Here is a 63,201-nt window from a genome sequence, read left to right as displayed (position 1 = left end):
TCTAGGCTGTCTCCTCTTTGAGCATTTGCCAGAGATGGATGTATACTATCATTAAATGTATTTTTCTTTATTAATTTCCCAAGTGTGTGAAGCTATTTTCTCCCTGGGAAGGCATATTAGTTCTAGAACAACTGCATTTACATCCTGTTTAGAAAAATATTTCTGAGACAAGCTCTATATATATTGATCTAGTGGCCTTGATTTCCATTCTGTTGCTCTCCAGGACAATGATTTTCTGTCTTCTACACTATACCTTCAAAATTCTTAAATGACTGTACTACCTCAGGGTTCTAAATTTATCACTTGAGTCATGTAGTTGAGTATCCAATGCAGTCACAGGAAAGGTTTCACGTGTGAGCATTGTTTCTGGCTTCAGACTACATAGGAGGAACAGTTTATTGTGTACACTGCAGGGGGAGAAGAGTAGGCAACCAGCTTCTGGAGTCACCATTATGAAAAAGGACTTGATTATGGTAGCAGAAGTGATTTTATAATTTCCCAGCATGTTCTCATCCATGTCATGTGAATGACCACAGAACAGATTGTGTGGGTGTACAGTTTGGGAAGGTTATCTTGAGCCAATAAATATTGAATTTGCAATTAGGGAATCTCCTTTGCAAATACATTTTTCTGCTTGACACAGTAACGTCAGCTCAGAGGTATAAGAAATAAGCCACTGACTGTAACTCTATGTGTCAAGTTACAGAACTCAGCAGCCAAAATTGCATGAGAACAAGATCTATCTGTCACTTATTAATGACATCCCTCTACCAGGGAAGGCTTTATTCCTTTCAAAGTCAATATAGATAAGTTTTTTTAATCTTAAAAACACATAATTTTTATCATTTTAAAAACTAACTTATTGGTATCATTTTTTAAATATTTTCTTTAAGCTCATTACTGCTCTTATCTCTTTGTTTCTGTTCTCTAATATTTCTAGGTCTTTACCAGTTTCATTTCTTTTCTTTCAAGTGCTGTTGATTATTGATTTCTGAGTAGAGCAATGTCTCCTGTAGCTTAGGTTTGCCTAATGCTATGTAATTGATAATTGCTTTGAATACCTAATCCTGCCTCTGCTGCCCAGTGCTGGGAAGACAGTCCTGCAACAACTTCCAGTTTGGCCTTGACTGGTCAGTGAGAAGGGAAATTAAACCAGTAAATGAGTGACCTCCAATCTTTCTTGATTTATTGGAGACTTATAACTGAAGAGGGACCTGTGCAAGAAATTAAGCATCCAGAGTGCTAAATTCTGCTCTTTCCTTTACTCCACTATCATGGTCTTCAATGATTGCACCTGCTGAGGAACGTGGCACAGAAGTTGTATTTTAAGTAGCATCCTGAATCTTTATTTTCTATAAGATCTGATTCTACAGAAACACATGATGGTTGATTGCTGGCTGTTTTTCTTCCTTCTTTCCTTTTTGTGATAGTCTTTTGCTGTGTAGTCTTGGTGGCTGATCCTATTCAGCCCAGGTTGACCTTGTACTCCCAGCAATTCTCCTGTCTCATATTTTGAATGCTGGAATTAGACTCACACCACCACGTATTGCGTATTTTGCTGTCTTTTAACGCTTGTTTCAGCAAGTTTGTTTTGTAGTTTGTTTTGTAATACCAGGTCTCAAGTTACAAATTCCTTTAGACGTTTAATGCTGATCTTTGCTATTTAAGCAAACACGAGGAAAAATGGAATGTGGGAAATCAACTTAGGCTGTCTTCACGTTCAACCCTATATACAGTCTTGTTTTGTCAACCTTCCCCATATTAAGCCAGCTGAACTGGTATTCTCCAAAACATCACCAATCTTGTTTATATGAGGATAATGTGAATGTAGCAATGGCCTTTGGTCCTAAATCATAGCTCAAGGACCTGAAATAGTCTGTATTTTTCTTCTCTTTCTGAATCTAGCTGCCAGCGTAAGAAGTTAATATTAAGTAAAATTAAGGGGCTAAATATAGTATAACATGAGTCTTCTACTGGTATCTCTATACCACAGTCTGAATCTAGTCTCCTGATAAGACTCAGAATCTCTGGTGATGCAAAGGTCCCCAGCAATGGGTCAAGTCACGGTAGGTGAACAAACAGAATTAAAGTTGTTACTGAAAACCCAGTGGTCTGGGAACAATGGTTCCCGGTAGTTTAGGATCCCGTTAGATGAAAATGAGCAACCTTCATTGGTGGTGAGGAAACATCTAGGACAGTAAGGGCTAGCTGAGCTCTGAAAGGTGCTCCTGAACAAGAAATTCCACGTTGTTTTTGGAGAACGAAGTGGTCAAGTCTGCTGTATAAAGAAACCCTCTCTACCTTGCCTTGAAAATGAGAATGATACCAGGATACCAAAGGCAATTAGAAGATCCCAAAGTTCACATAAGATCTAGGATGTGCTGTTATCCCCTATTAACAAAGTAGAACAGACTATAGATGCATTCCCAAAAAATGCCTGCAGAAAAAACTAGACAGCTGGCTATGATTTTTATTTTAATTTATTTACACTAATATAAACAGATTTTGAGGTTGTCTGTACTGTATGTGATTGCTGCAGTTACAGCAAGAAATATAAAGTGCCTGTAAGAGAGGACCAATACTGTCTCTCTTCTCGGCTTCTTAATACTATACACTCAGACAAAAGGAAAAGACACCTTAGGGACCTCTTGCCTGTCCTCACACTCCCCACACTTACCTGCGACTTCCTGTGACTACCTATGAGGCACTTCTTCAAGGCCAGGAAACAAACTCTTATTCCTTCTACCTCATGCTATGCTTATGTAAGACTAGGTTTACCACCTGCATTCAAAATGCCAACCAGCAGTGCTAATGCACCTTTTTATTCTTAAGGCAAAATGTCACAAGAAAATGAATACTCATTCCCCACTGCCCAGCCTACTTGTCTTCTCTGTATTCTTTGTCTACTATGATGGCCAAGGTGTGCTAGAAATATAAGGGAAACTGAATTTTTAAAATAAAACTCTCAATATAATGGGAAACATACACTTTATAAATGTTATGACAAAATCAAATATATCCAAATGATTTATCTTATGGCCACTTTTACCAAGATATCAAGAGAAGTTAAACAACTTTCAAAATTAGTATCAAAACGGGACACTTAAATCTATTCACATGTACAGAGGTGTAAATCTTTGTTCTTTTCAGAGCTGAGCACAGTGAGGTTAAATGAGATGTTTGTTTACACCCAGAAGTCGCATATTAACATCTGAAACCACAGGGCTTGCTGAGTTCTGCCCCATGACATGTAAACTGCCAGCATGACGTCAAGGGGGTACTCCGCCATAGTTAGGCCTAATACTGTTTGACAGTTTTGATATTTTCATATATTAAATCTCTTTACTCAGTTATAATTTTGTTTTTATGTACAAATACACAAGAATCATATTTTTTGATGCTTAGTTTAAAAGGGTTAAAAACCAAAAACCTCATATTTTGTAAAAGTGGTAAAGTTTCATGCTTTCTTATGACATGTCAGTAACTGCCTATACTATGCCAACCTTAACAATGGAGCAAACACTTTAAACATCCAACTAAGAAATAAATTTTAGCCAATACCCTGGCAACATCAGAATGTGCTGGTATGTGTTGAACTGATGTAACAGTGATCCAAGCAACTATGCACATGATTGTTCAAATTAAAAAATAAAAATTTAGCTTTTTAGCCAGCTGTAGGTCTGGGCTCTGGAGGGGTGGGAAGGGCTCCATTAGAGGCTGTTTGTCTTTAACAAACTACGGAGTAGATGTGAGTCTTTAAGGGGATTTTCTAATACACCAGAGGAAACTTCTCATCGTGATTTGGAGTATTAGAACGTATGACTAGAACTTAGCACTACAAAGCCCAGTGATTGAGGGCTGATTTTCTCAGAGCAGGTGGGCAAACATTAAATGCTGAGAGTGTACTGGGAGGCTTACAGCAGGTCTCAAACACAAAGCATCCCTGTTAACACTCATCCGCACCCGATGGGTTTAGACAGTTAAGTGTCTCACATTTAATGAAAGATTTTTCAAAGCTCCATTAATGCTTGTAATGTGGACTTCTATATCTTATCAAAATCTTCAGGAAATTTTAAAGTCTGATACTAAAACTAGTTAATTTTTTTTTGAATATCCTAAATCTTGACAGTTTTGACTAACCTTCAAATTTCCAGGGCACAAAAGGCATATAGAGTCACCAAGAATATGTTAAAACACATGGTAATTTTGTTTATAGTTATGACAGAAATACCTCCAACTTTTAGATAAATTAAAAAAAACCCAGCAAATATAAAAGGTGTTTTGGATCAAATTACTTCTAGTACAAATAATGTAACATGTCAAATTTTCAATCAAATTCTCGAAAGCATTCAGAGTATTTAGATTTCCTAACTATTAAACAAGGTATTTTATGCAGTAGAAGAACATGTTAAGAAAACCTACAGAAATAAATAAATCTGCAAATTGAGAAATTATCAATGTTCACTGAAAACTATGCCTTATGCTTACTCTCAAATTCATTTTTAGCTGTTTGTCATGTTATACCTAAAAAGCTGCAGCTAAATTAATTATTATTATTTATAGAATGTTTCCTCTTTGGGCAGATATATTTCACACCATGATTTTCAATTAAAAATGACCTGGTAGTTTTAATCACAACTTATGAATGATTAGTAGCTGAGTTGGCATAGGATCAACAGAAGGGAAAGTCTGGTAACTGCTCTGTCTGTAATTCTGCCCAGTCACTCCTGGCCAGGAGTCTAGCAGACACTCTACTCACTTGTGTTACATTTGTCCATCTCAATTACTGAGCAAGAAAAATTGGTATACAATGTCAAGCTTTTTCCTGTTTTGTTTTTAAGGAGCAGCTCAACAATTCTAGGTCAGGGCTGGCTTGTTAGAACAATACAGAGAACAGAAGGGAAAGTACAAAAATGACCCTTAACACTAACGTTGGTACTGAATAACATTAGGGTAATAATAACTAAGGTTATTATTGTATTATCTGCTTTTCTTTAGAACACAAATCAAAGCCATTAACCTGAACTTGAGGTATATACACAATACATATTCAACTTTAAGCAAAATACTTTCCATAATATTACATTTTTAAAAACTGGGAACGGTATCTGTGCTGATTTGTATTTGATTCAACGTAATGAGAAGGGAACATTCAACTTGGGGTGGGGTGGGAAGGGCAAAGCACTCGGACAATAAAGCTCTACAGTTCAAATGTCTTCCTCTCCCTTCGTACTCGCCACAGCTCTACCACATCCCACATCCGGAGAGGATTCATCGTGAGAAATGTCAGTCACAGCTTTGACGCACTTCGGCAGGAATGAGAGCAAACTGGGCGGTGACGTTCATCTTTGTTTTCAAATGAGTGGTCTTCATTTTCCTTCTTGTAGAAAAACACTTAAATCAGTTTATTATAAATATATCTCAACCGTTTTTTTTTTTTTTTTTTTTTTTTTTTTTTTTTTTTTGCAGCTTGCAGGTAAAGTCCAGCACTTGGTTGATACAGAGTCTGTGAGAAGAGGTCAGTAGAGATCATCTGATCTTCAGCCGTGACATCATCCACTCGAGTCCTTGGCATAACCCCTCGCCAGTAAGAGCGCAGCATGCTTGGATATGCCACTGGTGGTCTTTTATAGACGTTAGCTTCAAAAACTGGGAGATCTCTGCTACTGTCATGCATTCTTTAACATCTTGTTTATTAGCAAAAATCAGCAATCCAGCTGGTCCTCGTGGGCCAGCATTTTGTAGAACTCTTCTCTAGTTACTGAAATTCTTTCTCTGTCTGTGCTGTCCACAACAACTATTACAAACTCAGTGTTAGTATAGTAAGTGTTCCAGGAAGATCGAAGCGATTCTTGACCTCCAATATCCCACATCAGGAAACGTGTATTATTAACCACAATCTCGTCCACATTACTTCCTATTGTAGGGGATGTATGTACAACTTCATTCATGGAAAACTGGTAAAGGATGGTAGTTTTCCCTGCATTATTCAGCCCAACAAGGATAACTTTGTGCTTCTGGTGATTGAACAGCCTCCAGATCCGGGTGAAGAGAATTCCCATCCTCGGGCAGCGGAGCCCTCCAGCCGCCCGGGCTCAGGCTGCGGGGCAGAAGGACGCGCCGGGGCCTCCGCCACTGCTCCCGCGCCCGCCGCGCGCCCGCTCCCAGGGACCGGCGGGGAGGCCGCAGCCCAGGCCGCCCAGCCACGCGCGAGGCCCGGCCGCTACCGCCGCGGCGTTCGCCTGGCTCGCGGACATCACCGCCGCGTTCCAGGCTTTTTGTTTTTTTCCTTTTAACATTAGAATCAGATGTCTGCCTTCTGTAATTGTCTCCTTTAGCAAGTATCAAAGGCAAGGACCAGCTCCAGACAAAAGCATTCTATCTGGTCAAAGAAAACATTTAAAAAATCCCATTAAAGCCAACAAAGCCATAACACAAGATGTACAGAAATCTGGGACACCATGAAAAGACCAAACCCTAAGAATAATAGGGATAGAAGGAGAAGAATACCAGCTCAAAAGCACAGAATATATTTTCAACAAAACCATAGAAGAAATATTCCCAATGAAAGAGATATCTTGATAGAGGGAGACATATTGAGGGAAGGGAGAAGCCTAGTACTAGGGAAATTCCCAGGAGCCCACAAGGATAACCCCAGATTAGAAGACTAGCAATAGTGGTGAGGGTGACTAAACTGGTCTACCCTGGTAATCAGATTGCAAGTTCCAGAAGTCCAGTCAAAGAGAGAGAAGAGGGATTTTATGAGCAGGGGGGGGGGGGGCGTCAAGATCATGATGGGGAGATCTGCAGAGAGAACTGAACCAAGCTCAAAGGAATTCACAAACCTTAGACTGACAGTTATGGAACATGCATGGGACTAGACTAGGTCCTCTGCATATGGGAGACAGTTGTGTAGCTTGGTCTGTATGAGGGGTCCCTAACAGTGTGTTCAGTATCTATCCCTGGACAAACAGTAGCATGAGCTGGTTTCTGAATCCCATTACCTATGGTTGGACACATTGCTCTGAGTTGATGCATCGGGAGGTGCTTGGTCCTGCCTCAACTGAATGTACCAGACTTAGCTGGCCCCCATGGGAGAACTTACCCTGTTGGAGGAGGGGGAGGTGGGGTGGAGGGAGTGGGAGGAGGGATGAGAGGAGAATCTGTGGTTGGTATGTAAAATGAATAATAAAATTATTATGATGGGGAGGTCTGCAGAGATGGCTGAACCAAGCTCGTTGGAACTCAAGTAGGAGCGGGAGGAGGGATGAAAGGGGGATCTGTGGTTGGTATGTAAAATGAATAAATTTTTAAATTTTTTTAAAAAAAGAATAGGCCTAGCCCCCTCACTAGCTGCAACACTAGGGAGAACTGGCCCTACCCCTCACCAGATGCAACACTCTGGAGAGTGGGTCCTACACCTCACCTGGGCAGCACAATACACTGACCCTGCTTGCAGGACCATGGGCTAGCTGTCTCTGAGGACACGATAATGGGAGATCTTACTTCACCCACTCCTTTCCCTTGTGGTGGTGAGGGTGAGGGAAGGAGGCCTTCCCTCCTTTGACCTGCAGCAGTCAAGGGAGCTGAACTACCCTCTTAGCAGATGCAGAACTTGTGAAAGCAGGCCTTGCATGTCTCTTAGGTAGCACAGTAGAGCTGGTCCTGTTGATGTGGGCCTGGGTGAGCTGGACCCAAGAACATAAGCATAGGAGATCTGGCCCCACCATTAATCTTCCATAAGGTATTGTGAGCAAGGAAGAGATGTCTGCCTTCCCCTCACTGCTTGTGGCAGTTGGGAGAGCTGACCCTGAGGTCATGAGAGCAGGAGAGCTATCTGCTCCTCACCAGCTGCAGTACTCAGGTGAGTGGTCCTTTTACTTTGCCTGGGCAACACAGTAGAGTTGGCCTTGGTGGTGAAGGTATGGGTTAGCCAGCCCTCAGAGCATGAAAGCAGAACTGCCCCCTTCTCCTTGCCCCTTGATTCATAGGGTGAACTAACCAGGCAATGGTGGAGAACTTACCCTGATAGTAAGGATGGGGTACACCTAGCCCACCAACTGACCAACCCTGCTGTTACCAAGGCCCAGAACCAAGGCTATGAGTTGACCTGCCCCAATATCCACCCCATCTATGATCTGATGAAGAATGTGAAGGAGCTGGTCTTACAGATCCATGAAAACACAGGCAATAGATAATCCCACATCAACAAATACCAAAGAAGGGAAACATATACACACACACTACCATCAAAAATTAACAGGAATTAACAATCACCAGTCATTAATATCCCTTAATATCAATGGACTCAGCTTGCATATAAAAAGACACAGGATAGCAGAACGGATAAGAAAACAAAATCCATCCTTCTACTACATACAAAAAACACACCTCAATGTCAAAGACAGACAGTACCTTAGAGTAAAGGGTTGGGAAAAGATTTTCCAATCAAATGGATTTAAGAAGCAAGCTGGTATAGCTATCCTAATATCTAACAAAATAGACTTCAAAATAAAATCAATCAAAGGAGATCAGGAAGGATATTACATATTCATAACAGGAAAAATCCATTAAGATGAAGTCTCAGTTCTGAACATTTATGCCCCAAATAAGAAGGCATAAAAGAAACATTACTAAAACTTAAATTGCACAGCAAACCCCAAACACTATTAGTGTGAGAGTTCAACATCCCCTCTCATCAATGGACAAGTCTGACAGACAGAAGCTTAACAGATAAATAAGGAATCTAAGAGATGCTATGACTCAAATAGACATCTACAGAACATTCCAACCAAGCACAAAGGAATATACCTCCTTCTCAGCACCCTATGGAACCTACTTTAAAATTTACCATATACTCAGTCACAAAGCAAATCTCAACAGATACAAAAAAGTTGGAATAACCTCCTATATTTTAACAGACCACCATGGCTTAAATTAAGTTAGAATTTAGCAATACAAATTAGAGGAAGCCTACAAACTCATGGAAACTGAATAATGCTCAACTGAATCACCACTGGGTCAAGGAAGAAATAAGAAAGAAATTAAAGACTTCCTAGATTTCAATTAAGATGAATGTACAACATACACAAACTTATGGGACACTATGAAAGCAGCACTAAGAGGAAAGTTTATAGCTCTAAATGTCTACATAAAGAAGTTGGAGAAGTATTACACTAGTGACTTAACAGCACACATAAAAGCTCTTAGAACATAAAAAAACAAACTCACCCAGGAAAAGTAGACATCAGGGAATAATCAAATTGAGGGCTGAAATCAATAAAACAGAAACAAAGAGAACAATATAAAGAATCCACGAAACTAAGAGTTCTTTGAGAAAATCAACAAGATAGACAAACCCTAATACAAACTAACCAAAAGGCAGAGAGAGAATATCCAAATCAACAAAATCAGAAAGGAAAACAAAGACATAACAACAGACAATGAGGAAATCAAGAAAATCAAGTCATACTTAAAAAACCTATACTCCACAAAATTGGAAAATCTAAAAGAAATAGACAATTTTCTGCATATGTATCACATTCACAAATTAAATCAAGACCAGATAAATAATTTAAATAGACCTATAACTCCAATGGAAATAGAAGTAGTTACCAAAAGACTCCCAACCAAAACAAAACAAAACAAAAACAAAAATCCCAGGGCAAGATGGTTTCAGTGCAGGATTCTACCAGAATTTCAGAGTAGAATGAATACCAATATTCCTGAAATATTCCACAGAATAGAAACAGAAGAAACATTGCCAAACTCTTTATATGATACCAAACCACACAAATATGGAGCAAAGAAAGAGAATTACAAACCAATCTCCCTCATGAAAATTGATACAAAAGTACTCAATAAAATACGGGCAAACCAAATCCAAGAACACCTCAAAAGAATTATCCACCATAGTCAAGTAGGCTTTATCCCAGAAATGCAAAGATGGTTCAACATATGAAAATCTGTCAATGTAATCCACCATCTAAACAAACTGAAAGAAAAAACCACATGATTTTCTCGTTAGATGCCGAAAAACCTTTGACAAAATATGACACTCCTTCATGATAAAGGTCTTGAAGAGTTCAGGAGGAACATATCTAAACATATTAAAGGCAACTGACAGCAAACCAACAGCCAACATCAAGTTAAATGGAGAGAGTAGGAAGTAGTCTTGAACATATTGAGGCTACTTTCTATATATAACACCAGTAGCACAGACACTGAGAGAAACAATTAATAAATGGGACTTCCCTAACACTGAGAAGCTTCTGTAAATCAAAGGACATTGTAAATATGACAAAATGACAGCCTACAGAATGGGAAAAGAGCTTCATCAACCCCACATCTGACACAGGGCTGACCTCCAGAATATATAAAGTATTCAAGAAACTAGACATCAAAATACCAAACAATTCAACTAAAAATGGGCTACAGAGCTAAACAGAGAATTCTCAGCAGAAGAATCTCAAATGGCTGAAAGACATTTAAGGAATTGCTCAACATCCTTAGTCAGCAGGAAAATGCAAATCAAAATGACTCTGAGATACCATCTTACACCTGTCAGAAAGGCTAAGATTCAAAACAATGATAAGAGCTTCTGTTGGAGAGGATGTGGAGCAAGGGGAACACTCCTCTACTATTGGTGGGGGTGCAAATTTGTACAGCCATTTTGGAAATCAGTATGGCAATTTCTCAGAAAATTTGGAATCAATCTTCCTCAAGACCCAGCTATACAACTATTAGGCATTGACCAAAGGAATGCCCAATCATACCACAAGGGCACATGTTTAACCATGTTCATAGTAGCTTTATTCGTAATAGCCAGAACCTGGAAACAACCTAGATGCCCGTCAACTAAAGAATGGATTAAGAAAATGTGGTACATATATACAATGGAGTACTACTCAGCAGAGAAAAACAATGACAGCATGAAATTTGCAGGCAAATGGATAGAACTAGAAAATATCATGCTGAGTGAGGTAACCCAAACCCAGAAGGACAAACATGGTATGTACTCACTCATAAGTGGGTACTAGATATAAAGCAAAGAACACTCAGACTGCAACCCACAGCTCCAGAGAAGCTAGATAACAAGAAGGACCCAAAGAGGGACATATGGATCACACTGGCAAGGGGAAATAGATAAGATCTCCATGAGTAAATTGGGAATGGGGGTGAGAAATTAAGGGTAGGGGATGGGAGATGAGCACACAAGAGAATGGCATGGTAAAGCTGGAACAGGGATGGAATGGGAGAGCAATGAAAGACATACCATGATAGAGGGAGACATCATGGGGATAGGGAGAAACCAGGTGCTAGGGAAGTTCCCAGGAATCCACAAGAATGACCCCAGCTTAGACTACTGGCAGTAGTGGAGAGGGTGCTTGAGCTGGCTGACCTCAGTAATCAGATCGATGAATACCCTGTCATCATAGAGCCTTTCTCCAGTAACTGATTGAAGCAGATTTAGAGCTCCACAGCCACACACCAGGCTGAGCTCCAGGGGTCCAATCAAAGAGAAAGAAGAGGGATTCTATGATGAAGGGTCATCAAGATCATGATGGGGAAACCCACAGAGACAACCAAACCTAACTAGTGGTAACTCATGAAATTTAGACCAACACCCGTGGAGCCTCCATGGGACTGGAGTAGGCCCTTTGCATAAGCCAGACAGTTGTGTAGTTTGATCTGCTTAAGGGGCCCCTGGCAGTAGGATCAGAATCCATCCCTGGTGAATGAGCAGGCTTTTTGGAGTACACTCTCTATGTTGGGACACCTCGCACAGCCTTGAGGCAGGGGGAGGGGCTTGGACCTACCTCTACTGAATGTACCAGGCTCTGCTAACTCCTCATGGGAGGCCTTACCTTCTTGTAGGAGGCAATGAGGGCTGGGTTGGGGGAAGGGAGGAGGGAGTGTTGGAAGGAGGGAAGAAGAAATCTGTGATTGGTATGTAAAATGAATAAAAAATGTTTTTCTTAATAAAAAAAAACCAGGGTTTGGGCAAGGATATGTAATGGTTTACTATTTGGATTGGAATTAACCTTTTTCCCCTTTGCAACAAGGTCTCAGGCACCCCAGGCTTTAGATTCAATCTGTAGCTGAGGATGCCTTGAACTGCTAATCCTCCTGGTTCAACCTCCCTAGTGCATTACAGACATGTGTCAGCACATCTGGAGAGATTTTCTTTTATTTTGCTGCTGAATTTACAAAGCTATTGTGGGGCTAGGCTGATTCCTTTGCATATGTTTCATGGGGAATATAATCATGAATCTATATATTTATTTATTTGTAGTTAAAAAACTTTGTTTCCCACAAAAAAGGATAGTGAGTACATATACATTCAGTGTTCCAGCATGAATAAAAACAGAGAGCATCTGGGCAGTGGTGGTGCACGCCTTTAATCCCAGCACTCGGGATGCAGAGCCAGGTGGATCTCTGTGAGCTCGAGGCCATCCTGGGATACCAAGCGAGTTCCAAGAAAGGCGCAAAGCTACACAGAGAAACCCTTTCTTGATTAAAAAAAACAAAACAAAACAAAAAACAAAAAACAGAGAGCAATAGCATAGAAGATCAAAGATGAGATGTAATGAGGAACAATTGATTTCTGCAATGAAATTAAGTAACTAATTTGTAGTGAGAAGTTCAACTGGATAGATGGTTTCCCAAGAATGAGACACAAACTGTCTGGAGCAGAGGATGGACATAATATTGATAAGTAGACATGCATGTATCATAGACAGAATGCTCTCTGAATCCTTAGACTAGTAGGAAAATAAAAAGAAATGATAAGATCAGTAGTATTAAGTTTGGAGATTATGGTACCCTTTTAATTTAACTTAACAATGGCTGGGGTGATACTTTCCTTGCCTGTACATTTTTCACCAAACATGGCTTGCTCTGATGTAATATATTTACAACATTCTCAAGGGCTCTCATATGAACTCCTTGTTGGTAAACCCTTGTGGCCAAATACACAAAAGGAGAGTCCAATCCAGGGAGCTTAAAGCCTTGGAGGATATACTTGTGATTGTTGCTGGAGAAGAAAATGTGTCAATACAATTAACTTGTTTTTCACTGAGTGTGGTGCCTCAGATGCATGGCCTGAAGGAGAAAGAACCACAGAACTCTCAAGTGGTAATGGAAAGGATCAGTGGAAACATCTCAGGCTGATTACAATGACAAATTCAGTCATCAACAACATTATAAGCATACATACACATAAGCACATGAGCTGTATATATACAGGTTACACACTTTGTGTCCCACAACCCCAAGACTTACATCTTGGCAGAGACTTCTAGTAATATGCTGTTATCTTGGGTTTTTATGACCTGCTTTTGAAGATGCCAACTCTCATCTGTACAACTGTAACCTCTTCCTGCCTACCAGAAAAAAATATCGATTACACAGTGATGGGTCAATGGTCATTGGTGCATTTTTCCCTGTTTGTTTTTATTTCCCAGAAAGAAGTAAAATAAATAGGAAAACAGTACCTTTGGATGGAGAACATCTGGTATTGTAAGTATATTGTATTGACTCATTATTTTGTAAGATCCATGCATCCTAGGAAATGTGTTGCTTGAACATCATTATTGCATATATTTTCCATCTGAGGCTCCCTGTCTGTACTTCCCAGATCCTCTCTTTAATTTTGTTTTCTCATTGACTCCTTTTGTCCTCTCAAGTGGGAAGAGGGAGATTTGGTTTTAGTGGTTTATGTTCCATATTTGCCAATTGCAGTTTGTGGATGTATCTTGTGCTTCTGGTAACTCCTCAGACTCTGAGGATATGCTTCATGCATATTAGGCCAGCACTCTACCAAATGAGCTAAATCCCTAGCCTTTATGTTTAATCTGTTTATTTTTTGAGACAGGGCTTCACTCTGTAGTCTAGGCTGGCAGTTCTAGCTCTGCAGTACATGGGTGTTTAGCAGCAACTAGCACAGCATTTTAGGGAATTGTGGAATTTCAAATGTGCTTCTGTTAGAGGAGATAATGCCTTTGAAAGCAGACACTTTGAAATTCTTCCTCAGGTTCAATGAGCTGAAGATTTGCCTGTGTCATCTGCCTCTGATTTGGTTGCAGGAATGTCAGAATTAAAAGTTTAATCCTCTTACCTAATATTTTCTATCTTTAACATTTCTCAGAGTTTTGAAAATAGATTTCCCCCACATTTTTTGATTCTCAGAATTTTTTTAACATTTACTTATTAGATCCATATTTTTCCATTATACCTTTGCTTGATTTTATGTATATATTCATGTAGACATATTCTATGAGATTATGTCCACTGAGGGCTCTTCATTAGACACTCTCAATTCTGTAGGCATAGATGTAGACAGTTTGTTTAGTATGTTTCAGTCAACTTGGTGAATTTATAGAGAAATAACCATGTGTATTTCTTTGTAAAGGAAGTAAGGCATACTTGGTATCACGCAGGTAGGTCTATCAGTGTAGGGAATCCATAAAATAATCTAAAATGGAGAAAGAAGCATGTATTCAACTCTGAACTCAAAATGAGGAAATAAAAATATGTAATCAAGGTACAGCCTGTGATCAGTTGATGGAAAATTGCTGAAAGTGTGGGACAGATTCTGGTGTATGTGACATTGAAACACTTTGCTAGCACCTTGGTATGGTGGTGAGTCATCAGGTCCAGACAGTGGGGAAGGGAAATAGTTCAGATGTGAATCATCATTAGCCAGTGAACACATCTTTTCACATTTTGTCTGACATTGAAATAGAAAACATGATCAGAGGAATCCAAACTTTATAACTAGTTGAAATTTTTCATGTGGACCTCTACAAGAGATAAGTCTCCCCATAATTCTTCTTTTCTTCTGCTGTCCAGTTTCACCAGCTCAGGTACCGCTGTGCACTATGCCTGTGTCCCTCCAGACGGTACAGCAGTAGCAGTCTTCCTACAAAGAACACACTGGCAGTAAAATAGACTGAAGTGTCCAGAATGTCAAATATGAATAGAGGGCAATGCCTTGTCATGATTTAACATGTCATGATATAAGGAAATAGATTTCTGAGATAGAAATTTTTGATTTTCTGGGTATGATAAATATATATGCCTTATGTAACACATTTTTTAAATGTGTGTGTTTGTAGAAGATAGGATATACACCAAAGTATACAAAACTTTTTCGTGTTTCTGATTAAGTCTTTTATATTACTGTTAAAGAGTGCATAGTCATTTAGAAATATGACTTCTGACAGTCATCAGTCCATTTTTTTCCACATTCAGGTTCTATGTGCACAAATATAATCATCACAATTACAATGAACCAAAACCATGAGCAGTGGGGTTGGCATTATAGCTCACAATAATGACATTTGTATTTCCCAGGTTGTAATTGATTTTCTTTTCCTATTGTCATTGTTCAGAGATGACACATTACAATTCAACAGACATAAAATATACTTTCTGATAATGTAAATTAATTCATAGGAGCACATTATTTTGCTTCATGCTTATGCAGACTGTTACTCTGTTACTATACTATACCTTCTCAGACTGTCAATGAAATGCTGTCATGGAGGAAACATTTACAAACACAGAGGATATTTTCAGTTTACTGACTTTTCCTATTGGTTGATCTCTAGATTTGGTACCTAAATGGATCTATATTTCATTTCTGAAGTTTAATTTTCCACTTTCTAATATATTTACACTAAATTTTAAAGTTTTCACATTGACAAAATCTCCCCAAAATTGTGCATATTCAAAAAATATTTAGCAAATTTTAAAGAACTCAGGAGTTTGATATTTTTATTTTTGTGATGCTGGATGATAATCCAGCAGATTATAGAACATTAAATGATCAAATAATGGCACTTACTAAATATCTCCTTTAAATTTTTTTCATTAATTTAATAGTTGTATATATTTATGGTATATTATATTTTTGAGCAGGATTTAAATGTAATGCTCAAGTCTGTTTGGTTGATTTGTCAACATCCACATCATTGCTTTGTGTTTGGAGATTTGAGGGTCTTACCTATATTTGTTACGCATTATATGCAATACAATTTATGATGTTCAATGGGGGTCATTAGATATTATTATTCACTCAAATTATTCTTGAGTCATAACTCTCCAGCCTAAATTTACACCTTCAGTCTTCACAGTCCCTCCCATGTAGAAATCACTAGTTCATCCAGATCGCTGTGTTTAAAGGGCAGTTGCATGTAATCTGCTAATCAAGAAGCATGGTCAATTATGCCTACAACATTTCCTTTGATATCCAGAGAAGTGGACTAGCTGGGTTTTCCTTAGCTCTCCTTAAATGAACATGCATAGTTTTTGGTGATGGGTATAGCACTAGCAGCTGTATATGCGATTCCTCCTCCTCTACACCATCAGCAGTATGTGTGACCTAGTCCCTTTAACAGTAACATTGTAACTCAAGAGAGATGATTGCTCACACTGGTTATGAAATGCCTTTCCATGAAAAATAATGAAATGAGGAAATTATTTTAAAAACATTTTGACCATTGGAGTTATTGTATTAGTACATGACTGTGCTTTTGGTTTCTGACAACTTCACACAAACTGGAGTGAACTGAGGAGAAGAAACCACAACTGAAGAATTGCCCACTGTGGGCATTGCCAAGATTTGTCAGGAGGTCTTTGTAGTTGTAATGTTTCTCCAGTTCCACCAGGCTCCTGCAGTCCTGTGGCTCACTTATAAAATAATCACTCAGAAGCTTATATTATTTACAAACTCTATGGCTATTTGCTCAGGCTTATTACTGACTACCTCTTACACTTAAATTAACCCATAACTCTTATCTATGTTTAGCCATGTGGCTTGGTACCTTTTCTCAGTTTTGCCTTGTCATCTTGTTTCTTCTGTGTCTGGTTGGTGACTCCTGACTCAGCCTTCCTCTTCCCAGAATTCTCCTTGTTTGCTTATCTAGCCTATACTTCCTGCCTGGCTACTGGCCAATCAGTGTTTTACTTATCAACCAATCAGAGCAACACACATTCACAGCATACAGAATGACATTCCACAGCACTTCCCTTTTTCTGTCTAATCAAAAAGGAAGGTTTTAACTTTAACATAGTAAAATTACATATAATAGAACCATTGTCAAGCAAGAATTACAGTTACAATATCTAGTCTATTTATATTTGGCAAAATTAAAGAAAATATTCTATCTATCCTATATTTGTGAGTCTAAAGTTTTATTTCTAATTTATCTTTTATTATAACCAAGGAAAATTATAATTATAATTATCTAGTCTTCAACTACATCAAAGACCTCAGAAGGATATAATATCATCTAAATATACAGGAAAAGCATTGTAAGCAAATTCCAAAAATCTAGAAATGACAGAGACAGCTGCCTGCCTGGACAATCATCCAAAGTTCTTCTGTAACATTGGAGACATTTATCTTCAGCCTATAGGCCTTGACGTTTTTCAAACTCTATAATGAATTTATTCAATGCCCATCATTCTCCTTGAAGTAATTGGTGTTGCCAGGAGCAAACATGTCATTGTCCAGAAAAGTCTAAGTTTTTAAAACATTTTAAATGTTTAAATTATTAAAAATGTTAAATATTTAAATTCTGTAGGGCTTTGAAGTGTTTGAAGATTACCTATATAGTTGAATTATATCTATGTATACCTAGAAAACTTAACTAACATGACTATAAGTTTGACTGTCATAGAAGACTAATTATTGACCTTTCTTTCTTAATTATACAGTATAATTTCAAACGAGCTACACAAACATAATATCTTAAACAAGAGTAGAAATATATACCTAGTGTAACAAAATTAACTTTAAATTTGTATCAATAAAGTAAAATTTATAGCATTGTAAAATATTTTAAGTAAGTTGTTGCTTTTTAAAAGTAGATTCAATAATCTACCCTTTTATTCTATTATATCTATATCCTATATTTTTATATTATATCCCCTTTTCTTCTTTTAGAAAGAGATTGACTATGACCAATAACAATTTGTAATCAACAATCTAAGCAAAGACAAATATCCATAATCCATTTTTGGGGATGTGGGCATATTATTCTAGGCTACTTCCTGCTGATGGGGGCATTGGTAGTATTATGGGGATCCTAAGAAAATTAAGAATTATGGTCAAGTCCTGACTGGAACAGTTTGTGACACTGTGTTCTCTGAGCCATTTGCCTGGAATCTGTTCTGGATGTTGGATCATCTGCGCCATGGTATCATCAGAGACCTTTCAGATGGTCTTGGTTGGTCAAACCATATTACCCTGAAAGCAATCCACAGGTTCTCATCTTCTGTAGAAACAAAAGCAGAACCTGTTTTCTAAAGCAGTGTATACTTAGTCAAAAATTTTCAAGTCAAGATACACACACACACACACACACACACACACACACGTTTTTCAAACTCTATAATGAATTTATTCAATATATATATATATATATATATATATATGTATATATATATATATATATATATATAAACTCATCAGCCTTTACAATCAAATGTCTTTCTGCAGTTAAAAATCCAAAAGACAATATAATTCAGACTCTGTGTGATTTCCATCTTTATGTGGCTTATTTTTTTTTTATATTACTTTAACTGTCTCTTTAAAAACTTTAGTTTTTAAAACTATTTCTTTATATAACTGTCTATATTCATTTTCTTCTCTCTTTCAAGCCTATGTACATTTTCACACACACTGTAAACCATTTAAAGTTTTATTTCATTGGAATATGACTAACTATGAATCTATTGCTCTAAACTGCAGACTGGCTAGGCAGAAGAATCAGCCTTGGCTGCTGACTCCACCCATTTCAGCTTTCCAACATGTCAGGGGTAATTTACCACTAGCTCAGGGAGCCATGTTCTCTGCTAACTCTGGGAGTTAACTTCCTCCAGAAGCCTGTAGCCCCGAAACCTTTTGTTTCTCACTTTTTTTTTTTTTTGTACTAGGAAAAGCTATATCCACCACGCACCATGCTGCACAGTTTGGAGATGTCTCAGTGTACTTCAGTGGGAATCAGCCATGCTGTAGCTCAAGCACACATGCCTTAAACCTGCCATAGCCACAGGACACATCACTGTACTTTAGCCCACCATGAGTGACACAAATTAGGAAAGTGCTCTTAGCTACATTTATAATCTCTTCTTAAGCTCTCTCAGGTTTTAGGTGGAAACTCTTGCCACCATGTCTGGGTGCCATTTGTAGTAGTAAGGTTTCTCCGGTCCCACCAGGCCCCCGCAGTCCTGTGGCTCACTTATAAAATAATCACTCAGAAGCTTATATTATTTACAAACTCTATGGCTATTTGCTCGGGCTTACTACTGACTACCTCTTACACTTAAATTAACCCATAATTCTTATCTATGTTTAGCCATGTGGCTTGGTACCTTTTCTCAGTTCTGCCTTGTCATCTTGTTTCCTCTGTGTCTAGCTAGTGACTCCTAACTCAGCCTTCCTCTTCCCAGAATTCTCCTTGTCTGCTTATCCAGCCTATACTTCCTGCCTGGTTACTGGCCAATCAGTGTTTCACTTATCAACCAATCAGATCAACACATATTCACAGCATACAGAACAATATTCCACAGCAGGTCTTGGGTTGTATTAGAAAGCAAACTGATCAATCAGTGGAGAAGCCATCATTACTCCATGATTTCTACTTCAGTTCCTGCCTTGAATTCTTGATTTGGCTTCCCTGAATCATTAAGCATAAAGTGAAATGAAATTAATCATTTCTTGACCATGTTACATTTGATCATGGTGTTTCTCACATCTGCACAAGGAAATTATGGCATTATCCTTTTAGATGACACTGTCTGTTCTAATTGCATTACTTGGGAAGTCTGTTAACTGGGTCCTGTAACTGCATGGTGTATTTTGTGTATTAATTATTTGTTAGCTGAATCATTTGCAAAAGCCTTTCTTATCCAGCATCTGTTCTCTTCGTCACATCTTTCTATGACTCTACATATTGGTTTTATTTTTCTGTCCTTCTATATGTCAAATCTTGTTTCTTTTGTTAATTATGAATCTAACAAATTATGCCTACACAAAGTGCTTGTATGTGTTGCATAGCTTGATGTTTTCCTTTTAGATATTTTATACAATTTGAGATGATATTATATAGGATGAGAAAACCATCAAATGTATCAGTCTTACACATGTGACTTTCTGTATTTTCCAGATTTTCACTGAAAATGTGCTCTCTCCAGTTTTTTCTTCACACCTCCGTAAGAAATCCCTTGATTCTAATTGATGGGACTAGGTGTTCAGACTTTATCCTGAACCAGAGATCTGAGTCTGCTTTAATAGTCAAAGCTGACTATTTTGATTGCCTTTTCTTTCTACTGCATCTTAGAGTCATTTAATGGAGGGCCTCTAACTCAGCTATTTTTTATGAATATTGTGTCTACACATCATTGTTGTTTTTTATTCCCATTTTTTTTGAGATAGGGTCACTGAACATCCAGGGATAGCCTGAAACCCATGACATAGAAGAAGCTGGTTTGGAATTCACATCTGCCTGCATCTACATTCTTGGTGTTATCATCATTGACACATGCCACCATGGTTGATCCTACTTAGTTTTTGTCATAAGAATTTAGTTGTTGGTTTTCTATTTCTGTGAGCAATGCACTTGGCACATTTATTGACTTCTTTCTTATGTTTTTCAAATTTCTGCTTATGTGGAACACTATATATATATATATATATATATATATATATATAATATATATTCCATCATATGTAAAAGGCATAACACATACTTTCCTGCTCATAAAGTTGGCATTTCATCATGATGAAAAGATGTATGTATGGTTTTCTATGTCCTTAAATTATCATAAATACAATTTAAACTACCATAAACAAACCATTTTCATTTGGTTTCCAATAAATTTGTAAATTGTATTGGACAAATATGATGGGTTAAGATTTTTAAGCTTCTTTTGAATTGCTTTTGTCTTGTACTTAATATTAGTAAAGATATAGATTCTGATATAATTTTTATACTTATGAGAATTTATAACTATCTATGTAGCTACTATAGTTATTGCTAGGTTAATTCCTTTTCTATGGGAACTGTCTCCATTTTCCTGATTGTGTTTCATTGTACTGTAATGACAATGAATGGATAAGGATGATTCATAGATAGCAGAGTACTTTACAAGCATGCTCAAGGCATGAGTTTTATTCCCTAGCACTGTGTCCAGTGGGTTCTGAGTCACATACCTTTAATCATAACCCATGTGTGGTAAATATATGGAGATGACCCTTCAAGTCCTCTTCAGCCAGATGATGATTTGACACTGTCATAACTTAAATGAATCATTGCCCTAAGGGGAAAAAAGAGGTTGACTCTAGGAATTTATTTACCTTGTTTGCTTCTGTGGCACTGTGCTTTCTCTTGTAACTCCCAGGACTTTCCTTTCTATTTTTAGTGAGAACAATTTTTGAGTTACAAAATTGTGTTCTCGTTTCATTTTCATCTTTCAGTTTTTTTGGAAATAACTACATATACCACAGAATTGGAAGCCAAGGAATATAACAATCATGGTGTTAGAGTAAATTGCTATATTCAACATTGTTCTTATGTGACAACTTCTGAGACAGATTGCTCAGGCATCTTTATTCTACAACATGCATATACTGTCAGAAACGCTGAGGAGAGGGAAGGAAGTGCCAGGATAGAGCAATTCATTCTTAGGATGGTCTCAAAACAAGTGTGTTACCTCTTTTCACAGGAGTAACATATCTGCGAGTCTATGTTTGTATGATTTTTAATATGAAGATAAGTTTTTTCTCCTAATTCAGTTTACTTGTCACTGAAAAATTATTCATGCATTGGGGAGAGAGTGATGTCTAGATATAGACCAACAACATGTCATTATTTTATCTACTAAGCTTATTCTTCAGTGTACATGTGTTTCCATATGTTCAGGGATATGGTGATTAAGTTAGTTAAGACATAATATGATTCTAGAATAGTTTTATACATATATATATACATTGTTATAATTTGTGTCTTTCTTTATAATATTTTATTATAGTCATCATGTAATTATATCATTTGACTCCTTGTATTCCTCAGCAAAATTCTCCATTGTTGTACTCTTTTATACCTTCTCATATATCCCATTTATCCTAAATTTATGGGCTCCTTTTATATAGTTATTACTGTTACATATATAGGCAAAACTATGTAACTACTACCTGTTGAATCCATTTAATGTTGCTTGCACGTATATGTGTAACAGTTTTATTAAATAAGAAACACAGAGCCAAATGCAGAGTTAAAAGCCCTAGAGATCAGAGCAGTAGCTGAGAGCTGAGACTTAAAACTGCCTTCTAACCCTTTGCTGTCACTGCCGTCCTTCCCCTCAGAAAGAGACCTACTTCCTGTGTGTCTGTCTTTTTATTGACTTTCTGTTCTGCCTTCTCACTGGTTGTAAACCCAACCACATGACCTCCTCATCACTGCCTGTCTATACAGACCTCCAGGTTTTCTATGGTTGGTATTGAGATTAAAGGCATGTGTCTCCATGCTGGCTATGTCCTTGAACACACAGAGATCTGTCTGTCATGTGATTGGGATTAAGGGTGTGTGCTACCACTGCCAGACTTCTGCTAAATGGCTTGCTATTAGCTCTGACCCCCCAGGCAACTTTACTTATTAAGATACAAATAAAATCACATTTCAGCACAAATAAAATATCACCACATATATGGTTTGGGGGCTGAGTACTTGGGGTTGGATAATTGATTAGGTATTCATCTATAAAAATGATTATTTCATCCTGTTTTCAGCAGTAGTTAGTTGCCTGCAGTCCTGCGTCTATGGATGGCCATCCATGAGAATACTTCCCCTGAGGAAGCATGTCTACAGTTGTCATAGTTACATTCTTTTATAAGCAGCCATATTGTGGGGGTATCGTGTATGTACCTTCTCTGTTATTTCTAAGACAAATGATGTCAAATATTTCCAGGTCATCTGACTCTCAAAATCTTTCTGCCCATATTCCACAATGTTCCCTAAGCTTAGTTGCAAGAGATTTGTGGTAGATTTATTAGTTCTCCTGGGCACCCCTGAAGATTGCTCATTCTGCTTTGATAACTCATGTTATTCTTCAGTTACCTTCTGTTGCACTGAGTATTTTCTTTTGTTAGTTGTGAGAGCTACCCTTACATGTGGGTATAAGAAAAATATTAATGGATGCAGTTAGGAATGCTTCAAGCTTAAGAAGCTCTGCCCTACTTGTAAAAGGCTTGGGAACTAAATAGGAGGTTCCTGATGCACCATTCTGTATTGAGAAATGTAATGTCTGTATTCATTCACATAAACTTAAATTAATTAATCTCTGCCAATTGGACATTTCCAATATGAAAAAGAATAATATTGTGTTTTATGAATCAACTAAAAGTGTCTTGATATGAATAAGCATTTTGGGTCCCCAACTAGAGAACAATTTGAAAAATTAACAATAATAAAGTCTTGGTTTATGAACATTACATGTTGAAAGTTTGTTTTCTTCATTGTATGCATACTTTTAACCTTTCAAAAATGTTATCTTCTTTGTTACAAGTCATTATTGCAAAGATAAGGGGATGCCAGAGCATATGAAGTGGTTACAAAACAAGTGAGCAACATGAGTTCAGATCCATAGAACCCACATCAAAATGGGCATGAAAGTGCATCACATTTCAGATGTGTAGTTGCGACAAATTGCATAAGTCGGAGATGTCAACAAAGAGCCATAATCAAATGGTTACTTTTCGCTAAATTCATATCAAATCGTTAATGGCTCCTTTTATATAGTTATATGTTACTTATATAGCAAAATATGTAACTACTATGTTGAATCCATTTAATTTCTTGTATATATGTAACAGTTTTATTTAAATAAAAACAAAGCCAAATCAAGTTAAAAGCTAGAGATCAGCAGTATTGAACTGAGATTAAATATGTTTACTTTTGCTGTATGCTCTTTATAAAGAACCTACTCCTTGTTCTGTCTTTTTATGACTTTCTGTTTTGCTTTATGGTTAGTAAACCCAAACATTATTTCCCTCCTCCTGTTATACAGACTATTTTTATGTGGTATGGATTTATATGTGTTTATGTGGCTTGTCTTGAACACAAAACTGCTTGCATGTGATTATTGTTCTACATGAACTTTGCTAAATGTGCTATTAGCTCTGACCCCCCAGGCAACTTTACTTATTAAGATACAAATAAAATCACATTTCAGCACAAATAAATATCACCACATATATGTTTGGGCTGCTACTTTGGGTTGGATAATTTGATTAGGTATCATCTATAAAAAATATATTTCATCCTGTTTTCAGCATATTAGTTGCCTGCATCCTGCGTCTATGGATGGCCATCCATGAGAATACTTCCCTGAGGAAGCATGTCTACAGTTGTCATAGTTACTTCTTTATAAGCAGCCATATTGTGGGTAATGTGTGTTGTACCTTCTCTGTTATTTCTAAGACAAAATATGTCAAATTATTTTTCCAGGTCATCTTGACTCTTCAAAATTCTTTCTGCCCATATTCCACAATTTTCCCTAAGCTTAGTTCAAGAGATTTGTGTAGATTTATTAGTTCTCCTGGGCACCCCTGAAATTGCTCATTCTGCTTTGATAACTCATGTTATCTCAGTTACTTTCTTTGCAACTGAGTATTTTCTTTTGTTAGTTGTGAGAGTACCCTTACATGGGGTATAAGAAATAATATTAATGATTGCATTTAGAATGCTTCACTTAAGAAGCTCTGCCCTACTTGTAAAAGCTTGGAACTAAATAGGAGGTTCCATGACCACCATTCTGTATTGAGAATTATAATGTCTTATTCATTTCACATAAACTTAAATTAATGTAATCTCTCCAATTGGACATTTCCAATATGAAAAAGAATAATATTGTGTGTTTATGAATCAACTAAATAGTGTCTTGATATGATAAGCATTTTGGTCCCCAACTAGACTTAGAACAATTTGAAAATGTTAACAATAATATAAATCTTGGTTTATGAACATTGACATATGTACAAAAAAAAGTAACAAAAGTGAGCAACATGAGTTCAGATCCATAGAACCCACATCAAAATGGGCATGAAAGTGCTCTTTCGGGGAGATGGGAAGAAGAGACAAGAAAATTTCCAAAAGCCTCTCTGGCATGTGTAGTGGTGACAACTCAGGCACATAATCTAAAGTGGGCTAAACAACAAATACAGTCAGAGAAGTTGTCATACAAAGATTTCCCCCCAAGAGATGTATATACAAACACATCAGAGACAGAAATACTAATGCACAGCATATACACATGCAACCTATGGTAAATACATAACTATAAAAGAGCCAACTATTGCCACAGATAGACTGAATTCAATGAGGGAGTTCATACATACCAAATTGTCTCAGAAACCTGGTGGCTTTAATTAAACAATTGCATTTCACAGTTTGGGGGAATGTTATATCACACAATTTTAATCAAAACCATTCATTAGCACATGGGAAATTATGTGTTCAAACAAAATTCAAGCTTTCAAACTGTAGAAGCCATTGCATTTACATTGTAGATTGGATTGTTTTGAGTTCCCACCTGAATGCTGTAACACTTCTATGCAGTCTGATGGAGCAAAACCACCAGCTTGGTTTTTTAAGGCCATGTTATTTGCCATCGAGGAAATCAACAGCAACTCCCATCTTTTACCAAACACCTCTCTGGGAATTGAGGTTTACAATGTTGGATATGCTGAAGTGAAGGTTTTAGAGAGTGTGTTTCATTGGTTCACAGATTTGAGCTTTCTCAGCCCTAATTACTTCTGTAGAAAAGAGAGCAAATCAGCTGCTTTACTTACAGGAACATCAGGGAAAACATCTGAACTCATGGGGACATTGCTGCATCTTTACAAATTTCCTCAGGTGAGTGAGAGTGGCATGCATGATGGGCAGGCAGGTCTCTTTTCGCACATTATAACTGTGTGCAAAATAAAAGTGAAAGGATTTAATTACTCACTATAAAAGGACAGCTACAGAGACAGATGAAGACACACTCCTATTGTTTACTTTGAAATGCAAGAAAGAGGATGAACAGTGAACAGGATAAATTGAAACCTTGAGACTTCAGTAATTTTCTGAAACTTATAGGGATGTAGTATCTGACTGTAAAATCTGTTGTGCAGATTTTCATCCCTGCCACTTTGATCTGTTGTTCAAGACTGAGATCGTTCTTCACGGCAATGCTAGTTCTACCACTAAAGTACTGCCTTCCTTTCAGCTCACCACTGGGCCTTTTGATCCTGTGCTGACCGAAGGAAGCCAGTTTCCATCTCTGTATCAGGTGGCTCCCAAGGACACATCTCTGTCACGTGGCATTGCTTCATTGATGCTTCATTTCAGCTGGAAGTGGGCGGGACTGCTCATCACAAGTGACCGCAGAAGTGCTCAGATTGTATCAGACTTGAGAAGGGAGCTGGACAGGAATGGAGTCTGCATAGCTTTTGTGGACACAGTACCAGTTCTAGGGGAATCATTATATTCAATTCCTCTGCATACTCTGGTGCATATTTTGAAATCATCAGCAAACGTGATTATAATTTATGGTGACAGCACTTCTTTATTAACTGTAATAGTAAATACACGGGGAAAGTTCATATCTAGGAATGTTTGGGTCATGAACTCAAAATGGGGTGGTCACAGGTTTTATGGGTATACCATGTTAGATTCATTCCATGGGAGTCTCATTTTTTTCATACCATCATGGAAATATTTTGGGTTTCACAAAATTTATGCAGGAAGTCACCCCTATAAAGTACCCAGAAGACATTTATCTTCATATCTTTTGGAACTTGTATTTCAACTACTCACCTTTGCACTCCAGTTGTCAGATCTTTCAAAACTGTCTCCCAATGCCTCTTTGGAATTGTTGCTAGGGAACAATATTGACATGGCCATGAGATTTACAATGAAGAGAGTTACAATGCATACAATGCTGTGTATGCTGTGGCCCACAGTTTCCATGAGATGACCCTCAATCAAGTACAAGTTCAACCAGAGGCAAATGAAGACAGGACTATGTCGTCCCCCTGGCAGGTAATGTCCCTTTCGTTGTAATGTAAGCAGGAACGTGACACCAGAGGCTGCAAGTGCTCTCAATCTAGTTATTACTGTAGATTCCTGTTCTTCTTTAATTAAACACGAGTTGGTATTGTATATTTCAGGGATTAGATATCAACGCATGCCCATGTCAATGTACACGATGAGTGGGGGTAATACTTCTCAAGTTGAAGTTTTCATTTAAGAGAATAATACTCCTTTTGGTAGAAACAACATCAATTTCTTCTCCTATTAATAACTCAATGTGAAAATATAGATTTTATTTTTCATTTCTCACATAACAAATAGCAAAACTCATGTCATATATTCTTGTACATCAATAATTAATATGATCTCTTAAGCATTCCTGATTGTCCAACAAACTCAAGTAACTTCATGTTCCCCACTGAAGATCATAGAAATTCAAAAAATAGGATGAGGTAGCTACATTGTTTAGAAGTTGAGAATTATTTACTATATAATCCTTCATCATTTGGTAATGCTTGGGTTAATAATTCTCTAGAAAAATGACATTTTAGAAACTCAATGATCATTGATTCCTCCTGGGTTTTCCTTTGTTCTATGTTGTAGATACTTTCTCTAAAACATCATTACTATCATGCATTACACTAGGGAAGAAACTTCATATGTGTAGTTCTGTTATAACTCCTTGACACCAATTTTATGACAGGATTTCACATCTCGTTTAGATTCAACCTTTTCTGAAGAACATTCAGATGAAAAATCCTGCAGGAGACCTTGTGGTTCTGGATAGGAAAAGGAAGGCAGATGCAGTGTATGATATTAATAACATTTGGAATTTCCCAACAGGTCTTTCACTACAGGTGAAAGTGGGTACATTTTCTCCAAGAGCTTCACAGGGGCAACAATTATCCATATCTGAATATATGATTCAATGGCCAACATTATTTTCAGAGGTGGGTGTGGATCTTATTTAAAAGATTCTAATGTATGTTAATAACAAAACAATGTTTCTGAGTCTGATGACCCTTGCATGCTAACTTGGGACCCATCAATATGCCCATAAATCTCAATATAAAAAATTTAGTGATTGCTTATTCTGGTGAATGTATTTTCCAGTATGTTTCTAATTATCCATTTATTTTGACATTGAAAATCAAAATATCAATTAGTAGTTTGTGACATCATTGTCATAAAATAGCTGAGAGGATGTTTACTTTTACTTTCAGGGTCTTAGTTAATTATTCTCAACTTGACATAAATTAGAGTTACCTGGGAAGAGGAATCTCAGTTCAGAAAATATTTCTAAAATACTGGCCTAAAGGAAAACATTTCAGGTATTATCCTGATAAAGGATTGATGTGTGAGGAGCCATCAAAATGAGCGTGGTGGCAGGTGGTCCTTAGTTGTTTAAGAAACAAAGCTAAGAAAGCCATGATTAGAAAACCCGTAAACATAAAATTGGTGTCAAGGAGTTATAACAGAACTACACATATGAAGTTTCTTCCCTAGTGTAATGCATGAAATCCATGATTAGAAAATCGTATATTGTTTCAATTTCAATTCCTATCTATTTGTTTTTAACACCTTACCTTACTTCCACTGATGATAAAAGGTAGGGTAGAAGTGAAAGATGAAATAAGCCTTCCTGTCCACAGCTTGCCATTGGAATGGTATTTCATCACAGCAATATAAACCATAAATAAGACACGAGATTAGAGTGTCACAATCAATCCTCTGGTGGCTTTTGCTTTTAAGTCTAGACAAACAGAACAGCAAAGTGAGAGGGTGTCCATTTTTTACTTACCTGTCTGTTTGGAAAATGTAGGCGACAAAATCAACATGAGAAAAGAATGTTGTTTTTGTTTTTGTTTTTTGACATCACAGTTTCGGGGTAAAGCCCATCATGGGAGGAAAACATGACAGCACTGATTTGGGGAAACCAGAAACAATTCAACCAAAACCAGCAATGAGAGGGTGCAGCTGCTGCTGACCACCTTCTTTTCCATTTTCATTCAATTGCCCAAAATAATAGCTCCCATTTTCAGCTGGTCATTGAAACTCTGCTAACAGAATATAGGAAAATCTTCCCAGAAATGCCCAAGAATTTGTTTTCTTGGTGACATTAATTTAGGCTAACCTGAGGGAAGAGACCATAGTCACAATAGAAGACAAATCTCCCCACTCCTGCGACCAGAAGAACATGGACTGAATCAGTCTAAAGTCCCAACACGGCCTCCTCAGACTTTCCCCAGTGACCTCGCTCAGCACTTCATGGTCCTTCCTTCAAAAATGTCCACAGAGCCTAAAGAGTTTCATAGTCTGAGGAAGTATCTTAGGAAAGGATGATCTTTGAATGTCATGCCAAATGGAAGCCTGGAATACCACAGCAAATGCTGACATTTATAAATATAAAATTTTATGAACAAATGTTCTGTATGCTAAAACACATCATTTACTTGGGCTGTGATAAAGAGCTAAGCATTTTGTTTCTTATATTAAATTTCCTTCAGCTTCCTCAGTCTGTATGCAGTGAGAGCTGCAGGCCTGGATTCAGAAAAACCATCATTTAGGGCAAGCTTGCCTGCTACTTTGACTGCACTCCTTGCCCAGACAATGAGGTTTCCAATGAGACAGGTAAATGCCAAGCCCCTCAGAGGACTCTCTGTCCTTTCAATAGTTTTCTGAAAGTCTAAGCTAAAGGAAAAACATTTCAAGAGGGCCATTCCTTCACCTCAAGTTGCAATTTAAATCTTTCACTTGAACTTCCTCTTGAAATAACACGCACGCTCTATTTATTTTGTTGATCCTTTGCAGGCATTGTTGCCTCAAAACAAAAAACAAACAAACAAAAAAAAAAAAACACTTTGCTCATAGCAGAGATGAATGTTCCATTTCACCAGGGAATTTAATTGACAATATTCAGGGTACCAAGTTTTCATGATCTTCAAAACAGATTTCAATCAAAGTTATGATTCATCAAAAATTGTATGTTTTCAGCCTTACTAAAATAGTTCCCTCACAGCCTTGATTCATGTAGGATATCAGGAAGGTTTGTTTCATTTCCCCAGTAGCATCTTTTGCTATTCTGCAGTAACTAAGTTTCTAAATTAGCTTAATAACAAGATTTTAGTACTAGCCCATTTCCAACACCATGTGCACATGTGAATCAATATGTTATACAGTGAATATAAGGTATTATGAACAGTCTGAAATGTAAGGACAGTAAGAGACTTATGGGATGCAATGGAAAACAGAATCCATCATTAGTTTAATACTTCATAAACTTATTCCCATTCTTCCATTGAGCATTAATGATTTAAAGATTCAATATTGACATCTACTAATGAAGTTGATACTATAATTATTTCATATCTGGAACTTTTATTATGACTGCAGCAACACTGGTGATGCTATCACAGCTTAAAGTATGTGATATTACTCATCAACTCTTCAATGCCCAAATGCCAATGGTGCATTCACAGTCTTCATTAGAACTATTATTAAATGTGGTCCAGGTCTTTTGATAACTATATGAAATGAGAAAATTTGGCAAATGACCACCAATTTAATGTTTCTGGAGTCACTATTCCACAGTCTGCTGCACACCCCTTTGACACCTAAGTGAAAGATAACTATTTCTGGGCAATCTTTGGCAAAATTGGGAAACATTGTGACAAAATAAGTTGAATAACATAAGAAAGTCACTATGTAACTATAATCAGAATACTTTATAGTAAACACTGATAAATTCCACATTGAGTAGGAAATGAAACCAGAGAGGATTTGTTATCATTTTCATTCACAAGGAATAGGAGGTTATTTGTTCATTCCTTCAGTATTTTGTATAAGATCATTTCCACATTTAATAATTACCTAGGGTTAAAAATACCAATTTCTAAAATGGAATGAATAACTTTCCTTTTTATATATTAATTTCCATGATTTTCACAATAAAAATGTAGACTTAAGTTCTTTTTGTGGAAAATATTGGAACTGAACATAGACACTTCTTAACCATTAACTTGGTTTTATCAGCTCTATGCAGACTGAAGTCATAGAAAATTCATGTATGTGTTTGATGTGCACGAAGAAGTAGCACATCACATGCCACATACACAACTTACATGGCTACAGAGTAAGTTACAGGCTCTACAAGGACATTTAAGTTTGGAGGGATTGAAGGGAATGAAGAGCTAATTTGATTATATCAAAATCTCACTTTTTGCTGACTGAAAAAGAAAAGACAGTTACACATATCTTTAACACTCCAAATTTAGAAAGATTACATACCAAATAGAGTAGAATATGCTAAACATGTATTTCAATACAAAGTTTCAATCATATAGAAAGTAGATTCTGTGTCTTATATGTCAATAACGATTAGTGAATAAGAGTTGGCATTCTTCATATGATGCACCCATTAGAATCTAAAATAACTCAGCAACAAAAATAAACTAAACCTGGGGCAGAATGTGGTAACATGAGAGAATGACATAGAATGTAAAAACATCTTGAGAGAAGGTCAACTATTGTGACAGGAGAGTCTAAGAAAATATAAGCAAGATACGCATGTACACAGATGCATGTAGGTCTGTGTACTGCATGCATGCCTGATGTTTCTGGAGGCAAGAAGAGGGCACTGATCACCTGGGACATGAGTAATAGATGGCTGTGACTCACCATGTACATGCTGGGAATCGAACTCAGGTTCTGTGGAAAAGCAGAAAGTACTGTTAAACTCTGGGCTATCTCTCCAACCCTCCATATATTTTATGAACAAAAATAAAATTGAAAACATCTGTTGAAAAAGAATCCTAACAGAAATACTTATAACTTTATCCTGTATGATATGTGACATTAAATAACACCAGGAGGATATATTTCATTGCTTCTGAGTTTGATTCACAAGTATTTATTCAGTCTTTAAAATCTGATCTTGGAAGAACAAATAAAATCTAAATTGAACTACTGAATAGACATTTTACTGAAAATGGTTCTTTAAAACTTTAGTAATTTAATGGCCATGGAATTGTCTAAATATGTCAAGAGTTTAAAGCCCAGCACAGCAATCTGAATTTGATCCCAGAATCTAGAATTAAGGCAGAGAATTAAGTCCTGATTATTTTTTGCTGACATCTACAAATACACTCTGGCATATGTGAGACCTCCTTGTTCCCTACAAAATACAAAACAGGAAGGGGAGAAAGTTAAGAAAAGCTTTGAACATGTATTTAATGCTATCCAATCAAGATCCAGTGAAAATGAAAAATATTCAAGAGGAATAAATGAATAAATGTGTATATCTTATGTTTGTGACCACCATGATTAGACAAAAAAATTAAAGTACAAAACTATTCTTAAAATTAAATTCCATGATATATGGAAATGAAGAAATATTGTTCAGAAGTAATGTAAGGACTGAATTCATTTTGGCAGTGAAATTTGGTATTCTTGTGATTAAGTTTGTAAGTTTTAACAATATTACAAAATATAAGCAAAACACTTCAGTCAAAACAGAGGAAGACATTAGAATAGTTTAATATACTACTAAAAGAAATAGGTTCGAGAAATGTGATGTCCTGGGCATTATCTTTATCAACTTGGCAAAAGCTAGACTTATGTAACAAGAGGGAACCACAGCTAAGAAATGCCTCTAAGGACTAGCCTGTAGCCAAGGCTCTTGGACACGTTCTCGATTAGTGAATGCTGTACATGGGCACCCCACTGTGTGTGATGCCACATCTGAGAAGGTGATTCTGAACTGTATATCAAAGCAAGTTGAGCAAGACAGTATAGTCTGGTCAGGATACATCACAGGACCATGGACTCAACTCCAGTTCTTGACTACTTATCCTACTTTGAGGGGAATATGAAGAATTCCCTTTATTCCATAAGTTGCTTTTAGTCTTGGAGCTTTTTGAAAGAAGAAGAAACTCTAACTTGTGGGATTATTCACCTCAGAGTACTCTTTATTTTTGACTAGGAATATGGTTGTGATAACAACGCAAGGAGGTGGTACTGTGGAATATGTTTTAATAAAGGAAAAATTTGATCATGCATTCACTATCACCTGCATGTCTACCAGATATGGATCAGTGTATGAAGTGTCCAGAAACTCATTAAGTGAATGCAGAGAGGAGATACTGCAACCAGAAAACTGTGACCTTTCTGTTTTATGATGATCCCTTGGGGAAGGGACTCACAGCCACATCACTGGGATTCTCTGTGCTCACAGCTGTTGTTATTTGGGTTCTTTGTAAACCACAGAGACACTCCAATTGTCAAGGCCAATAATAGATCTCTCAGTTATATCTTGCTCACCACTCTCATGCTATGTTTCCTCTGTCCACTGCTCTTTATTGGCCTTCCCAACACAGCAACCTGTATCCTGCAGCAGAACTTATTTGGACTTCTCTTTATTGTGGTTCTCTCTACTGTGTTGGCTAAAACCATCACTGTAGTTATGGCCTTCCATAACTTCCACTGTAGTTATGGAGAAGGATGAGATAGTTACTTATATTTCAAGCCCCTAATTTCATCATTCCAACTTGCACCCTGCTGCAAGTACTTTTCTCTGGAATATGGCTTGGAATATCTCCTCCATATATTGACATGGATGCTCATTTTGACTATGGATACATCATTATTCTGTACAACAAGGGCTCAGCTATTGCCTTTTACTGCAGTCTGGCATACCTGGGAGTCATGGCCTTTGGTAGCTACCTCATAGCTTTCTTGTGCAGGAACCTATCTGACACATTTAACAAAGCCAAGTTCCTGTCTTCAGCATGCTTATTTTCAGCAGTGTGTGGGTCACTTTCCTCCCTGTCTACCAAAGCACCACAGGGAAGGTCATGGTGTCTATGGAAGTTCTCTCTATTGTGGCTTCCAGTGCAAGCATTCTCTGCCTAATATTTTCCCCTAAGTGCTACATTATTTTGTTCAGGCCCAATAGGAACTCACTTAATCACATCAGGGACAGAAGCCATAGTAGGAACAAAAATTTAATTAAAGCTTAGTTATATGATTCTTGAATTAAACTGAATTGTGCTAGTTTGCTACCATTCTAACAGTCACATTTAAGAATATACTACGGTGCTCTAAACATGGCTCTGTAGGTACAAATTCTTCCCACCAAACTTGCTTTTCTGAGGTTTATTCCAAGGAACCACATGGCAGAAATAAGGAACCAATTTTTTGAGGCTGAACTACTGCATGTCCATTGTCTAAAATAAATAAACAGGTTTAATAAGTCTTCTGAACTTTATAGTTTGAGATGTGATTACATGAGTTCTCATTGTTTTCACTAATGTAAGACATTAAGTTTTTGCTGTTGAAATTTGTTAAATTTGGAGCCTTGACTGTCTATGCACCAAGCCATATAGTTAGCCTTCTGAGGACTTTCGTCTTCAGTTCTATTTCTGAATTTACATATTATTAACTTTGACCAGTGGTGACTTTCCTTAGAGGACCTTTGCTAAACTTCCAGTGCTGATCATGCAGGATCTATCTGATGCTGTTAATTATGATCCTTTAGAGAGCCTCGCACACAGTGTGACTGCAACTTTAAGCTTCATAACACAATATTCATCACAAAGTTTCACATTTTCAAATCTTTCTGTTCAAGTTTTCCTCATTTTCACTATAGTCCTGAAACAGAGCAGTCAGTAGAAAGCATAACCTGGATAAATGTGATCCCATCTTCTAATTTCTCCTGCTAAACAAATAGTCCTTTCACTTTGAGGTTGGCTTCACATGGGCTAATATAGTGACAGTGCTTCAAGTTATGTAGAATGTGTGGCATTATTATATTGATCAATAGAATCCTTGTTTCTCTATGACAATGCATGAACTGTAACTCCATCCTAAACTATTCTTTCCACTTTCTGATCCTCCAGAATACCACCTAAGAGGTCCCTGGAATCTCTGCTCACCACATTCTGAAGCTTCACGTGCTCTTAGCCATCTCTCTTCCACATTCCTTCTGTAAAGCAGATCAAAAATTCAAAAACAATGTAGTCAAATTCATCCCAACAACAGCCCATCTCCTCAGATCTGATTTTCAGGATGAGTTTAACTTTTGTTATTTCTGTGACAAAATGAGTAACAAATCAAGTCATGCAGGGACTTACTTAGACTTCCAGTTTTAAGAAAAAACTTCATCTGGTTTCATCGTAGTGATAAAGTGATGCAGAAGATCACATTGTGTTTTCCCTCAAAGATATATTCTGGCATTCAGGTAGCTGTCCCTTTTATTCACAGTGGCATTTAAGCACGGAATTGTATTTTCCACATTCAGTATAGATTTTTTATCTCAGTTCAGTCTTTCTGGAAACTCCCTTGTACACAGAGAGAGTCATGTTTGCACAGTGACACTCAGACAATCAAACTGACCATGCAGAGTCACCCTTCCTCCTTCTGCCCTGGCTTCTGTTTACTAGGGTTTGCTTTGTCTTTCTTCCAATTTCAGCTCCATCTGCCAAGAATGATATTCTGTGCCTTTTGCATTATTGATATAAGGGATGATTAGATTTAAATTGAGGGAGCATTTGATGTTCTTATGATGGTTTATAAAAATGTTTACCTATCTCTTTACATGCAGGGGTCATGTATATTAGAGTGAGATCTGTTTCTAGACACTGTCTGCAATACAGTGCTGGAATTAAATTGTTGGTCTTTGTATGCAAACTTGGTGCTTTAACATTAAGCTTAATTTGTATCAACATGATTCATTACCTTTGAAAACTATTCAGAGTCTAAGCATTAAATTCACTTGGCAGCCTACTTTTCTAAAACTTATAAAGATTTTTCTTTGATTCCAAATATCACATAAATTTTGTGTGATAACTCTAAATAAGTAGTTCTCAACCTTCTTAATGCTGGGACCCTTTCATATATTTGCTCATGTTGTGATGAATCCCAATCATAAAATTATTTTCATTGCTACTTCTTAACTGTATTTTTGCTACTGTTATGAATCATAATGTAATTGCCTGATATTTCTGATGACCTTAGGTGAACCCTGTAAAAGGGTCCTACTGCCCCCAGAGGGGTCATGACCCACCTATTAAAAACCACTGTTCTAAATGTATTGGCAGGACATTCAGAACTTCAAAGTCATCCTCAGTTCCAAAGCAAAACAAATCTACCCTCTGTCACTCTTTCTTCCTTCCTTCCTTCCTTTCCTTCCTTCCTTCCTTCCTTCCTTCCTTCCTTCCTTCCTTCCTTCCTTCCTTCCTTCCTTCCTTTTTTCCTTCCTTTTTCCTTCCTTTCTTTCCTGCCTCTATTCTTCCTTCTTTCTTTCCTTCCTCCTCTCCTTCCCTTATCCCTTTGTCATTTTGTGAGGATCTTCCTTGCAGACATTTCTCTACCTAGACTCAACTAATTACTAGTTGTCTAAAAATCATCACTAGCTTTGAAAGTCCACGTGTGTTAAGGGATTATTTTATTCTGTTCATATTAAATGGTGCTTTTGTTAGTTATGATCTTCATGGACTCATTTATTTAGTGTCCATTGATTCTGTTTAAAGATTTATTGCCAAATCTCTTTTAAAATCACCTACTTGGATCCATTCCCCCCCCCCTTTATTAAAAAGTAGAGTCTTATTGAAAATATCTTGATTACACTTTTTCTGCCCTCTTCTCTTCCATGTTCTTCCCACCTGGATCCACCCCATTTCTCTCTCTCTCATTAGAAAAGAGCAGGCTTCAAAAGAATAACATCCAAACATAACAAAATATAGTATAATAAAACAAAAAATCACATTGAAGTTGAACAAGGCAAATCAACAGAAGATAAAGGGCTGAACAGAAAGCACAAGAGTCAGAGATCCACTTATTAACACACACTCAAGAGTCCCATAAAATACTAAACTGAAAGCTATAATATATACTTAGAGGACCTGAATCATATCCTGTGTAGCCCTGTGCTTGCTGCTTCATTCTTTGTGAGTTCATATGAACTTTGCTTAGTTGACTTAGAGGGCCTTGTAGTTCTGGTGTCCTACATGACCTCTGGCTCTTACACTCATTTTGCCTCTTCTTCCATGGGGTTCCATGAGATTTGAGAAGAGAGATTTGAAACAGATATCCCATTGGAGTTGCGGGTTCCAAGTTCTCTCTGATTCTCTGTCTCTGTCTATCTCTAGCTGTCTCTGTCTGTATAATATTTGGCTGTGGGTCTCTGCATCTTTTCCCATCTTCCGCAGAAGGAAGCTTCTCTAATGATGGCTGAATAAGGCACTAATCAATGAGTATAGATGAAGATCACTAGAAGTCATTTTTTAAAAGATTTATTTATTTATTATGTATACAGGAGAGGATGCCAGATCTCATTACAGATGGGTGTGAGTCACCAAGTGGGTGCTGGGAATTGAACTCAGGACCTCTGGAAGAGCAGTCGGTGCTCTTAACCTCTGAGCCCTCTCTCCAGTCCCACACTAGAAGTCATTTTAACATTACTTATTTTTGTTTTTTAGAGCCATAGTATTAGGTTTTACCCTAGGAATCTGGGGTATCTAGTCTCTGATTCTTAACCATGCAAGCAGTGTTAGTGTGAGTTCCACTTTGTGGAGTAGGCCTTATGTCAAATTGGACTTTGCTTGGCTGCTCCCATGGGCTTTGTGTCACCATTGCCCTAGCATATTTTGCAAGCAGAATGGATTGTAATTGAAAGGTTTTGTGGCTGTGTTGCTGTTTATGTTTCTCTTTAATGTAGCTTCCAGTAACAAAGATACTAGAGTAATGGAGTGAAGGTTCTATGCAGGTACCAGCTTGACATCTCCATGTTTAATGAGTTGGGTGGGTGTTGTCTTTAGCAAGGGGGCTGGGCTGTCAAGTTGTGGAGAGAAAATAGTTGTCTTAGCAACAGACTGGGTTGTTTGAGGATTCTCATGGGACCCCTTTGGCCAACACCTAAATTGGATGTACCCCACTATGGTACTGAAAGCTTCACTTGTTGACAAGAATTGGCCAGTTGGGATTCCATCATTATTTGGAAACTTCATTAGGATCATCTTCATATATTTTAGGAATCTACTACTGTACTAGTTTTCCATACCACCCCTCATATACCCCTCAATTCTAGTTATCTCTAATCACAATCATTTCCTCTTTCAACCCCCAATGCTCACCTCCACACTTGATCCTTTTATCTCACCCAACTAGCCCCAGTCCACACATAAAATCTATTCTATTTCCCATTCCCAGGGAGATTAATGTATCCCCCTAGTCACTTCCTTTATAACTATCCTCTGGGTCAAATGATTGTAGTTTGATTATCATTTAGTAACAGTTAATATTCACATATAAGCGAGCACATAGCACAGTTATATTTCTGGGCTGGGGTTAGTTCACTAAAGATGTTTATTCTTGTTCCATCCATCTGATTATAAAACACAGTCATCTGCTTTTCATGTATATTGCAACAGCCACAGATAGTATGAAAGAATCAACATTTACACATTCGTACCCTGGAAAAAATAATTCTAAGTCCATGAACTAGTTATGTTATATATTTTATCACATCACACACACACACACACACACACACACACACACACACACACACACACACACACACACTACAGAAATGTAGTGTAGAATATATATCAAACCATACTCTCTTGATTCTTCTTTCAGGTATGGCACCTATTTAAGCAAAGTAAATATAGGAGAATACAAAGAGATAGTTGGGATTTAGATGTTCAACATTCATACTGTGAAGTTTGATATCTTTTTCAATGTACTAAAAAGAATTGAATATAATAAAAAGAGCATCGTTGATCTGGGCTTCAGTATACTTTCACATTAAGAGATAGAAAGATATATAGGGCAGAATTCCTGCACCGTTAAGACTCATAGATACCCAAGGGAAATAAAGCCATCAAGAATGATAAAGGCAGAATGTCACATATGGTATAACCAGAGAGAAATTTCTACTGTTTTTCAGTTATGAATGATGGTTTTATTTGAGCCTGTAAACTTTGTTTGTAACTGAGTGAGCATATAATGGAAACACTTTTCTTACTGATAAGCACTTTAAATATTTTTCTAGGATGACATAAGAGAAACTAGGAGTGAGACTACTTAAAAGGCAACAGCAAGTGCTTAGTGCACACTTAAATTTTGTTTCAAGTAACAGCTCTCTAGTTAATAGTCTACAAAAGGCACAAGAAAAAGAAGTTTTGTGGTATAAATAAAACCATATTTGATTGACAACTGAATGGTTGAGTATGTAAACCAGGCTTCAGTGAACCACAGTGAAAACTTACTGATTTTATGCAGGGAGCAGATGCAGAGAAGCTTCTCAGTATGGTGCCTGGGAATATGAATTTAGCAGATTTTTGATGAACGGTCACCTAGAGAAATAAAGTTTCAAGTTCAATTTCTTTACTAGATTTTTCTCTTTTATTTGTTTCCCAAGCATAGGCACTTGTCTTTAATGTGGGTAGCAACAGTAAAAAGAGACTTCAAAGAGTCAGCACACATCTCTCTATACTCTGGTCAAATTCATCCATGTCCAGAAAATAGAGATATTAATGAAACCGAGAGAACAACGTTATGTCTTAATTTTATGTTGGAATTCAGGACCCAGAACATAAATGTGAATTTTCATTATACACACCAATGCTAAATATACATATATATCATTTTTTAGTAACTGTGGATTAAGGAAGTCTTGAGATTAAGCTGGTTGAGACTAGCTTAATAAATAAACAGAGACAAAAAGTTATTAGTTTTGAGCTGAAATATGGTAGGAATTTCTCTCTGGGACTCCCAAGTGTTATACCCTATCTGTTATTATGGTTAGTTATCTGTTTTCTTCTCTCAAAAGGCTGTGAGTCCCCAGAACACATACTTCATGTTATTTCTCTGTCTCCAGAAATGTCTAGCACACTGCTGTCAAAGTGTTTTTATTTTTCAATAAAAATTTATTGATAGCAACATAGTTAAATTTGGACATTGTTTTGTTACCTGTGAGGCTCATCAGTCAGTGGTGCCTGTAACTTGGTTCTATCTAGAGAAGAAGGCAATGAGACCAGCATGCACTAAGGACTCTTTTTTTTTTTTTTTTTTTTTTTGCCTCCACCAAATACCCAGTGATTCTATGAAATAGGCACTATCCTTATTTTCCCACCTATGGAAACTGAGATACAACAGCATCAGCTCCCCTAGGCAGAAAATTACATAATCAAGAAACACACTCTCAGCTGGGCACACCTTTAATCCCAGCACTCGGGAGGCAAAGGCATGCGGATGTCTGTGAGTTCAAGACCAGCCTGGTCTACAGAGCAAGATCCAGGCCAGGCACGAAAACTACATGGAGAAACCCTATCTTCGAAAAACAGACAAACAAAAAATAGAAACACACTCTCATGTAACTCCAGGAGCTGATCTCAGAACCACATTGCTGCTGTTCATTTTGAGTTGATTAATACCACTTTTTGAATAAAACAAAATAAACAGAATAAAACAAAAATCTTTATCTGAGGCACCTTTCATTTCATATAGACTTTACATTTTATCTAACTGCCATCCACAAACAACTGTGAAAGGTTATTAGGTTAATTATGGTCTGTATATTGCAGGTATAGTTACTGAAACTGAGAGAGTTTATAATTCCGTGAGCCACAGAGCTCATAATAGAAAAGCCTTGTGCTAGAATTATGCTTTCATGATTATAGTTCAATGCAGTTTTCTCATTTTTGATTGTGGAATAATAATACTTTCATTAGTGTATTGTGTAAGCAATCAAAGTAATGTACCTTGTCATAAAATATAAATTGAATCAATCTTATGTGGTCTTATGTGGTCGACATGGGTCGACCAGATGTCCTGGTTGGCCTTTTTAATATATATTATATAAAATAATTCAGGTCAACCAGTTGCCTGTATAATTTTTTTTAAGATTAAGAAGGAGGTTGACAAGTTGGCCTTTTCTTTTATTTATTTATTTCTTTTTTTTTTTATTAAGTTAGGAAGTGAAGTGGAATGATTGGCTTTTTTTTCTATTTTCTTTTTTTAATCTTAAAGGGATGAGGTCAACCAGTTGGCCTTGTGAGTTTTTTTTCTTTTAATTAAACTTGTGGGTTTTTTTTTTTACACTACTCAGATACATTAATAAAATTTTCACTGTATGAGTACTCTTGCAGAGTACCCAGGTTATAGTCCACTTACCCAAAGGTAGTTCACAGCCAGTAGCCAGAAGGTTTCCTCTGGCCCTGCTCAGCCCTTCAGTCCTGCAGCTGCTTATAAAATAATCATTCAGAAGCAATGGCAGTAACAGGGTTCAGAGAGGGTCTCAGCTGCAGAAACGCTTGAATCCTTCATGAATAGCAAAGGCAGAAGAATGTGGTGGCCATCAGAAATGGAAAGAAATGACCAAAAGCAGAGGTAAGACTAAAGAAAAAGAAGTCTATGAGCAGCCAGAGAAGGGGACCTAGAAGCCCTGGATATCATGAGAGTTCAAGTGCATGATCAAGTCTCCTAGAACAAGAGTCTCAGAGCCCAGGATGAAATCAGAAACACTGAGTATGGGCGCATGTGTGTGATAAATCCCATAAGGTTCCTGATCCATTAGTTCTCATGATAAATATAACACTAGAAGGAACCACTTGTCATTGTCCTTGCCTAGTCACTGTCCCCTACTGATGCTCCCCAGCAGGTAAAACAGCAGATGTTACCAAAGAACAGTATTTGAAAAGCTTCTCCTTGTCTACCTATGATTTTGGTCTGTTAGAGCAAATGGGTCCTTGGCCATCTGAACCTTCATAGAACCATGATTTACTCTCTCTTTCAGAATCCTGTACATTACCTTCCAATAAAGAGAATCATCATCACAGTACTCATCAGGTGGATGATCCCAGATAGAAAACTTCAAAATTAGACACATGAGGCTATAGGGAACACAAATTGCATTATGAAGAGGGAATGCTACTTCCTTACTAAGTAGTAGAAGTACTGTGATGAAAACATCTCTTTTAGCTGATGCCATTAACTGACACATGCTTAGCATGTCTTGGAATTGACTAATGTGCATGTGTATATATAATCATCTCTTGTGCTGAGAAAATGGAGTAATGAGGGACAGGTAAGGGTTCCATCAACTCAAGATACGCCCTCCCTTGCTTCTTAGTTCTGGGTTTGCAGGTGTGCCTACCAAGCTTGATAGGAGTGAGGTAAGCATTGGGAAACTGTACTATCCAATAAGATAACACCACTTTTATTTTTTCCAGAAACAGAAGACAAATGAACTAGGAGGAAAAGGATGTGAAAATTTTCCATTTTTCTCACATTAGTTCCCTCCTGTCTCTCTATTTACAACATGATTTTGAGCCTTTCCTTGGAGTGATTTTACATCTAAGTTAAACTGCAAAAATTTTGATGACATGAATACAACCACTAGCCTCACACCACAGTGCTATCTTCTTCACACAGGCACAGATGATCTGAACCACTGGCCCAAGATTAATGGTTCTACCAAACTAACAGTTGGACCTAAAAAAATTAAATGATAGATCCTTTAAAACAAAGTAGAAATTCACACCTTTTATGAGGGCAGGATTGAGAGTTTTATATCCCCAAAGTTATGAGTCAGATACTCTTTTGGCTATGGTAAAAACTGTATCTCCTAGCAAAGATGATTTTTTCCATTATTTTAAACACCATTTGTTTATTCTGTCATTTTAAATATTTAAAATTCATATTTGGTGGTGCTCAGAATATGCTATCTCAAAACATGGTGACTAGTCTTAGGAAATATTTTGAGCAGAAGAATGAATGTGAGGAAGGACTCTGCTCTTCCCCTGAAGCTGCTCATAAAACCTAGAAAGGCCTTCCTGACCATTTCCTGAAGCAGGTCAGAAGTACCACATGTCCTTCCATGGAAGAAAGAAGCAGCCTCATAGCTAAAGACTGATGAAGGTACACACAGGTGACATGAGACAAAAGCCCTCACTATTTGCCATTCATCTGCTTGGCTCATAGTGGTGTTTTTTTTTTTTTTTTTTTTTTTTTTTTTTTTTTTTTTTTTTTTTTTTTTTTTGTCACACACGCTGTAACATTCCACTTGCCATCAACTCCAGTATAAAATCTCAGGTCTCAGCACTTGTTGAGGGCTGCCCTTCCTTATGAAGGCTCTGGTGTTGTAAAAGTTTGTACTGGGTAAGTCTTTGTGCTTTTCTCCTCTGAATCTCTGTTTTGTTAGGGAGTCCCCAACAAAGGACCAAAGATGGGTAGAAGGCAAAAATATTTTTCCTCCTGCACTTACTACTTTTCTCCCAAAAGTCTTATTTGTCAACCAAATGATAATGTTCTCCTTTTTAAAATAAAAGTCCTCTCCTCTTCAAAAACATCTATTAGAGCCAACTAACAGTTTTATTCTGCCTTCTAAGGATATCTTGGCGGAGTGGTAATTTGAATGGAACAGGCCCTCATCAGCTCATAAGGAGTGGCATTATTAGGAGGGGTGGCTTTGTTGGCGTAAGTGTGGCCTTGTTGGAGGTTGGATGTCACTGTGGGGGGAGGGCTTTGAGGCTTCTTATGCTAAAGCCACTCCTGGTGTCTCAGAGCACTTTTGTTGCCTGTGGGATCCAGATGCAGCTCCTTCTCCACTCTCAGCTCCTTCTCTAGCACCATGTCCTGCCATGATGACAATGGACTAAACTTCTGAAACTGTAAGCCACACCGCATTAAAGGTTTTCCTTGGTAAGAGTTGCTGTGGTTATGGTGTCTCTTCACAGCAATAGAAACCTTAACTAAGTTTTCAAAACAATTACAGAGCCCACAGGGAATAAAGAAACAATAATAAATTCTTAAAATTAATTGATTCGAGGCCAGCCTGGTCTACAGAGTGAGTTCCAGGTGAGGCTCCAAAGTCACACAAAGATACCTTGTCTCAAAAAACCAAACCAAAAGAAACCCTGAGTCACAGAGATAGAAATTCCACCATGCCCCCACTGTTGCACATGCCTGGCAGGACATGTAGTCATTTCTGCCTAGTCATTTCCAGGTCATACTTTCTTCGTGACCCATGATCCCATGGTTGCATGGTTATGTAAAGTGTGTGGTGCAACCATGTGATCTATGCGCATGCATGGAGTAGCCATGTGGGCCTGTGTGTGCAGGTGCAGCTTGGCCTTTAAAAGCCGTCCCCATGTCCCCAACCCCCTTCACACATGTGTCTTTTCAGCAGGCCTGATCACATCTATCCTTTTCTCCTCATTTTAACAAAACTCTTGTTAGTGGATTCTGGCATGTTTCGTGACTTTTCCTCACAGGGTAAGAGTGCCTCTAAAAACCAACATCTGGTGCCATGGCCCAATGGGCCATTCCAGGCACTCTGCACCTGTAAACCTGTAAACCGAGGACCATCCTCGACAGCCCACTGTCCATTTGCCTGGCTGCAGGATCCTACACACAACACCGCTGCTTCAATTGGTGAGTCCCCCTACTTCTCAGCCAGCGTAAACAGTCTCCTGGATCTGTGGGAATGACCGTTGAGCATCTGGCATCCTTCTGGAATTCTTGAAACCAGGGAACCCCCGACCACGGTCTTCACTGGCTATGGTCGATCCCTATTGAAGGCTTGAATTTCTAGCCACTCCCACATCTGAGGTTTAAGATGTATTCCTTGTGGTCAAACCCCCACCTTCAGGAGCATCTTCAGGCTGTGTAAGGCTGACACATTTTTCTGGCTTGATGAAGCAGTAAATGCTGTCCTGGACTCCCACGGAGTCCTTGCCTCACACACCTTAGGCCCCTGCCTTGCGGCTGACAAGTTGTCTGGTGGTCTGTGCCTGGTACAGATCCATCCTTGGCCCTTGGGATGCCTGGGACCTTGGCTTAGGATCACGTTTGGTTTTTTTTTTTTTATTTTTTATTTTCTGCCTCTCTGCTGCAGACATGGGAAATAAGTCTTCCAACCCCATCAGTCCCACCTCTCCCTTAGGATGCCTTCTTGAAGCTTTAAAACCTCTCAGCTTAATGCCTTGCTTAAAGATTTCTAAGCTTGTCCATCTCTGTACTAAGAGATGGCCCAAATATGCCTTAGAGAATAAAAAAAAAAAGGTCACCAAGTGGTTCCTTTGATCCCCTATATAACAAAAAAATGGTCACCAAGTGGTTCCTTTGATCCCGATATTTTACGGGAATTGTCTAACTTCTGACAGCAAACAGGCAAATGGAAAGAGTTGCCCTATATCATAGCTTTCTTCTGTCTGAGTACTAAACCATTTATTTCTTCTGGATTCCTTCTCTCCTGCTCATATGCTCTTAGCCATGCCTGAACTGGACGATTCTCTGACTCTGGGATCTCTGGCCCTAGATCCTGCAAACAAACCTCTGCCTATCCGACTTTTTGCTCCCACACCTGCTCCCAGGGCACCTGTTCCTTCAGCTCCTCCTCTGGCTTCTTCCTCTTCTTCAGCAGCAGCCGTTTCCAAGGGCCTGGCCCTGCCTCCAACCTTTGCTCCTCCTGCTACCAGCACTCGGACTGCAAAGGGCCTGACACCAGCCATTCAAACCCGCCAACCATTCTCCCTTTTCAAGAGATGGCCAGAGTGGATGGCCGGAGTGGATGGCTGGAGGTCCATGTCCCATTCTCTCTTGCAGATCTCTCTCAAATAGAAAAGAAACTGGGTTCTTACACCTCTAATTCTGCTTCCTTTATTAAACAGTTTCAATATATAACTCGATCTTATAGTCTCACCTTTCATGACATATACATGATACTTGCTAATAGTTTGCTTCCTGAGGAGCACAGGCAGGTGTGGGAGCAGGCTAGGATGCATGCAGATGAGGTTCACCAGACTAACCCCGCACACCCTCCAGGGGCTATCAGGACCCACACTGGGATCATGACACCCAGGGTGGGTCTCTAGCCAGAGATAGGTTTATTACCTGTCTCCTGACAGGCCTCCATAAGGCTGCCCTAAAACCAGTAAACTGTGAAAAACTAAAAATGATAATTCAAGATAAGGATGAAAATCCATTTCACTTCTTAGAATGGCTCACTAAGGCCCTTCTTCAGTACACTAGCTTTGATCCTGAAAGCCCTGAGGGCAGGCAGCTCCTAATGACCCACTTTGTCTCACAGAGCTTTCCCGACATAAAGGTGAAACTTAAACACTTAGAGAATGGCCCTCTGACTCCACAGGCAGATGTGTTAGTGGTAACATTCAAAGTATACCATGGGAGAGATGAGAAAGCCCCCAAAAATAAATGCTATCCGACCAGCTCCCTGGTCCCTGTTTCAAGTGCAGGAAAGACGGCCATTGGGCCTGGGCTTGCACCACTGCCCCATGAAGGGCATTTTGGCCTTGCCCAAAATGTTGCCCAAAGGGTCACTGGTCAGCTGACTGTCCTAATGCACCTAGCGGCATAGGAACACCAGATGAAGACCACCCTCCGGCTGACTTTCTAGGCTTGGCTTACAGCGATGACTGACGCTGCCCGGTTTCCACCCCGGCCACTCCCATCTCACACAGGGAACCTAGGGTAGTGATAAAAGTAAATGGGCGCCCCATCTCATTCCTTTTGGACACCGGAGCTACCTATTCTGTCCTGAGAGAGTTTTGGGGGCCTGCTTCTCCTTCTTATCTTATTGGTGGTGTTGGGGTTCAGCCTTATCTACCTCACCAGACCCCACCACTTAATTGTATTTTCAGAGGCATCCCTCTCACACATGCATTCTTAGTGGTGCCAACCTGCCCTGTGCCTCTAATGGGAAGGGATCTTCTAGCTAAGGTAAGAGTGTCCATTTCTTTCGCTCCCCACATTCGCCTCACCCCAGCCTCGCCAGCAGCTCCTCTTTTTCTTCTCCTAGCCACCCACCCTACTGACTCTAACAGTTCCTTTCCCTTGCCAGCCTCTCAGGTAGACCCCAAAGTCTGGGGCACCCAGAACCCTTCTATCGCCAGGCACCATCAGCCTATTACTATCCAATTACAGGATCCTACCAGATATATCACCCAAGCTCAGTACCTTCTCTCACTCCAGAGCCTAAGAGGACTTAAGCCTATCATTTCTGACCTTCTCAGGAAAAAGCTGCTCCACCCAACCTCTCTGCCTTTTAACACTCCCATACTTGGAGTTAAAAAGTCTAATGGGACCTACCGCCTGGTTCAAGATCTCCGGCTCATTGAATCTGCATTGGTCCCCCTCCATTCGGTAGTGCCTAACCCTTATACTCTTCTGTCTACTGTCCCTTCAGGAACCTCTCACTTCTCAGTTCTAGATCTCAAAGTTGCCTTCTTTTCTATTCCTCTCAGTCCTCAGTCTCAAAATATCTTTGCTTTCACCTGGACTGTCCCTGACACTCATCTGTCCACACACTGACCTGGACTGTTCTGTCACAAGGATTTAGGGACAGTCCACACCTATTTGGTCAGGCTCTGGCCTCTGACCTGCTTTCTCTGTCTCTCCCTAGCTCTAAACTAATACAGTATGTAGATGATATTTTACTCTGTAGCCCGTCCTTACAGGTTAGCCAAACTAACACATCTGCTCTCCTAAATTTCTTATCCAGTCAAGGTTACAGGGTATCCCCTTCTAAAGTTCAGCTGTCCACGCCCCAGGTCACCTATTTGGGTCTAGCCATTACTCCAACCCACAAGGCTATTACTGTAGATAGAAATCATCTAATCCAGTCTTTTATAGTCCCTTCTACTAAACAAGAGATTCTGTCCTTCCTAGGAATAGCTGGTTTCCTACAGTCTTGGGTTCCACCTTTTTCTCTCCTTGCTTGCCCTTTTACCAGGCAGCTCAGGGCTCTCCACATGAGCCCCTCCTTTACCCTGTTACTAAGCCTTTCCAGAAGCTCCAGCAGGCTCTTCTCCAGGCCCCAACGCTTCACCTCCCAGACCTAACCCATCCCTTCTCCCTCTATGTGGCAGAGAAGGAGGGATTTGCCCTGGGAACTCTAGGGCATCAGCTGGGACCCTCGTTTGCACCTGTAGCATATCTGTCAAAGAAGTTAGACCTTACCAGTCAGGGCTGGGCTCCTTGCATCTGGGATTTAGCAGATGCTGAGCTCCTTATTTGAGAATCAAAGAAGCTAAACTTTGGGTCACCTATTACTGTCTTCTCTCACCATAACCTGTCTCATTTCTTAACATATAAAGGCTTATAAACTTCACCTCCTTCCTGGGTTCTTTCGCTCCAGGTGGTATTACTAGAGGATGCACATTTACTTTCCAGACATTTCCACCTCTTAATATTTCAAGCCTCCCCCATCAACCTAATGCTAGCCATTCTCCTTCTCATTCCTGCACTGAAACCTTGGAGGAACTGTTACCTCACCCTTCACACATACAGGAGAGCACATTGCCTCAGGGTACTTATACTTGGTACACAGATGGCAGCTCCTTCTTACATGAAGGTACTTGTAAAGCAGGCTATGCCATAGTGTCAGATACTGAGGTAATAGAAGCACAGGCATTACCTGCATACACCACTAACCAACAGGCTGAGCTGATAGCTCTCACCCGTGTCTTCCAATTGGCACAGGGACAATCTCTAAATGTTTACACAGATGCCATTATCTAAGGGCTTACCTGGGTTCAGTGGCTCCTCAGGGTTAGACCAGACCTGTCCAGCACTAGTCACATCTTTACTAACAACCTCATAGCTTGAGTGAGTTCTATTGACACTCTGGGGGAAATCTTCATAACTGCCTGTGTGACTTTTTTTTTGAACCCACCAATCTCTAAAAGTCTGAGGATCTTCCCTGGATGATTATTCACTTCAGAGGTCTCATCCCTACTACTCCCCATTATCTGACCTCATTTCTAAGCTTCATTTATTTTTCATCTTACTGATTATGGATCTTAAGGAGGGTAAAAGCCAACCTTGGACAGTGCATGGAAAGTGAGCTTTCAACTTCACATAAAGTTTCTAATGAAGCAGAGGGCTACATTTCTGGCTTTGGAAGGAGGATCTACCTAAAGGCTTCTACTGTGACCACAAAGGATCCTGGAAATGGCACCTTCAAGTCACTTTTGGGTGAGGTAGGTAGCAGGGAAGTAATAGCTAGACCATGTGACATCAGCACATGGACATTCCACTGTCTCCTGGAGAGCCCTGGCATTCCATGTGATGTCACCAGTGTTGTGGCAACGCCAACTGTCATTGGGGCATTGGTGGTGTCTCGTGATTCACCTACAGACATGCTGTCTAGACTGAACAGGATTCTTGGGAGACAGGATGGCGAGCACAGGGAGATCAGAGGGAGGCAGAAGGAAGATGGCCTTCAGTCTCCATGTCACACATCAAGAAACAAATGGTTCTGGAGAAAGCACAGTGAGTCCTGGGAAAGGGAAGGGAGCTTCCTGAAGGAGGAAGGCTTCAGCTGATCCTTCCAGGAGTGGGGCTCAGGAGGGGAGAGTTTCTGAGAAGCAATGGGCCTATCCTGGTCCTCTGAGTTTTTCAAGAGCAGACCCAGAGATGAGGATTTCCCATGGTTAGTTTGGCAGAGAGCCAGGGATGGTCAAGGCTGCAGCTGCCCTGTTGAGGGCCCTCTGCTTTCACTCTGAGTGGGAAGGAAGCACAGCGGGACTAAAGAGGTTTCAGTTCCAGTCCTGAACTTCACCCACACTGGATTTCTTTTGGTGTGTGTCACTAATAACAGGGAGAGTAAAATCCCCTGGCCAGAGCTAGAGAGTCTCACATTTTAAATAACAACCACTGGCAGGGCAGGAGCCACCAAGTATTGCTGCATTTCAGTGACCCCTAAGGTTTCTGAGTTCCTGCCCTCGCACTAGCCAGTCCTCTTTCCTCTACCTTGACTGCAGGACTGGGACATCAATCTGTTTTGTAAGCATTTATTCTTGGTGACTGAGGGCTCACCTGGGGATGCCCAGTCCTTAGGTATTTTCAGTCATACCTATCAGTAGTTAAAACCTTTGCTAACATGATGGCTGGAATGTTTTCTGTTGAACCTTATGGGAAAATTTTCATTATCTATGTGACTTATTGTTCTGACAGGACATACACAATCTCCCACCACCCCATACATTTTAGCAGCCCCATAGATCTTCTCTGATGTTCTTGTTCACCTCATGGAACTTGTCTTCCTTCATTATCTTGAGCTAATTTCATAGCATCCTTTATTTCTCATCTTATTGGTAAGCGATCTTAAGGGAAGAGCCATTCCTGGGCAGTCTTTGGAAAGTGAATCTTGCTCTCCATACATGATGAACTATTGAATTAGAATGAACTAGATTCTAATGAATCAGAGAGATCTCGGGATTGGAAGGAGGAGGTGCTAAAGGCCTTCCCCTGTGTGTCAGGAAAGGCTCCTGGAAAGGGTAGCTTGGCTTTTGGTGAATTGGAGAAGAGCTTGTTATCAGATAGGTAATGACCATTGACAGTGGCCCTAACAGTCCATTCTCTGGAAATTCTATTGTATCCTGGAGAGCCCTTGGCATCTTCTGCAAAATCACTAGTGTTGTGGTAATGTCAACTGCCCTTGTGGCATCCATTAAATGCTTATAGGGTTCACAAACCAACATGTTGGCAAGACTGAGCACACTGATTGGCAGAGAGCACCCTGGTTTTCTAAGGAGGTGGTTAGGCTAGAAATGGACCTTCTAGTAATGGGGTTTGGAAGCTGTGATCATCTGAAACAATGGGATTTTGCTGCTTCTCTGGGTTCCTAAAGAGCAGATCCAAAGTGAAGGATTTCTGATGGTTAGTTGGCAGAGGGCCAGGGATGGTCAAGGCTGCAGCTGCTGTGCAGGAACCTCCTTCAGTTCATTCTTAGTGGCAAAGAATACAACAGGAGGCAAAGAATCTTTAATGAGGTATCAGGGTAGGATGTTGCTGCATTTCATTCTCAGTGGACTTCTGTAGGTTTCATGGATATCTGCTGTAAATACCAGGGAGAGAAACTTTCCACCCATGTCTCCAGGTCTGAGACATTCAGTTGTTTTTAGTCAGGAACACAGGTTATTAGAGCTGGGAGTGAAAAGCACTAGGAACCCCAGGACTTCCTTGTGTCACATCAGATAAGAGCTGACAATTCCAAACCAACATGACTGGCCTTGCCTATGCCTTATAGGGCCAGTGGGGCTGCAGTAGGGGCTGAGGCATATATCTAGCCATGGGGATGGGAGACAGACACATGGCATATGGTCCTCAGCTTAATAAGACTTAGTTCTTTACCAAATCTAACCAATGGCCACTTGGGCAGATGGAAGATTGACATAGAAAATATAATTGCCAGAATTATTTAAGCACATCAGCGTTGTTCTTTTCAAACAGCTGCTACATAGGGTCATCTTGCCCACCTGGAAAGAATTATGTTTTTACTGATAAGGGCACAGAGGACGTTTATGGCAGACCAGGACTTGGTGGTTGTGACCCTACTCTACCCACCTAGAGCAGCCTGTTAGAGGAAATGTCCTTTGTCATGTGACTAAAGCCAAAAGGCTGTCAATTCTAGTGAACAAACATTTACATCCTAGTATCTTCAATCTTACCTCTAACATGCCTGGTTAGCCTCACTTCCCTGTGAAGTATCTGTGGAGGCTGGGCTGGCTTAGCTAAACTCTACTTTGTGGGATTCAGTGTCTCACAAGCAAATCCATTAGCAAACCCTTTATAGAACTAATTCTATTAACTTTAATTACTTTCACATCATTATAGACAGTACTGTATCAAAATAATTTTCCAAGTAAAATAAAGTTTAATTCAACCATATTTGATGTTTTAGCTAGAGCTGAATTTGTTACTCCTTACTCTTTAGAACAAGAAAACAAAAACTCAAGGAATATCTGTTAATACAAAAAATAAATGTTTCAACACAAACATGAAAATCAGATAAAAACCCAGGAGAGGTCAAGTTCAATTCAGTTCTCAGAATTACGTTAGAGTTGTCCACTAAGAACCTAACATGTGCCACATTTGTAATTTTTACTTTCCTACTAACCATTTTTAATGTTAAAATGGATTATAACAGCAATACAGTTATGATTCCAGATATTATTACTTCAACATATGATATTTAAAAGCACTAAGAGGTCTGGACACGTATTCCAGTAGTAGAATGTTGCCACTGAAGCACCACATAAGAAAAGGCACCATGGCATTTAACCTTCTCTTTTGGTATCGAGTCTTCAAACAATCTGGTGTGTGTTAGCACTTTCAGGACGTCTTGACTTGTACCTGCGGCCACTTTATGTGGATGATGTACTAGATCATCATTTTCTATATATGTTCAAACTCTTCAAGGACAACAATTACAATTCCTTTAAAAATTTGTTCTTTGTGTATATTTCCTTACCCACTTGTGCAGGTGCATGCAAGATATGGTACACATATGCAGGCCCAGTAACCTTGCAGGGCATGTGTGCTCTGTGATATGAACATACTGAGGTAGGGTTAAGTCCAGGCTCCTCTCGGTGACAAAGCAGCTGCACATCTGCTGAAGCCATCTCACGGAGTCCAAGAGAAACCAGTTTTAAAGAAAAGTGGATGTTTATGTACCAAGATACTGACTTAGGAGCTATACTGAAGTCGGTGTTTGATTTTGAAAATCTGCATTCTAAACACCCTGGCCTCAAAATTGAATTCCTTCTGTCCCAAAGTACAAACCATAGAATGGTACCACTGCAGCTGTGATGGTGATTTCCTGTGTCTTTTGGGCTACAATGCCCAGTTGTTTGGTCAAACAGTAGCCTAGATGTTGCAGTAAAAGAATCTTTTAAGGACAGGTTTGGTGGCACATGCCTTTAATGCCAAGACTCAAATGCAGAGGGCTGTCTCAACTCTGAGTAGGGGAGTGGCAGCCTGGTCTCCAGAGTGAGCTCTAGGACAGCCAGGGCTACACAGAAACCCTGTCTCAAAAAAACAAAAACTAACAAAATACAAGAAGAAAATCTTTTAGGTGTGACTAATATTTGAATCTGTGACTTGGAGGACAGCAGGTGGCCCTCTGGCTAGGAAAGCAGAGTTGGAGGGTGATAATCTTCCTCTGTAGTTGTTAGGAGTTTCACTAGCTCTAAAATACCAGATTTTGTCAGTTCTACCAGATAACATGGTACCCACATTTTAGCATACTCTCTGAATTTGTGAATCTGTTTTAGAATTACTGGAATGTCTAATTGACAATATTCAATTTCTTATCTTGATTTTGCATGTATTTGGTATCATTTGCTAAGGGGTCATAAGATACTATACAGGTCAATAGCTGAAAAAAATTTGAGCTAAGAGTTTAAAAGAATCTTGTCTACTCTATTAACTACACAAATCTTATTTCACTTCTTGCCTCAAATTAAAATTTTAAAATGTGGGGCCTTGACTGTAGCTCAGTGGTAGAGCATTTGCTTAGTTTGTACAAAACGCTCCCTCCCCTTTCCTAAAATAAATCTCCTTCAAACAGAACTAATTAATTTCTTAATTAATAGAGATCAGGAAGTGATGACATCTGAAGATCAGGTCCAAGAAGGGAAGAGAGTTCTGAAACTGAAAACAAAAATGGTAAGGTATGTGTCTAGCACTCAGACCTTTTCTATGTTCGTTATGAAGAAATGAATTCTGAAACACTGAGTCCTCTTAACTCTAATGGGCTGATGAAGAAAACATTGGAAACACAATTGAAAAAACTGCATTCCATCAAAAGCTGATGATGTAACCAGTTCAGAAATACACAACTTGAAGGATGATATTCAAGCTGTGAAATTATAATCAACTAGAGATGATTTCCAAGGACAGACTATGACATCAGACCAGACATGTCACCTTAAAGACAATAAAGAGACGCAAGCAACTGCAGAAAAGTGCCAACAGGATGCTAACATGCCTGAAAAAGGAGTGCTTGGCTGTTATCATGGCCAGGCTGTTCAGTCTAAGATTAATTCATTTAGAAAGCTTCCAAATGTCAACAGTGAGAGTCTTGCAACAAGCAAGAAACTTCCCACTACTGTGTCTAAAGCTGAAAAGTCTCAGTCTGTGCCTGCAAATGCCATCAACATAAGAGCGTCAAGTGGGACTGCTATCACCAAGTTTGTCAACACGAAGTCTGTGAGCACTATGTCAAAGAACACACTCAGGGGACTACGTATTAGAAGCCTCCACAGTGATACCCAGGGCACTGCAAAAGAGGGCCTTGGCAGGACCCTTGCCAATGTTACAATCAGAAAAGGGCCTCTTAAAAAAAGAATCACTATCTGGTGTTAACACCCGTCCTCAGGACACAAAGATAGAAGACACCATCAAGAAGCATGACATCTGAAGATGTAGCCATGACTAATTTGTCTAATACCAGAGGATAGAGAAGTAAAAAAAAAAGACTGACCAGCACAGATACACAGCAGCAGGAGCAACTATTCATAGATCAGCTCAGCCCAGAGAAACCACAGAAGAAAGAAAGTAGATCAAATTCACTTTGTTTTCTTTTCAATTACAATTTACCAATTGTAACAGCATTTTCAAGAGGAGCATAGGCATTTCTCTTTGGAGCTTTATATGACATGAGCTCCCCAAGAGTAAGGTGTTATCCTCTTCTGAGTTAACAGCTACAACTGGGTGTCTTTTTCTGAGGAGGCCTAGATCCAAGGGTGATTAATGTCATGCTCTCTACGCATCTATGGCTTCCTTTGGTTTCCTCAATTCTCACAAAAGGTGTTAAGAAGGAAAGATTCAAGACCCAGAAGCAGCCATAATGGTCACTTACTAGGCATAATCAAGGCCTATTCCACAATGGAAACCAAATTTGAAGAAGAAAATGTATCCCCAGATTTCAGTGGTTGCTGAGAATGGGGTTCAGCAGGTGACTCTTGCTGTAGAGCCTGTTCCTACAAGTGGCTCTCATCCTGGGTTGTGGCCTGTTCCAGCTCAGGCTGAACTTTTCTAGACCTGGGAGGAAAGCAGTTAAGACACTGGTCAGGAGGAGACCTGCAATGTCAACTGTCCAGCTACTACCTCCCACCACCTCAGGTATGCTGAACAGCCAACATTGATCATTTGACTGATCTCATTGTTTGAACCCCCAAGAAATAAGGATCACAGAGTATATAGACCTAGAACTCTTCATAAAAACTCAGCCCTAAACACAAGTCATAATTTAAACTGAGCACTGTATGATGTCCTTCCTACTAGAAAAAAATAGGACATACTTCTACAGTTCAGGGACAACATTTTGTAAATAGCAACATGAAATTAATTTATAGCTATAATACAACATTGCTATCTGGGCACCTGAACAAGGTCATGAGACTAACTCAGTCCTCATGCCCAGAAGGCACCTTGAATATGAGCAACGTGCAAGATAGAACCGATCATGCTAGAGCAGCATTTCCTGAGATGTGTGCCTGGGAACACTGGTGCTGACTGCACTCTGGGACCAAACAAACTTGTGGTTTCCTTAGGACCAGAGCTGAGAATCTGCATCCTGGCTATTTGAGAGTCTGCTACAGAATGCTCCCAAGAAGGTTCTGATCTTCCCTGCATCTGAGGCATTTGCCTGGGTTCATCCTGGAAAGTCCTTAACTTACTTCTATACAGAGAACACTTTGCACAGGAAATGGATAAATTGCAGAGAGCAGTGTTTAAAGGTGGGAATCTCTTCTCTATGGGGGATACTCCTAAATAAAATAGTAATTTCAGCCAGATGTGGTGGTGCACACCTTTAAATGCCATTACTTGGGAGCCTAAGGCTGGCAGATCTGTTCAAGAAAATCATTCTCAGAACAGAGAGTTAAGAGGAAGGAAGACTCAATTCGACAGACATACTGAATATCAAACACATTGTTTCCTGGGCAGAAGTTCTTGTTGACTGGACCAGCACCTTTCTCTGAGGATTTCTTTCCCTGGTTGTAGCTGGGAACGATGCATGTGAGCAGAAGGCCATAGAAGACAGAGATCCCAGGCACAGGGGACCCATTTGGCTCTACCTCCTCCCTCCAGCTTGGGCTCCTACGTCATCTGGGAGCCTTCAAAGAGATGCTGCAGCTTTTCTGCCAAGTTCATCCCCTTTGGAGCTCCTGTTCATTAGAAGATTGTGTTCTTAGTGAAGGGTTACACACTGTCATAAAATGTCAGCAGTTACAAAGGATCTCAATAGCTTGCTGGTCAGCCAGGCAAGCAAAACAGTAAGTATCCAGGGAAGAAAGAAACCCTGATTCAATGTAAAGACTGATAAGAAACCCAGTGGTCTCCTCTAGCCAGTGCACACATGCATGATATACCATAACACCCACATGCTTACACCACAGAGAGAGAGAAGAGAGAGAGAGAGAGAGAGAGAGAGAGAGAGAGAGAGAGAGAGAGAGAGAGAGAAGAGAAGAGTGAGCAAAGAGAGGGAGCAAGCAGAACAAAACATCATGGCAGATGATCACTTGAGTTTAGAATAACATATCAGCCCTTTCAGAAGTCTCACAACTCGGCCATCATTCTTTGGGGACTAATACTGTTGTAGGAAACATGATTTGCTTGGCCAGACTATGTTGAGCTGGTTAATGAATTTTGCCCCTGTAGTCCCAAATCTCCCACCTTCCACCACTAGCTTGTCAAAAGCCTCTAGCTGAACATCCAAAGAACCCCAGACTATACTCTGCTGGATGGGCGAACTGTCCAACATCACAGAAAACAGCTGACAAGCTGCTACGCTTCTGCCACTGTGAACCAAGTGCTGGGCAAAGAGAAGAGAACACATTGCGATGCGGGAAGAAAGGAGAAGGCCACAGGCCACCCAAGTCCATGACTCTGAGAAGCAACCATTTGGTACTTGCACAGGGATCTCCTCCTTGAAAACTGCTCCCCCCTGTGACCTCACATGAGCCCTGCCAGGCAAAAGAGCCCCAGGACAGAACTCACTCACTCAAAGCTCTGGGCATAGAACCCTAGCTATCATAATGACATGCGGGTGTGTGATAGGTTATTGAACCATTTCCTACACTGGACTGCATCTTCAAGCAGAGCAGCAGGGTTGGCTTGCCAATAATTGAGTTTCTCAGAGGAGGCTCACTTCCCAGAGATACTTGTGCATGGACACTGAAATGAGCACCTGGCTGGATGAGAGCATGGATGAGTAAGGTGATGGGTGAAGCACAGGTGGGTGGATGGGCAGACAGGCAGTCAAATGGGCAAATGGTGCCAGACCTTAGCCTGACCCACCTGCCATTGCTGGGTTTTGAGGTCACTGGTCTCTTCCTCTTGGTCCTTACAGATCACTTTCAAGTCCTCCAAATGTTACTTGTGCAGGATCCAATCCTCCAGCAGTTTCTTGTTCTCCTGCCTCAGCATGTCCACGTTTTTCTCCAGCTGAGTCTGTCCCATCAGGAGCCTGCTGTACAGACCAGTGGATACACTCTTCATAATAAGGCCCTGCCAGGCTCCTCCTGCCACCCCAGCCTCCAGGAACTAGAACCCCCAAAGGCCCCAGGTTTCCAGGAAGATAGATAGACCCTAGAGTTCCATACAGCCATGACAGCTGCACTCAGAAGGCCAAAATGAGACAACTGCTAATGGCAGATGGAATCAAACTACCATGGAAGTTCCCAACACCAAAAGGGATCCATTTTCCTTCAAGAGAGAGGAGTCCCCCAACTGTCCTTAACTGTCTGTGATAATAAGGAAGCATTAGCAAGTGGTAGACAAATACCTTCCAAGGGAGAACAGCAGACCCAAGGTGAGTATGTTCTATCCACAGGTTCTACAGCAACCAGAGGTGTAAAGCCTGGGCCTGAGTTCCAGACACCGAGGGCTTCCTGACATTCCCCTCATGGTGTAAAATGATTGTCTATCTAGAGGCCCCTGAGGCTCCAGGGGCTAACAGTTTTGCTAAGTGTGAAAGAGACTGAGTCCAGAGACAAGTAAAATAGCTGCTTGCTGAGGCTGCTTCCTAAGAAGCAGAATGGCTAGAAGAACCAGAGTTGAGGACTCTCCAGTCCAGAGAAAAAGAAAGGCAGAGGTGGTCATTCCACAACTCACAAGGTCCATGTCAAGATGGGCACTTACCGATAGAAGACTTGGGCATCTCACTGAATTTTTCTGAGGTCTTGGTGTTTTCATTCTGCAAGGTGTTTAATTTCTTCATGACTTGTGTATGTTCCATCCTCAGTTTCTGATAAGAAGGATTTCGCTTGTGGTAGGGCCTAGAAACAGGAGGAAAGAATCCCCTGAATACAGGCCTTAAGGATCATGTTGTATCCTGGTCTACCACCTCACAGTGGACATTCTGCTGTTACTGAAACCTCCTGGTGCTTTTAATCTTGTTATCCTGGCCCCAAGTCAACAGAGCCTGGGTGTTCAGATGGAGGGTGCCCTGCCTGCGTGAGCTTACTCAGTAGGCCTGGAGGGTCACTATGACTATGTTCCCAGGTGTTACCAGGAGTCTATGCCACAGATCTTGGCACACCAGATAGCGCAACGATGTTTCTCCCATTTCAGAACAGTAATTCTAGGTCCTGGGTGACTATTACTGAACAGTTAGACAGAGCACATAATTCTGAGGTTGAGACCCAACATCAGGACAGCTACATAAACCCCCAGAGGGATTCCTAGGTGCCACAAGGTGAGCACAAAGGACAAGAGCAGCACTGCTTAAACTGGGACTCCCAGACCTCAGCACTGGCATCACATGGAAACCGAGATGGGTAAAGCCTCAGGCCCCACCACAGACCCCTGACTTCCAGAGTCTGTAGGACACACAAACCTACAAATGTGTGCATGCACACCCACTCACACCAGAGAGAGAAAAAGAGAGAAGAGAGCCAGAGAGAAGAAAGGAGAGATATATGGACGAGAGAGAGGGCCCACTATTAGATGTGACTAATACGCATGGAATAGTATTGTCTAAGAGTACAAGCCAAAGACTAGAGAGAAACCCTGATGAGCCCCAGGACTTCCAGTCACTCACTGAAGTGAACCAAGTGGGACCAGGCTCCTCCAGCTGCTACTAGGAGCTTCCAGCACACAGTCACCTGCCAGGCAAGTTCAAAGATACACCACAAACTCATAGTGGCTAGTATCTCACAGAAGCCACCGTCAGGTCCTTTCCAAATGCATGCTGGGGACTCACACACTATTGCCTCAATGCCCGAGTTGTGTGACTCAGACCACAGGCTCTGGTATTCATTTGGAGAAAGCAGAATAGTTAGAGTCCCCGTCTCACTGCCTCTGAAGTTACAGGTCTGCTTCTCCTCTGAGGAGAATTTAGGACATGAGGTTGGGCACAGAGTCACTCTTGAGGCACAGCTGCCTAGAACTCAAGATCTTAAAAGGAAGAAGGTGAGGGTGACATTGCCAACAGTCCCATGGAGTCGGAAGCAATGGATACCTATTGTCCACGGTTCCCTCAGTGATGAGGATCAGGCGATCTCACAGCTCTTTTCTTTGGCTGGTCACCAGCTGCAGCTCCATGGTTAGCCTCTCCATTTCCTTCTTCACCTGTTTCTTGGTGAGGAGGGTTGGGTGGGATTATGGCTCCACAGCAGCCTCTGTGGGTAAATGAACACAAGTAAAATTGCATAGTGACAAGACAGAGGATGGACAGACCACCCTGAGGCCCAAACAGAAAGATCATGTCTGGAACCGAGTGACAACCCAAATATTTTGGGCCTGTTGAGATGCCCCCTCTGTGGATGTCAGCTCTCTGATCACTCTGTAGAGATGTGGCTATGTAAGCAGCTGGATTTCCTCTGTGGCCGTGCACACTCTCAGGTGAACACAGGAACCACCTCTTCAGGCTTATTCACAGCATCATAGGATGTAACATGGTCCAGAGCCCTGAAGTCTGCCTATGGTTTCAGAAGGCAGGAGGAAAAAAATGGCACAGTGCATAGCCCAGATCTCCTGCCTGGTCACTCTTGGCCCGTGACTGTGGACTGAAAAGTCATCTAGGGGCACAACATGATCAAAAGACTCACCAAGTCACCCCACTGATAGCCCAGGACAGCGAAGCTGGCACAAAGGAGCCAGTCTGTACCCTGGTCCCATGCTTCTGACAGTCGTGTGTGGCTACACTAGAGAACTGCCTGCCATCCTCAAGTGCTGTTTCAGAACCCTGTGTGGGGCCGCTGTCAGAGAGAGGTGGTCAGGAGTTCTGCTGAGTTCTACAGCCTGAGGACAGAATGTCCCGGCCGGAAGCACCTTTCTCTCCCTGCGACTAGTGCCAGACTAAAGGAAACAACTGGGGGTGACGTGCAGTGATGCCTGCTCTAGGCTGGGGACACATTAGTCATTCCCTCCTCCTGCTGGTCTCCTTTTGTCCCCACATTACAACCCAAACCCCAGGAAAGCTAAAAGCCAGGCACTTCCAGCACAACAGCCTTGGTCTTGCCAGCTCCTGGCTTAGAGGATGGACAAAGTCATGTTCAGGAATCCTGAATTTTCAGGAATTATGATAAGCGGGGAATTCCATTTGCTTCTCAGAGGCTCCAGCTCCTCTACCCCATTACTGGAAGCCCAACTCAAGGCCACCTCCTCCAAGAAGCTCCCCATGCCCCTATTTTACTCTGAGACTAAATGCCAGCTTCTGTCTCCCTCTCTCTGGTCTCTGGATGTTCTCCATTCTCTCCCCCAAGGAGACTCCTCAGTCTCGACAACATGTCTAACAGTGTACCCTCAGGCACTGAAGGGATGCCTTAAGTGTGATGGTGTTGCTACAACCACAGGGGGTGTCAAGAGCTCTCCAGGATACAATAGAATGCCCCGAGAAGAGACTGCTGATGTCACGGGGAACAGCCTTTGCCACTCTGCTAATTGGCTCTCCCTGAACTGACCAGAAGCCCAGGTTCCATTTCCAGGCGCCTATCTTAGAACCTAGGGGAAGCCATCCAGCACCTACTCCTTCCAAAGCCAGAGTTCCCTTAGTTTGATTGGAAGCCCCATAGTATTTTCCATGTTGAGAACTGAGCTATACTTTTGAAACACTGCCCAGGAATGTCTTATTCCTTCCTCCCTCTATTCATCAATATAAGCAATTAAATACTACTGAGGAGCCATGTTAGGGTGAATGTAGATGACAAAAGATCACCTTCCTCGAGTAGAAGTGTTTGAAAGTACGTCTAGGAAGAACCTGTAGGGCTGGTTACAGTGTGGTAGTTGGGTTAAGGGTAGAGTCATGGAAGCCGTGCACTTAGCTTTAGAAAATTGCCCCAGGAGTCCTTAGCAGATAGAGAATGCAGTCATCAGGGTGCTGGCAAGAGTCTAGGAAACTTCAAGTTTTGTGGTGCTATATTGTGTACCCTAATAAACTTGCCTGAGGCTCAGAGGACAGAGTCAGCCATTAGATTAGACACAGGTCAGGCAGTGGTGGCAAGGGCAGCTATCAGGATTAGCCACAGAGAATGAAGACGCATTATTTTATACTTGCCTTTTACAAGCCAGCAGGAGCCAGAGACTTTTCCTCCTACCCGAGCTCCCCCTCAAAAGGATATACCTTCTTCTCAGCACCTCATGGAATCATCTCCAAAACTGACTATATACTTAGTCACAAGTCTCAACAGACACAAAAAAATTGAAATAATCCTCAGTATCTTATCAGACCAATATGAATTAAAGTTGGATTTCCACAACAGAAACTACAGAAAGCCTACAAACTCATGGAAATTGAACAACTCTCTACAGAATTACCACTGGGTCAAGGAAGAAATAATGAAAGAAATTAAAGAATTCAATGTAAGTAAACACACAACACATCCAAACCTATGGTACTGAATGAAAGCAGTGCTAAGAGGAAAGTTCATAGCACTAAGTGCCTTCATAAAGAATTTGGAGAGATCTTACATTAGGGACTTAACACACCTGAAAGTTCTAGAACAAAAAGAAGCAAACACACCCAAGAGGAAGAGATGCCAGGAAATAACAAAACTCAAGGCTGAAATCAATAAAACAAACAACAATACAAAGAATATATGAAGCAAAGAGTTGGTTCTTTCAGAAAAACAAGATAGACAAACCCTTATCCAAATTAACAGGAAGAGAGACAATATCCAAATTAACAAAATCAGAAACAAAAAAGGGAACATAACAGACAATGAGGAAATCCAGAGAATCATTAGGTCATACTTCAAAAACCTGTACTCTACAACATTGGAAAATCCAAAAGAAATGGACAAATTTTTTTTTTTTTTTTTTTTTTTTGGTTTTTCGAGACAGGGTTTCTCTGTGTAGCTTTGCGCCTTTCCTGGAACTCACTTGGTAGCCCAGGCTGGCCTCGAACTCACAGAGATTCGCCTGCCTCTGCCTCCCGAGTGCTGGGATTAAAGGCGTGCGCCACCACCGCCCGGCTGACAAATTTCTTGATATATACCACTTATCAAAATTAAATCAAGATCAGATAAACAATCTATTAGACCTATAACCCCTAAAGAAATAGAAGCTGTCATTAAGTCTCCCAACCAAAAAAAGCCCAGGGCCAGATGGATTTGGCACAGAATTCTAACTGACTTTCAAAGAAGGGCTGATAACAATGCTCTTCATATTATTCCACAAAATAGAAACAGAAGGAACATTGCCAAATTTTTTATGAGGTCACAGTCACCCCAATTCACAAACCACACAAGGACTAAAGAGAATTACAGACCAATTGTCCTCATAAACATTGATGCAAAAATACTAAAATACTCTCAAACCAAATCCAAAAACACATAAAAAAGATCATACACCAAGATCAAGTAGGCTTCATTCCAGAGATGAAGGGATGGTTCAACACACAAAAATCTGTCAATGTAATTCACCATTTAAACAAACTGAATGGGAAGAAGAGCACATGAACCAAAAAACGCATTTTAAATGGCTAAGAATTTCTCAACCACAATTAGCGATCTGATGAGATCAAGAGCATCCAGCAAACCACACTCAAACCTATAACTTCTTGAACTTATTAATCCATACATAAATCAGCCTCTGTGGCAGAAAATAACCAATAAAGAAATTATAATTAAATTCAAGGAAATTCACAAATGTTATTCTATCAAGAAGACAAAGTGCATTTCATCTACTTACTTTCTCTCTTCTGTGGTTTCTCTGGGCTGAGCTGATCTATGAATAGTTGCTCCTGCTGCTGTGTATCTGTGCTAGTCAGTATTTTTTTACTTCTCTATCCTCTGGTATTAGACAAATTAGTCAAGGCTACATCTTCAGATGTCAAGCTTCTGGATGGTGCCTTCTATCTTTG

The 63,201-nt window shown here is 39.8% G+C and overlaps 1 protein-coding gene and 1 pseudogene across 1 annotated transcript; one reads left to right on the top strand and one right to left on the bottom strand.

The window, feature by feature from the left end:
- Window positions 1–2,462: 2,462 nt before the first annotated feature.
- On the bottom strand, window positions 2,463–6,236 carry LOC114689061 (ADP-ribosylation factor-like protein 5A). Its single transcript, XM_037198429.1, is given in 2 exon segments — window positions 2,463–5,720; window positions 5,723–6,236. Coding segments are annotated over 2 exon segments (531 nt in total). The 5' UTR covers window positions 6,063–6,236; the 3' UTR covers window positions 2,463–5,529.
- A 19,428-nt stretch (window positions 6,237–25,664) lies between these two features.
- Window positions 25,665–34,099, top strand: LOC114689062 (annotated as a pseudogene).
- Window positions 34,100–63,201: the final 29,102 nt, after the last annotated feature.

The sequence above is a fragment of the Peromyscus leucopus genome, chromosome 23, assembly GCF_004664715.2.
Source record: "Peromyscus leucopus breed LL Stock chromosome 23, UCI_PerLeu_2.1, whole genome shotgun sequence".
Classification (NCBI taxonomy): Eukaryota; Metazoa; Chordata; class Mammalia; order Rodentia; family Cricetidae; genus Peromyscus; species Peromyscus leucopus.
Note: the sequence above shows the minus strand (reverse complement) of the source record. Positions and strands in the feature narration are given on the sequence as shown.